We start from the raw sequence: 62217 nt of genomic DNA on the forward strand, positions 1-62217 counted from the left end.
TCGCTGCATCTCCGGTTAGTGTCGAAAGAAATCCAGCACTACGGAACTTTTCTTAGATATAAACGCCCAATGAACCGAAGTATGTTTGGATGGATACGGCTGAACCCTTTTAACCGGACGGCGGCTCGCGTCACCTAGCCAAAGTTTCTAATTCCAACAATGAATCGATCTCCATTTCATATCGCCGCTAAGCACTAGCATTCATCTAGCATTCTCTTCAACTCAAAGTTACCATCCGTGCGACGGTGACGCCCTCAACCTTCTCCACAAAAATTCGGCGCTAAGCGGCGAGAGCTCGAACCACGCTTGGCGTCCGGAAGGAGCGTTGCGCTGCCTGTCCTGCGCCCTCAGCGATCCATCCGAGTCGCGGAGGAAGCAGAAGAGGAAGCGCTCTCTATCCGGACGCCAACCATGGGGTTCCAACTTTCGCGGCTGCGTGGTGATGCCCTGCGCCTGTGCAGAACTCACGTTACGCGGATGTAGAGAAAGCTGCTGATAGGTTTTGACTCGGGTAGAGTTGATAAAACGCCAAAGATTTAACGGCTACCCCCCCCCCCCCCCCTTTCCTCTTTTTTTTTTTTTGTAATATCTTTTGAGCGTGTTGTCCCGCAGAGTGTACTCCGTACGCATTCGGCTCTGCGCGGGGGCCCCGGCCCAGAGCAGCTCAGTCGACCTATGTCCTAGACGCCGGAGGGCTTCGGGTCGTACTCCTCCTGGATCATGGCGGCTCCCTTCTCGGCGATCATGTGCGTCGCTGCGTTCAGGTTGGCCGTGATCACGATGGGCATCACGGACGCGTCGATCACGCGCAGTCCCGCCACTCCGCCTCGAACCCTGCAGTGAGAGAGAGAAAGAGAGAGTGAGAGAGAGATAGAGTGAGGGAGGGAGGAAATAGGGAGGAATGGTGGGAGGGAGGGAGAGAGAGGGCGAGACACACGACCAGGGGCGTCACTAGGGCAGACGTGTACGTAGTTTAACTAAGTTACTCTAGTTGAACTACTTTTCTGAGTAGTTTAGTAACTTTTAGTTACATTTCTATTTCGGTAATCAGTAGTTTACTTTAAATGCCTTTTCCGAGTAACTTCTAATCAAATTAGAAATTACTTTTGAATTTTAGTGTTAGCTTTGATAATCAGCAAACATTCCTCCACTAAAAGATTAGATGTTGGAAGATCAGCTGATATTGGCAGAGAGAGGCATGCGTCCGAAAACCCCTAAATGTTTTACCAGCCTTCCACTGCAACAACCCTGCTACGAGGCGCAAGGAGTGGACAGACGCGTAGCATGTGAGGCCGAGTACTATGGGACTAACGCCGAAGGCTGGCGTTGTTTGTGTCCCGAAGCCCAAGGAGACTTGATGCACTTAAAGGAAGAACTTGTCCCCGCTTCCCCCATCGTAATAACTCTCGTCCACTACTCGAGGTGTACACGCTAAACCCTCACTCAAAGGAGGCACAAAAATGCGGGTTTGCTCTGGAACTCATCTGATGCATTCTAAGATTGTACTTGTACTTTTGTAAAATATTTTTTCTGGTACTTTCCGCGGAAAGCACAACTCCCGACTTTAAAATACATTCCCCAAACTTAAAAAAAAAAAAAAAAAAAATGTATTGTCGTGTAAAAGCGCGCTATCGTCTTTCGGGACGTCATCTGGTCATTTCTCTAAGTGAAGTAAAGGCGGCCATAAGACCGATACAAATAATCGCCTTATTAATTTATTAAGTTAAATAGTTCGTCAGCGAGAGTCAAGCAACTACTTTGTGGCAACTGGACTTTATTTAATATTTGCCGTCATTTCCGAGAAGACTGATGCAGCTCCGATTACCTCTGGATCAATACATACCAGTTAAAAACACTGTTTAGGGCAGGGTTGGCCAGGCTGACCCGTCCTAAGAGCCCCAGACAAAACCACGAAACTTTCCGTTTCAAATAAAACCTTTCAGTTGCGAGTACAGCTGTTGTCCTGCCATGTCTGTTCCCTTTTTCGTCCTCGTTTTTTGAAGCTGTGACACCCACCATGCCACGAAACTTCTGTTCAGAGCAATAAGCGAAACTCTTAACTACTTTCAAGCTATCCGAGTGAAAAGCAGTCCAACTGCACGTAAGATAGCAGTAGCAGAAGACTACCAAACCTCAACCTGTTTTTTTATTTAAAATGTGTTCCATTTCTCTTTTTGGGGAAGTGTTCGTGTGATCGGGTGGGAAGCGAGGGGGGGGGGGGGGGGGGGGGATAGCGATCCGTACTTTAGGCACACGAACAGTCGGATGCGGCTCGCGAGCCGCAGCTTGGGTTCCCCTGGTATAGTGGATGAAAAGGCATTGTGTAGTTTACTTTGAAAGTATATCGCATTATAGTACTTTACTTGACATGCATTGCACCCGGTGTACTTACGACTTTACTTGAAGTGCATAACCTCTCATATACTTTGTACTTCACTTCAAGTACTTTTTTTATGCACTTCACGGAACACTGTAAACAAGCAAACACCATCTGCAAAATCAAGCTGAGGCAGTGCTAAACCTCCAAATAGAAATGGTACATCACGGCGCAGTACATCATTGGCCAAAAAACAGACAAGTACAAAATAATTAGGCATGAAGCGGAACCAGTTATTAAGGCATTTCTGTAAAATCAGAAGCCGCTTTATATTTGATTAGCAGAACTTTTCTAACGGATCAAATCATATATGCAGTTTTTTTACCATAAAAATATAAAAGTAACTTCAAAAGTAATTCGCTACTTTTTACGGTAGTTAGTAATTTACTAAATTACTTTACATTGAAGTAATTTCTACTCTACTCAAATTACTATTGAGGCCAATAATCATTAACTTAACTTAATTACTTTATCTGAGCAACTCGTACCTGTCTGCACTAGGGTCAGTGCCACCCGGGGCGGTAGGCCGCCGCGACACCGCCCCCCACTACCCCCCTCCCCCCCCCTCCCCCCTCCCCGACCCGGTGATTGCCCGCCGCAATACACCTCCCCTCCTCCCCCGCTCGTTGGCCGTAGCGACCCTTTCTTCCTTTCTCTAGCCAGCTGCACCCCCCTGAGCGCTGCACCTTGGGCGGTGCAGCGCTCATCAAAGGATCGATTCCAGCGAGCGCTCACAGGCCATCCATCGGAGAGCGCGATGCATTCCGGGAGACGTGACGTCAACTGACTTGGCACGGGCAAAGCTGCTTGCGGGCTGGCGTGGTTATGAGCTCCGCCACTTAGGGTCGTCGACGCATTACAACCTGGCCCTTGTTAGTTGCGCCTACCCAGAGGAGTTGAATAGGCCAGGAGAGGAGGGAAATCCGGTTGGACGGGGCTCCCGCGCACGCAACTTGCAGTCATACTTGTGCGGAGCGGCGCTGCTTTTAATAGGGAGTTTTCGTAGATGGTTTTCGCCTTCCCGCAACGTTCTCCACAACCCGCTACGATACCCGGAACTCTGCAATCAAAACCATATCGGCGGCAGGCGGAGTAGCGGCTTCTTCGTTGCGCAGGGCTTAGCAGAGGGAAAAACGTAATCTACGAAAACTCCTTCATGTCAGTGACGTAACGACATTCGATCTATTTCTCTTAAATAATGTTTTGGTGTCTCTTATTCAAGCAAGACGTTGGTGTATCCGTGGTGTGGCCAGAACGTGGTTGACATTTCGACGATTAAATAAGCGCTACAGAATTTCGTAGCAGTATCCCTTTAAGGTTGGTTCACACAGCCCCGTTTACACACTTAGGTTTTTCTTTTTTTTACCACAACCGACTGGAGACGAGACCAGTTATTAAAAGGCCTCTGAAAATAAAAAAAAGATTTAAAAAGTCAGGGTAAAACACGAGTGTCAAAAAAATTAATTTTAAGCGCGCAAAAAAAAAAAAAAGTTTTTTTACAGCAATATTGACGGCGCGAGACGCGATTTAGTCGGTATATAGTCACCTCCTTTCCTTGGGATTTCGGGTCCGTGGAGAAGTGGATTGGCTTGGCCATCACGTTGAGGTGGAGAGAGTGTATGACCATCTCATTCAGGTGGAAAGAGCGTATGACTATTCCATGACGTCATGGACTTTGCGCGCAAGATATAAAATAAATCTCGCGCCGTAAATATTGCTCTAAACTTTTTCTTTTTCAAGCAAAATTAATTTTTCGACACACGTGTCTCAACAAGACTGTTTAAAAAACCATCTTTCTTTCTCTTCAGCGGCTTTTTAAGCCTTTTGGGATGACTTACGACCGGCTGCATTGCTCCTCTGCCAGTCGTAAGTCATCGCAAGATATTTAAAGACCGGTCCCGTCTCAGTCGGTCATGTACAGTTAAAAACACGTGTGTGAACGGGCCAATCGCTGTACTCTATGGAGCGCGTCCAACGAATAGCCACGTTTTGTAAATTGTACACTAGAAGCGGAGCGTCGCTATATAGCGGGAGCTTGCGTCGTCAACTCGAGCACGAATTGAGCAGGCGACCGCAGGGCCCGCGCTCCTCAGCATACGATCTAAGAAAGGTCCCTGAAGCCGGGGTCACGCTACTCGTACCTTATACAAAAGGCAGCCAGCAGACACTGTCCGCAGACGCGTGTTTTTTTTTTTTAATGCAAGATGGTCGTACAAGAACTCTCTACAGACATATTCGAAGCGTATACATTTATGTACGAAGCAAGCACGCTTCGAAAATGCATGAGGCGTGCCCGCAGATACTTCGGTCAATAGGGAGTTTTAGCCAACCGTTTTCGCAGGCCCGATACGGTACGATGGGATCCTCCAGTACGAAGTGCGCGTGCGCTACCGCATAAGACTCGCATGTGCGCAGTCCGTACCGGAGGGTCCCCTATAACGGTACCCTAAAACTCCCTTAAATTCCTGCTGGAAACACTGCGTCGAAACGCAATTGTGTGGTTCGACCTCAACGTGAAATGAGGTATATGTCCCGGGAAGAGGCGCGGAGTTCGCCTTGAATTGGGCCAATCAGGGCGTCAGAATCTGCCCCGTTGGTTCACTCCCACGAGGCTGTCTCGAGATGCACCAGGGACCGGTACCCCCTACGACCCCGCCGCACCTGAGCCTGCTGTCGACCACGGCGTGGGGGCCGTCACCCATCCGGGCCGTGCAGCAGGGGTGCCAGGTGGTGCAGGTGTACTGCGTGGCCATGCAGCGCAGGTACTGCTCGCTCCACACGTCGCCCTCGCCCTCGCAGGCCGGGAACACCGTGGGCCACAGCCGCGTGCCCAGCCTCGCGAACGCCGCAGTCTGCATGATCTCCACGGCCTTCTTGGCGCCTGCAGAGGGACTCGTCGTTGTACGCGCGTCGCTCTTTGAAGGGCTCTTCGTTACGGTGCTGGCACAACAAGTATAACGACAGTTACGGTTTTATGAATTCATGTCCACACTCGAGGACAACTTTCTAAAACAAAACACGGGAAGAAAAGTTGCGGGCACGTATTCTTTCCTTTGCATACAGTTTTCGTGACCAAATTTTCTGCCGTTGCGGCTCCCTCAAACTCCGTAGCCTCTAGAGCTACCACAAATTTCAAAGAACAGAACCTAAAGATATATGTAATCTTATGCAAAGCTTCTCCGAACACTGGCAAGTGCGCCACAGAAGCATGGAGGGCAGGGTTATCGTTGCGCATATTGTCCGCTGTAATACACACGTTGTACGCGGAGCAAGAAACAAAACACACAATTCATTATATGCACGGAAACGTGTTTTGATGTTTGGTTGTTGTTGGTTTTGTAGAATGATTTTATGACATTGCACTTGCCGAACGCTGCAGCCTCGACTTCCTCGGGATGCGAGAGGTAGTTGGGGTTGATGAGAGGTTTGCCGTGCGGGTCTGTGGTCTTTAGCCGGACGTAGCCCCTGGACTTGGGCCTGTTCAGTACGGGCGCCAGCTGGAAGCCGAACTTGCCGCGATGAGGCTTGTAGTACGCGTCGTACACCTTTCGCAGGGGGGGGGGACAAAATAAAAAAATATATTGGCGGAGATCGGATATCATTTCCTGCTGTGCGTATGCGCGCAGCGCGACATAAAACATTCTCAGGACAAGAATATGGTTATCTCTGCACAAAAACGGAAATAACAGAGAGAAAAGAAGGAAAAAAAAAACATAAACCCTTTTGCGTTTTTTTTTACTTTTTTTTTTTTTGTTTTTTGCGGTGTAAATTTTGTTTTTGGATGGCTCAGCACGGCTCAGCCAGAAGGAAGTGCACATCTTCTCAGACACCTCGAGCAAGTCTGTAGCAGCTGTGGCGTATCTGAGAACCACAGACTCAGATGATGCGTGTCATGTCGGCTTTATAATAGACAAAGCTAAGCTAGCACCACGTCCGCAGTACACCATTCCCAGGCTCGAACTGTGCGGTGCGGTACTGGCTGTGGAGCTGGCAGAGCTCATTCAGAAAGAAATAGACAAACAAATAGATGTGGCGCATTTCTACACTGACAGCAAGGTGATTTTGGGCTACATACACAACCAAACAAGGAGATTGTCCGTGTATGTCAGCAACAGGGTGGAAAGCATCAGAAAATCTACACAACCAGAACAATGGCACTAGGTTCGGACCGATACAAACCCGGCAGATCTTGCTACAAGATTCGTGCCCGCAGCCCGGCTGAGGGAGACGGCTTGGCTGACTGGTCCAGAGTTCTTAAATTGTCAAGAAGAGTCTTCATGCGTCTTACAGAACGAGTTTGATCTGATAGACCCAAGCACTGATGCCGAGATCCGGCCCGAAGCAAGCGTCTCAGCAATTAGTGTGACCACAAAGGGATTCGGCACTAATCATTTCAGTCGTTTTTCAAGCTGGTCTAGACTGTTGCCTGCAGTTGCATACCTCACACGTGCTGCTGACAACTTTTGGCGCCCTTCTCGTTCCGAGACAGCTGATCTACCACGTGGCCGCCTTCGAAGAGGACAGCTATCTGTGGATCATTTGTCTCTTGCGAAGAATCTCGTCATTCGCTCCGTCCAACTACAGGTTTTCCCGCTCATTTTAATCCAAGTGACGACCAATTTAATCCCGGGGTCACTCAATTTAATCCAAGCGCCATACAATTTAATCCAAGCGCCAAACAATTTAATCCCGAGGTCAGTCATTTTAATCCACAATATATATACGCACTTATTGTGTTCAGTGGTCGTGTTTCGCTTAAACATTTGGTAACTTAAAACAATTGTTTATACAATTAGAATTTTGGGGGGCAATTAATAATTTGATTACTAATGTGATTACTTTGAGTTACTAGTCCCACTATTGACGAGGCTTATTGATGTGTTGGTTACTCTTTGTAGAGCGCAGCTCTTAGGCACCCGTTTCCGGCTTGAACGGCGTCAGCGTCGGCGTCGGCGTAACCACGCGGTGCATGATGGGTAAATTCCCCCGCTAAATTTAGCGGAAAGTTTCCCCCGCTACATCTAGCGGAAAGTTTCCCCCGCTAAATCTAGCGGAAAATATTCCCCACTTAAGTTAACGGAAAATTTTCCCCGCTAAATCAAGCGGAAAAGTTTCTCCACTATATCTAGCGGAAAGTTTTCCCCGCTAAATCTAGCGGAAAATTTCCCCCGCTTTATTTAGCGGAAAACTTTCCCCGCTAAATCTAGCGGAAATTTTCCCCGCTAAATATAGCGGAAAATATTTAGCGGGAAATTTTCCCCGTTAAATCTAGAGGAAATGTTTTCCAGCAAGATTTAGCGGAAAATTTGACCCACTAAGTCTAACGGGAAATTTTACCTGCTAAATCTAGCGGAAAATTTTCCCCGCTAAATCTAGCAGAAAATATTCCCCGCTATATTTAGCGGAAAATTTCTCTCGCTAAATCTAGCGGAAAATCTTCCCAGCTAGATTTAGCGGAAGATTTGCCCCACTTAGTCAGTCGAGAGTTTTCACCGCTAAATCTAGCGGAATATTTTTCCCGTTAAATTTAGCGGAAATCTTTTCCAGCCAGATTGATTTAGCGGAAAATTTGCCCTGCTAATTCTAGATGGAGAAATTTTCTGCTAGATTTAGCGGGAAAAATTTTCCGCTAAATCTAGCTGGGAAAATTTTTAGCTAAATATACCGGGGAAAATTTTCCGCTAGATTTAGCGGGGGAAATTTTCCGCTAAACATAGCGGAAAAATTTTCCCGCTAGATTCAGCGGGGAAACTTTTCCGCTAAATTTAGCCAGGAAATATTCCTGCTAAATTTAGCGGGGAAAAAATTTCCGCTAAATTTAAAAGAAAAATTTTTTCGCTAAATTTAGCGGAGTAAATTTTACGCTAGATTTAGCGCGGAAAATTTTCCGCTAGACTTTGCGGGGCAACATTTCCGCTGAATCTAGCTGAGAAAAATTTCCGCTAGATTTAGCGGGGAGAATTTTCTGCTAAATATAGCGGGAAACATTTTTCGCTAAATTTAGCAGGGAAAGTTTCCTGCTAGATAAGGCGGCGAAGATTTTCCGCTGGACAGCGGGGCGAATTTTGCGCTAAATCTAGCTGGGAAGATTTTCTGCTAGATTTAGCGGGAGAAAGTTTCCGCTAGACTTAGCGCGGCAAATTTTCCGCTTTATCTAGCTAGTAAAAGTTTCCGCTAAATTTAGCGGGGAAAAATTTCCACTAGATGTAGCGGGAAAATTTTTCTGCTAAATTTAGTGGGAAAGTTTACCCATCATGCTCCGCGTGGTAACGCCGACGGCGACGCCGATGCCGACGCCGTTTAAGCCGGAAAGGGGTGCCTAAAAGCTGTACTCTAAAAGGAGTAACCATATCAATTAAGCCTCGTGAATAGTAGGAGTAGTAACACAAAGTAATCACATTAGTGATCAAATTATCTATTGCCCGCCAAAAATTCTAATTGTATGAAGAATTGTTCTAAGTTACCAAATGTGTAAGCGAAACACGCCCAGTGAACACAGTAAGTGCATATCTATATTGTGGATTAAATTGACTGACCTAGGGATTAAATTGTATGGCGCTTGGATTAAATTGAGTGACCCCGGGATTAAATTGGTCGTCGCTTGGATTAAAATGAGCGGGAAAACCTGTAGAATTGGAGAAGCCAGCAGCAAACGCTGGGCTGTGCTGTTTACGTGCATGAGCATTCGGGCGGTCCACATCGAAGTCATAGAGTCCATGGATGCTTCAAGTTTTATTAACGCTCTCAGAATATTTTTTGCACTCAGAGGACCTGCGAAACAGCTACGATCCGACTGTGGAACCGATTTCGTCGGAGCATGTTCAGAGCTCAACCTGAGGACTAGTGGTCTCGACAACAACAAAGTGCAACCATTCCTTTCAAGCCAAAATTGCAGTTAGGTTTTCACCCCTCCTCATTCGTCTCACTTTGGAGCAGCTTGGGAGCGAATGATGGGAATCGCACGTCGTATTTTGGATTTCAGGAATCGCATGTCGTATTTTGGACTTCATGTTGTTGGAACACAGACCGAGCCGTCTCAGCCTGAAGTTCTGGTGACATTTTTGGCAGGGGTTTCAGCAATCATAAATGCTAGATCTCTTATTCCTGTTTTGATGGATCCGGAATGCTGGGACATCTTTTCTCCGTCTACACTCTTTACCCAGAAGGTTGGCGGAGACACGTTACCGCCCGGCGAGTTCAACGTCAGGGATCTCTACAGAAGTCAGTGGCGTCAAGTGCAGTGGTTGGCACACTCCTTTTGGCACCGTTGGCGACGTGAGTTCCTGACAACGCTTCAGAGCCGTCGCAAGTGAAAGGATAGCCTTCGAGACCTCAAGGAAGGTGACATTGTGCTCCTAAGAGACAAACAGGTTCACCGCAACGAGTGGCCTATGGGTGTGATCGTGAACACTTTCCCGAGTGCAGACGGAGAAGTACGAAAAATAGAGATCAAGACGGCGACCAGAGCAGAACTAAAAACTTTCCGAAGGCCAGTCACTGAGACTGTCCTTCTCATCTCAAGTGAAGACTGATCCGAAACTTCAGTGCGTTTCCAGATTTTGTAAACGTTGCCTTATAGTGTCATAGTGGTATCTCGTGATACCAGACGGGGAGTGTGCTGTTACTGCGGTGTAGTTGAGTTTGGACTTGCTCGGGTTAGCCGCATCGCGTTGGCATCAGATTGTGCCGTGTGCGTTTTCTTCCTTTTTTGTTTTTGGACTCGTTCGATCTGGGACCATCATGTAACTCGCTACTAGGAAGCACCGTCTTTTAAGGTGGTTGTTATGGACATAAAAGTACAGTTTTCTATGACATCCAATCGTTCGCTACCTGAGGAGTGGCCGCTCTAAGGCGCGCCATGGAATCAGAATACTTTGTGACAAAAAACGCAATGCATTTTCAGTCGCCTTGAGAACTCACCTCCTTCGTGAGCCCGCTGTCCAGAAGGTAGCGCTCTCCCTCGCTGCTGCTGGGCGAGATGGACAGTAGCACTATCTCGATGTCCGGGAAGTCCAAACTGGCGTTCACGTGCGGAGTGCTCACGAAAGCGACGGCTTCGATACCCGCCGGCACGGCCAGGGGCCCTGCGTCAGGACGAACGGCTCGAACGTGCGGGCTAAGGCGGCAGCCCTCGTGCACCAAGTCAGGTCGCGTGCGGAGCCCTACCATCTCTCGCCACCTATGGCACTTTTCTCGCAACCTGATCTGAGGGCACTTCGACCTGTACCGTCATGCCAAGCTGCTCTCAGACGCTCCTGCGCGCGATCATCGATCATTGGTCAAAGAACAAGCAGCTCTCATTGCTACCCCGTGGTCACGCGCTGTTTTGTTGTCAAAAGAGACGCGTCCACCTTCTTGCCACCGAGACCTCGGGGCTTCTTGTGGGTTTGATCGCTCGAAGAAGTTAGGTCACTGACACCGAGTGTATGGTGATGTAGGGCTCGAACCGCAAACAATGACTAATAACGCGGGACCTCGGAGTACTGTCAGTGTCCTTGCACTACCGCCTAGAAGACAAATGGCCTGCACCGTTCCCATCCAACCTTCATCACTAGGGGATCCACACAGCGGCGCCTGGCTTGCGTCAACAGCTCCACCAGCGCGTCCTGCAGCGTCTAACAACGAGCGCGACGATTACACGCGGAGGTTCCAAGACGCAGACGCGCTTGCCGCTTTGCGGAGACTCTCGCCAAGCTTCCTCTTGTTCGACGCTTGGGCGGGTCTGAGGTCCACTAACGATGATTCCATGCGAAGTCCTTGTCTTCTAGGTAGTCTTGGTTTGACGCGAAGATAAATTAGAAGAGTACGTTATTCGAAATGATAATCCCAAGTCTCGAAAACGTCCTCGAGCTTGCCGTATAACAATTCAGCAGTGTAGCAAGACCTGAGCTATTCGAGTTTCAAGATTGGCGAGTAGATGTTTCGGTGGCGCCCTCTTATGGTTCCTATCCTTGACGTCATGTCCAAAATAACCGATAGCGAGCGACAAGGATACGATGGTGCGTAAAAAGCGCGATGGAAGCCATCCTGTTCCTAAATCAACGCTGTCAGAGCTGAGAGTGTGACAAATATTTCCGTCGATGAGAGCAGAAAATGTTCCCGCTCGAGACGGTGAGTGATTGACCAATCGTGGAAGGCCGATCACAGCGGCGCTTTGGGTCACGCACATCGCCAATTGATGAAGTGAAATTAACTTCTGGTGCCTGGCGCAAATTCCTACCGGTTTGGTAATGTGTAGCATAATGTATTGACGCTTTACACACGCGCCAGAATACAGCCGCCATTGCTGACCTTCTCCTGTTTTACCGAGATACCAAGCCACTGAAATTGGTGTGGACGAGCCTCCACAAAGGCCAATGCTGGGGAGCAAGACACAATAAAATCTAAAATGTCGATAACCTGGCCTGCTATGGTAATAATGAAGTGAAGTAAACGTAATAAGGGGGAACAAAAACTGAAGGTCAGTTATGGCGGCGCCCATGCACAGCTGCTGCAAAGCGTCTATACCTTCGTTGCGGTTCGGCGCAGTGCGGTGCAGTTTGGCAAAACAACCGCGTTACTTTCAACGCGTGCCAGTCGAGCGAAAGTGCGACACCTTTCGAGCCGAAGGCGTACTGGGTGACGGTGGAGATGCTCTTCAGATTCAGCTCGGCGTCCGTCTGCGTGGTGGCGGCTATTCCCCCGACGAAGAAGTGGTCCTGGAGACCCTCTCCCACCGGCAGGTCAGCGACCACGGGAATCTGACGAGGCAACGATTCTGTACTATTCTACGACAGTGCCTTTGAGGCTTACAAAAGTGACCTTATGGCCACACGTATAGACCACGAAATTATTTTAAGCCGAAACCTTTTCTTCCTTATATGTGTAAGCATTTTATTAGTCTAGTCAGATTTCTAGATTAGGAATGCTTACGTTAGACTGGCGGGTGTCCCAGTGCTATAACGTCTGCCTCAAAGTTGCTGGTTACATTCAAACACGTTATGGTAAAGGGTGAAATAGTACGATCAAAACGTAGATAAGGTCTGCGTTTTGATAAGGTCCGAGGGAACAGCATTCCCGTAGATATCTCATTAGGTGAGACATCCTGTAGAGTGTCGCACCCGCAAAACCATCTTCCTACAGGTCCCCGAGAAGCTCATCAACGCCGATTAGCCAAGTGACACCTTTCGATCTCAAATGTGATTTTCGCTGGGGCACTGTCAAATGAAAGACTTCAAGTTATTTTACAGCCATCTTAAGCCGTGTCAAAGTTAACTCACGTCCAGCTCTTTCAGGTGATGCGCCGGTCCAATGCCCGAGAGCATCAAGAGTTGAGCCGTGCCGATGGCGCCGCATGACACGATCACTTCTCTCCTGGCCAGCACCTTGCGGTCTTCGGCGCCTCTTTCAAACTTGACTCCGTACGCATGCTTCTTTTTGAACAGAATCTGCGTCCAGAATCAAGCCGGGAAATGGTACGATGCACTAACGTGTTCACGAACTTCGTTCGTTCGGAGTTTTAATTTTATCGCTCGTATACCGCTTCCACTTGAACGCGGTGAAATTTGAATATTTATTTTTCATTCAGCGCCAGGGGAACCAAGTGGCGGAGCTGCGAAGAAATACAGCATTACAAGCGTGGTATCTAGGCTGGGGCACTACGAGTGCAAGCCCATGCAGCATGTCATCGTGAAAGTAACGTTGGCAGGATTTCAGCTTCACGTGCTTGCCGACACATGCGAATACATATAACAGCGGTCAAATGCAGAGCTCCAATGTTTCCAAATTTATAGTCAAGCGTGCGGCCCCCACAACCCAGTATGCGCGTGTTCCTAACTTCGGAAAGCGAGCAAATCATGCGCCATACGCACGAACGCTAAAGATGGTGCTTGCCAGACCAGTCGTTTGGAAAGGTCTATGGGCGGGCGCGCTGTTTACAAACGGGTGGTTTGCTGAGGACGCGCAGGGGCTTTGTCGTTCCAATATTGTGTTACTCTGCGTACGTAGAGCCCCGTTATGCTAAAAAGGAACGACGTCCGAAGTTAGCGCTTGTTGTCCTGGGACGGTTAAGATGGCGGGCCACTGCGGAATAAAAAGAGAGAGAGCGAAAGATATCCTATTGAATAAACGAGAAAACGTCGGTCATTATGCGCCTGTGCGGCGGTGTGTCACCGTCGTGAAAATAAAGACCAAAGAGTGTGCGCGTCGGATAAGAGGGACGAGGAAGAGAATGGAAGAGGAACATCCGTCTTCAGAGCACACGGGATGCTACGAGCCGAAGGCCTCAATCAAGGCGCTCCAAAAGCATAACGTCATGCTCTCAGCATCTTTCTTTGGAAATATTCTTCGCAGCTAATAAAAAAAAATATGAAAGTGCACCCGGAACATTCGCTTTTATACTGCATGTAGGCGTTTGCGTGTCTTTAGCCTTCCACTACGCCTCTGACCTACAAACCAGCTGTAGAAACGCCGCCTACTATTCATTATGGTGGGCGTCTGCGAGAAAGCAAAAAAGAACGAAAAAAAAATGTGCGTGCCAGAGGGGAGGTCGCTGCCTTTCTTATGAAGGGCATGGCCAGTGGGCATGTCTTTGAACATACCTGCATATATGAAGAAGATTATAGACCTGCGTACATATTTTTTACAACTTAATTTTTTACACATACGTTTTTCACAACGGGCTCGAAATAATTCTGACACGTTATAAACGATTATTTCTCATAGATATCTCATAGATCTGATCTGGTAAACACTCTATGCTTATTATTATAATGCAATTAAATGCAAAGGTGCAAGCAAGCTGGACAAGAATGACGAAAATAATCTCTGGAGAAGGGGAACAAGTTTCGTCACTCTATGCTTATAGTTATACACAAGTTCGAAGTGCTCCAGGATTACCCGACAGATGACGCCAGTGTGCCAGTGTGCTAAACTAGTACAAGATAACGCAACGCACTCATTACAATCAAGCGCAAATGTGTAAACTAACCATTAGCCTCAAGCCGAAAATATTAGCTGTACGTAATCTACACCTTGTTTTAAACAATCTATGTATAGTATTGTCAAGCACAATGATACAAGGAGTTCATTGTTGGTGGCTGAGGTAGCTGTTTCCAGATGGGAAGGACGAACACGTGCCATCTCAGCAATCTTACCCTGGTAGCCATGCTGAGCAGAGAGATATGCAAGTTCTTCCGTTTCCCCACAATAGGTTGAATGAAGGCTTTACTCGAACTGTAGCGCTGGCCGTCCTTCACATTTACCTGAATCCGAGAGAAACCTGCGCAGCATCAAGCAAATCACGTCATGTGAATATATTGGGAAAGCGTGCCGTCGCAAGCTTACGACAACCGCATCACTGGTCGTAATCGATATTTGTTCGGTGTGCGAAAAAATTAGGAAGTTGGACCGCATATTTCGTCTGTGCACGTGCTTTTATTTGTATGAGCCCCTGTGGTCAAGGAAATAATATTCAGGAAAGGAGTGGAAACAAATAAAAAACATACGCTCCCCTCCCCCCACCCCCCTTACGTTGCATTCTTTCATAAGTTATTTTACAAAGCACCACTTTTCACGCTCACCCACTGAACCCTCATCCAAACTTCGTATTCAGAGCACTCGAATTGTTGTTCCCCTCACAAATATCATAAATTCTGTGTGAATGTTCTCGAAATAAATAAATTTCATCTTGAGTTTGAACTTGAGAAGTATGCAGTATCAACTTCAAGGAAGGGCACCTAGCGAAGCATTGTGAAAACGATTTCTTCAAACTTTCTTGCTAGTTTCCAAGCATAAAAGTGCCAAAGTCGAGAAAAACTACAATGTGTCCCGGAAAAAAAAAAAAAAAAAGTTCTTTTACTGCAAAAAACAAAACAAAGCATCGATGAATCCTTAGTCTTCGCTCAAACGTAGCGTTAGTGGTGTGAACCAGATGCCGCAGTTTAAGAACTGACCGTTAGCTTATTCGAAAGTTATTTGATTTCCTGAAACTTTCAACGGAAAAGTGGGACCCGTTCCAGGTCTCCCTCGTTCTCCCTGGTTCTTATTTGAAGTCCGGCCACAGGTGTATGACTTGAGGGAGAGTATACTTGCCCGTTTGCGTAGGACCGTTGTAGTCGACGTAATCGTACCCCAATTCCTTGCCCGCTTCGAGGAATACATCGCTGAGAACCGTCTTAGTATTAGGGTAACCGATCGGCAGCTCGCCCTTGTGTCCGTGGTAACCTGCACATACATGATTAGATGGCGGGCATGAACCAGTGTCAAAGGCAGACCGACCTCTCGCTGTTGAAGTCTAGACATTCAACGCCTAGAAAGTCACCAAAACATGAGAATGGATGGCAGGGCGTCTCTTTCGAATGCCCAACCTCCCGCACACGTTCCTTGCCATCCGCCATGCTTTGGCGTGCGTGCGCACGCTAAAGGCTTCCAAGACGCCGAAGGGTTGTCGAAGGTATGCGGAGTGCAACTTCGTCTGCTTCTCGCACAGGGGCTCCGATGATATCAGAACGCCAAACTCTTATTGGCTAATTGAAAAAAAAGATATAGCGGGTAGACCTCCAGTCATCTAGCATTGAGGTCTACCCACTATCCTTCAATCAAAGCCAATCAGAACTCGGCGTCGTTCTGAAAGTCACCGCAACCCCTGCGCAAGAAGCAGACGACTTGCTCCCCGCATAGTACGGTGCCTGGAGCGCGACTTCGGCCTGTGTGTTTAACGTCCTATGCTGCCCATACGCCAAAAGTGGTTTCGAAGTTGCAACAAATAACGTCACAGAAGCCGAAGTGTCATAATATTGCATGTCGCGATCCTGGTAGTTGCTCGTAAAAACGCTAACGAGAAGCTAAGAGTAGCACAATCGAACGCGAGTGTCGCTATCATCACGGCGTCCCAATCTACGTCCAAACTTCTGGCTGCCGAAGCTTCCGTGGAACTGGAGAGCGACCTGCAGCAGAACAGGCGTCTGCCACATACACCACAGCTAATGAGACGCCGCCAGGATCGCGAGTGGTGACAGCATGAGACTTCTATGTCGTCATCAGGCGGAAATTAAGGGACCACTTTTTTTGGATGCGGTAAACACTCCAGTCGGAGACGCGTTCCAGGCACGCATAGGGAGCGCGCGCTGCAGGTGGGAGAAAAGAAGCTCATCCCTGCCGTTCTCATCCCGCCAATGATTATAGTTGGCTTGATTAGGGTGTGAACAACCGCGTTTCTTTTTTTTTTTTTGTAATAGCGATAGAATTTGTAGTACCAAAAAGTCATGAAACCGCGTGCGTCCGTTCGTCGCGGTTAATGGCTAATTTAGCGAGAAACCTGAATTGGTGCATATAGTTGACGCAATGCTGCGTCACATGACGTGGCGTCACGCGACACTGCGTCAAATGATGTGACGTCACGCGACACTGTGACGTCGTGTGATATCACACTATCACGTGAGTTCTACGCAGTTTACACAAAAGAGCGCGCAGAACCACCCATGAGTTCCACCAAAGTTGAATGAAGAAACGATCAACAAAACAATGTCCACGTATATTTATTTACTTAAAATCCAAAGGAATAAATAACTCATAAGGCAAATATTTCCAAAACATGCGATCGCATTACATGTAGTTTTTTTTTTTTAATCATAATCAGTCTCTCAGTCTTTTTTTTTTTTTTTTAATACTGTAAACGACGTAATTTCCGCGAGGACCTCAATTTCCCAAATTTCGCGAATCGCCTAAAATTCGCGAAATATAGATCCCGCGAACAATTTCGGTAAAATGTAAACACATTGAAATCTATGTTGAGATCCCACCGCGTCGCGAAAATTAGAACCCACAATTTTTTTCTAAAACTTCAGCTTGGACCTGAATCGCGAAACATTGAGTCCGCGAAAAATTAGTCGTTTACAGTAACTTCCGAATTTTTATTTTATAATGTTTCTACTTTTTGAAGGCTGAAACACATCTTCGAAACAATGAGGGAATAATTCAAGTAAATCAGATGATAAAAAGTAGTTCCACACCCTTTTCGAAACGGAAAACTAGCTAAAAACTTCAGCGGTAGCCGTAAATGGAACTTGATGCCAGCTGATCGGTGGTGTGTGATCGTCGTTGTGACCAAGTGGGTTGCCTGCGAACCGCGGCAGAGAGACTAGCGCGTCACAGCAGAAGGAAGGGAGCCAGAGGGAGCGCAGCTGATGCGGCGTTGTCGCGATGGAATGCGACGAAGCTAGCAGGTGGCGGCGCGCGTTTCACATGACCGGGGGCGGGGAGGAACTTGACTGTTCTGTCAGCTACCTTCCGAAGAAAAAAGTCTACACTTTTCTAGAAGCTTGACAGAGTACAGGGAGTTTCCGATGAAAGTAAACCGTGTTTTCCGGCCCGATTAAATAAACTATACATCGCAGAAAGCTCAAACTCCGTGAGAAAGTGACGCTAGCGTCACATTCTTACCGAACACGAACGTTTGAGAACTTGACGTTACCTGGATCAAAAGGTAATTGAAAAAGACAAAATTTCTCTATGAGCGGACGTTCACATAAGCCTAATATTGTCGATACAAGACTTAACATTCTGGACACTTGTGGGACTTTAATCAGTTTAAAAGGACACTTGTCAGCAAGAGGGAGAATATTGCTTTCTTCCTTGCTGACAAATGATTTTCACTGAAATAGGTGCTATAGAGGCGTTCATAATGACTTTTTTTTTTGTTTGATGAATAGTAGGCTTAGATGGACGTCCGCTGTAAGAGACAATTTGTGTTTATCGATTATTTTTTTATCCAGATGGCGCCATGTTCTCAAGTTGTCCTGTTCTATCTCAACCGCTATCGTCACATTCTTACCGAACACGAACGTTTGAGAACTTGACGTTACCTGGATCAAAAGGTAATTGAAAAAGACAAAATTTCTCTATGAGCGGACGTTCACATAAGCCTAATATTGTCGATACAAGACTTAACATTCTGGGCACTTGTGGGACTTTAATCAGTTTAAAAGGACACTTGTCAGCAAGAGGGAGAATATTGCTTTCTTCCTTGCTGACAAATGATTTTCACTGAAATAGGTGCTATAGAGGCGTTCATAATGACTTTTTTTTTGTTTGATGAATAGTAGGCTTAGATGGACGTCCGCTGTAAGAGACAATTTGTGTTTATCGATTATTTTTTTATCCAGATGGCGCCATGTTCTCAAGCTGTCCTGTTCTATCTCAACCGCTACACTGTTAGAAAAACTCCTGTCAAAATATGGGACACATACATGCTAACCTTGTTGCCACAACATGTACTGTATTACCGGACTACAGAACATGTTCCATACTTCTTTAGTACGGGACATGTTGTTGCTGTATGGGCAGCCACAACAAGTTCCATACACCATCATCACGGAACAAGTACTGTATGCTACAGGAAATGTACCATCGTGGCACACAGCAGCACATGTTCTGTTGCAAGCCATGCCAGAACATGTACCATTTTTACGAAGTACATTACATGTTCCAATGCGTCCAAAACGACACAGGTTACATTTCTTGTACGTACGGAAAAAGTTCAGTCTTGTTTGTGATAGTACTCGCCCCATTTTATGTTACTGCCGCTATTCACGAGTACATCCGGGCTTTGTATGTCACATGCCAAGCTCCTCCTTGAAAAAGTTGATATGCGACATGCAAAACAGGGATGTCCTGGCAGTTTGCAGGCGCAACTTGATGCACGTCTTTGCAACATAAAATTACCTGCAATGCGCAAATGTTCCCCAAACTTGTATGTATGGAAAATTTGAACTGTCGTATCTAATGCGAGCACTATCCTGAAAACAGAACAATGAATCTGTGACATATATACTCAATAGAACAGCCAGGAATGCCATGAGAAAGTGTTCACATGCTACGTCAAGTTTAGAGAGCATTGTACATGTAGGGACGGGGATAAAGGCAGATAAACATTTGTAAAAAAATCGTTATCAAACTAAGTTCACGCTTGGTCCTTTTGGTTCCAACCCATAGCAACGGACCCATTGCAAAGAAGACTGAACAGTTTGCTGCTTCAAAAATATTTACATTTATTTTTCTTTTAAATGACTAGCGCAGATACACAATAAAAAAAAAAAAAACACAGTTCATGCCGCAAATATTTTGGGGGGCAGCTCAGCCATAAAAAAAAATATCAAAGTGAGCAGTCTCCTAAAAAAATCTGACCAAAAATTATGCTGACATGCTACATCTCGAAAAGAACCATCTTGGCCTATACAACAAATTGTAATATTAACAATAGAAAAGAAAGATTAATCTAAACAAGCACCGAAGTTTCTTTCCACTTCTTTTGGAACTTCGAGAACTCTTGGAGGGCTCCCTGCGCCTTCAGATGCACCAGAGCAACTTTTCTTGACGACTGCCGGGACCCCTCCTGCGGGTTCATTGCCACAAGTCGCCTGAAAAAAAAGATAACATAAATAATTTGTGGGATCTCTTAGAGGAGGATGTATAACAGAAGCTAAGGAGTTCCTGGCTCCTTCTTTAACATCTCTATCGGTTAGTAATCCAATCTGGACAAATTCTAAACCTCGTCTATAGTATACTTTCAAGCCGAGACACGCCCTTAATTTGGACAGTCCGTGCACACACCATGAGCCTCCAAGTCTGATCCTTGCATCAAGACAAATTGTGAATGTACACACAAAAAAAAAAAAAAAAAAAAAAAAACGATTTAGCTTATTGGCATTAGTTCTCAGTAATAACTGGACACATTTCGGATCTTGTGTCAGCACACAACGCTAAAACATTCTACAACCCGAGACGGAGGCTACAAAGAAGGACGAACACATCCGTCTCAATTGAAACGTATGTCTTCGAAGCCTCCATCTCGGTTTGTAGAATGTCATATTAACCAGCTCGCCTGTCTAGTAAAGTTGTACCCAACGATACTTCGGTTAAAAAAAGGAATTCACAGTACCAGTAAATGCAATATTACAAAAAAACTTGCCTGAAGTGCTTAAGCAGAATATTCTGGTTATTCGCAATTCACGAGCAAGCTCGTGAATTGCGAGGTTGGTTAGGTCATGATGGGGCGAAAATATTTGTTTGAAGGGCTCTACAGTAATTTTTATTGGCAGAGCGAAGCTCTGCCACTATGGCCAGGATTCGGGTCGTCCAATCAAAGAACATCAATGCGCGTCGTGCGTACAGCCACTTCCGGTTGAGCTGCACGACGTCGTGCATGTAGCATTACTCTACATAAAAAGGGTGTCCTCAGGCCATAAGCGGGAGTTCACTCTGAGCATGCGCAGCGTTCAGAGAGCTCCGATGTGGCGTCCAGTGAATACCACCTATTACAATAAAGGTTTCAACTCGACCGGGGTAATTTCGAAGTAAATTCGTTTATCAGAAGCTCAAGTTATTTAGGAAATATCAGTCCTGAAAAAATGGCATTAATTTAGTACGCAAAACGCCCGGAGCATCCGCGGCACGCACACGAGTATTACCACGACGATGATTGATTACTGGCTCAGCGCGGATAAGTTTACTGGGCGACTCAAAATATCGCGCGATAATGCGTTACTATTCCTAAGATGCAAAAGCCTGCACTATTTCTCTGCATCAAGCAGGTGCCACCCTTTTTTCACCGCATATTTAGCAAGCTGCCAAGATCGCTCACACGGTCGAGTAGCAGAGGAGCGCAGTGCTCCATTATGCTTTCAGACGCATTTAAAAAAAGAAAGTTAAAAACAAGCTCCGTTTCTCAAACGCTGTATTGAGAATATATTACGCATTCGACCTTATGAAAATAATTCGTTCCTTAAAACATAACTGACCAATGTTCACGCCTTCTAATCCAATCTTCCCTCATCCTCCAATTGCCCCATCCCCCTCCCCGATCAAGCGCTAAACTTTGAACCATGTGAGGTTGAACTTGGCGGCGAAACAAGTTTAATTCGACGCGCTGAAGCACGCATGTTGACAGCGGCTTGGCATAATAATGCGGGAGTACTGCGAAAACTGTGCCCTCCTAGTGCCCAACTACTAAGTAGTAATAATGAATGCTTGGAGTTGGGCTAGTTGGTTTGACATTGATGGTATGCTGCGCTGCGTAGTTACGCGGAAAAAAAACTAGAGAAATGAAGTTAATGCAGAAGGACAGACAAAAACATGCATGGATCGGCGCAGACTAACAACTGTTTAATTTCTTTCTCTTTTTTCTCCCCCGACCCGTATTTCCAAAATTGCGGCTAAGAAAACGAATGGTTGATGTCTTAAATTTGTTGGCTTCTGAACTTGATGGTGTTTGCTGTAGCTGTCTCTTTGATATACGAACTGGATGGTGTGTTTTTTGTAGCGTTTACCTGGGGCCTGATGTTTGCTCCGACAAGTTTGGTATCTTATTGAGTAGATCGATTTCTTCTTGTCGCAAAGCTAGTGATGGCTCACTGACGCACGCTCCGTGTTTACCCGAGGCCATGTGAAAAGCCTCGATTATTTCACGCTTTGTTCTGTCCTTTGATCTGGCCAAGATAGAAGTAGTGTCAAGGAGAGCTTTGCAGTTGCATTTTGAACAATGCGCTGCAAGGTTGCCAGGTGCTTGCAGTTGTCCGCATGCATGGTTGTGCTCCCTTAGTCTCTCGTTAAGGCATCTTCCAGTCTGCCCGACGTAGGATCTTCCACACGACAGTGGTATTTTGTATACCACACCTTCGACACATTCAACAAATTTGCTCCTGTGTTTCACTTGACACAATGCCTTGCTGTTAGTCTCGTCCACTTCATTGTTGACCTTCCTGCATAATCCTTTGAGCCTGAAAGGGGCAGATAGTGACACTCTGACTTCGTACCTTGCGGCGATATTTTTTATTCTGTGTGAAAAATTGTGTATATATGGCAGTACCACCTGTACATGGCAAAAGGAAATAGAGAACTACTGGGGTTTTTCCAGAAAAATGGTGTCAGCAAGTGCTTTAGATATGTAGAAAAGTTTTTGGTGTGTTTTCCAATACACAAACTAACATACAAGGTACGTTCAAAGGTCATGGAGAAGTTTCGAGAAGCGCACAGAGGACTGGATTTTACTTTTGAGTTACCTGACAAAAGCAGCCTTCAGTTCTTGGACATCCACATGACTTTTAAATACAGACACACATGCTGGATGTACAAAACTAGAAGAAAAAAACGAATTCTGCCGTATGACTCTGGACACACAAAGTTAGTAAAGAGGAGTGTTGCCTCAGGATGCATGTGGCGAGCAATTCAAAAATCGTGTCACCACAAAGTCTCAGAAAGTTTACAGAGGCAGACAAGCAGACTACACGCAAGCGATTATCCTGAACCCATACTGGTAGCTGTAGCAGAAAAATGTATTTCCACACTCACAGGAAAGTGCAAAACCAAGGAGAAGATCTTGGACAAAAGACCAATGGTGGTACTGCCATATATACACAATTTTTCACACAGGATAAAAAACATCGCCGCAAGGTACGAAGTCAGAGTGTCACTATCTGCCCCTTTCAGGCTCAAAGGATTATGCAGGAGGGTCAACAATGAAGTGGATGAGACTAACAGCAAGGCACTGTGTCAAGTGAAACACAGGAGAAAATTTGTTGAATGTGTCGAAGGTGTGGTATACAAAATACCACTGTCGTGTGGAAGATCCTACGTCGGGCAGACTGGGAGATGCCTTAACGAGAGACTAAGGGCCGGTTGCACCAACGCCGCTTACCTTAACCCAAAGCGGCACTTTCCTAAGCCGGCTTAGCGCCCTAAACCGAGCTTAGGTAAGCACGGGTTTAAATTCCGGTTGCACCAACGTTAAGCCGTCTTTACAGACGCGCCCCTAGCTAAACGCTGGATTTGCGTAGGGAATCTAGGGACAAACAGAGCAAACTAGGGAACGCTCAGAGCGACGAATACGATTGGCGGAGAGGAACCACGTGATGTAAACAAAAAAAACAACAAAAAAAACTGCCGTAGTAGTTGTCGTCGGCGTCAGCTTTTCGCTGTATTTCTTCGGTGAGTAACAAATTAAAGGTCTCCAAATTCAATCATTTTTTCGTTTAACTTTCAATAACAGAAGTCAAAGCTTCAAATAAACACGAATGCTCTTTACATCTGTGATTGTGTGTTTAATATCGGTTGATAACAGGATATTTTGACAGTGGTAGTAGTTTTCGTGCTCACATTTTGAGGCGAAGGAGCCATCGGGGGCCCCAAATCTCACCGAACGCGAGAAGGACACTCTACTCGCTACATCGCTGAAGAAAGCAGGTAAGATGACTACTAAAACCAAGTCAAGCCTGAGACCGATGAAGTTCAAAACAGTGAGGAACTCGCCACGGCAGCTGCGAAAATGCCCGGAAATCGTCGAATAGAAGTCGTCGAGAAGTCAGGTCACGAGACCTTGCATCGACGGTACTCGTTACTATCAGCAAGGTGACAGAACTGCACTGTACCGTCGTTGAACATCCACTGCAGCCTCAAACGGACTTCAGTTTCACACTGTCAAGTTCAGAAGGAAAAAAAAAAATACTCCCACTAGTACATCACATCGTGCCGATAAGAACGGTCGTCTCTTCGCATCACCCGCCCCAGCCTGCCCCGATACAGCAATGCACGAATCTAACATAGTAGTCGTTACGATTGGTCGTCGCCACGAATGAAAGATATAAAGCAAAATATTCCTAAAAAATCGCGATCACCAAAAAAGTTACAGAGGACACAACAAGGCGCAACTTTCAACTGAATTTTATTGAAAACGTGTTCCGGTATATAGTCTCAACCATCGTCACAATGACAACAAACGACAAAAGTAAAGAGAAAACATCATCACAGAGCACAACTCGGAAACAACACTATCTCGTTCTCGGGAAGCGAATGAAAGATATAAAGCAAAGTATATAAAAAAAAATGCGATCACCAAAAAAGTTACAGTTATGGAACGATACAGTTTTCTGAAGCCAAGATTCTACTCGCGAGATAAGGAAAATTCACTGAAGATTGTCTCAAAACTCAGAAAACGAAAGAAATTGAATTTTCGCTGTTTTATTACTTAAAAGCGCCGCAATCTAATGCAAACGGCAGAGGTGTCGACAATCAGCTGATCGCCGAGATCATGTACTGCCACTATTCAACGCGCTGATCAGATTGAAGGATACGCGCTGCAAGTGCAGATAAACAAGGTAGTAAATAACAATACGTTACAGCTATGCGAAAATTAGTAAGTACATACGAATAAGCTCGTTGACAGAAGAACCAACGGGAATACAGACGTGAGCCCCACAGCTCCGTACGTTTCTCGGTTAGGGCTAACACGCCCTGAAAGTGGAGAGCCAACTTGAAAACAGGGGTCGATCAACACTTCACGCGACAATATTTTGCATCCTTGTCACAATCGAAAGTCATTTTGTCGAAACTTTCACGCTGATGTAGCCTAAAACACTTTGCATAACCAATTTCGTCCACCGCGTCGACCGTGACAAACCAGCCGCCATGTTTTTAATCCAGGATTAAGAAACAACCAGAAGCAAAGCGCCCAATGTTGAGCGCTTAAGTTAAGCGTAGTTTAGTGCTAGGTTTAGCGATAAGCGAGTTTGGTGCAACCGAACGAAACCGAAACTAAGCTTAAGTTCCCGGCTAAGCTCCGCTTTGCGCTAAGCGACGTTGGTGCAACCGGCCCTAAGGGAGCACAACCATGCATGCGGACAACTGCAAGCACCTGGCAACCTTGCAGCGCATTGTTCAAAATGCAACTGCAAAGCTCTCCTTGACACTACTTCCATCTTGGCCAGATCAAAGGACAGAACAAAGCGTGAAATAATCGAGGCTTTTCACATGGCCTCGGGTAGACACGGAGCGTGCGTCAGTGAGCTATCACTAGCTTTGCGACAAGAAGAAATAGATCTACTCAATAAGATACCAAACTTGTCGGGGCAAACATCAGGCCCCAGGTAAACGCTACAAAAAACACACCATCCAGTTCGTATATCAAAGAGGCAGCTACAGCAAACACCATCAAGTTCAGAAGCCAACAAATTCAAGACATCAACCATTCGTTTTCTTAGGCGCAATTTTGGAAATACGGGTCGGGGGAGAAAAAAGAGAAAGAAAGTAAACAGTTGTTAGTCTGCGCCAATTCATGCATGTTTTTGTCTGTCCTTCTGCATTAACTCCATTTCTCCAGTTTTTTTCCGCGTAACTACGCAGCGCAGCATACCATCAATACTAAGTAGGGTCGGGCAGTATGCCGCCCCGAATCAGGAACTATAAAAGGCCTAGCTTTATGCAGCTGGGAAGACGAGACGCTACACGCTGGGCATCCCGAACTTGGAATATACGACACCCTTAGAGATAGTAAAATAACACTGCGTTAGGAACAACTTAACGTATACGTACCTTGGAAAACAAAGCCGTCTACGCACCGCTGAACGCCTCTGACGACGCGATAACAACGTCGAACTCGCCTTCCGAACGGGCAGCAGCACTCCGCAGCTCGCGGGCCCACACCGGCCGGCAGGGCCGGCAGCGGCTTGCGCATGCGCGGGTGAGAGATGTCTTCCTGCGCGTGGCGTAACACGGCTCACGGGCTCTGTACTTCCGCGGTCTGATAGAGTTCCATAAAAATTGCTGGATATCCGGCACTTTTGGGCGCGTTCAATCCGCTTATACCAGTTGAACCGACTATAAACTGTAGTCTTGTAAGGCTTTTTTTATTTATACGGATAAGCTCATACTTAATGCCTAAATAGCACATTTCAATGCATATGGTACAGTTCCCGTTGTTGAAAGCAAACAGCACATTGTGTGCATTTCCAGAAAACGGGACATGTTCTATTCGGTTTTTCCACGTAGATTGATGGAATTTTCTAACAGTGTAGCGTCACATTCTTACCAAGTTAGAGCTTTCTGCGATGCATAGTTTATTTACCCTGGCCGAAAAACACGCTACTCTGGTCTCGGGAACTCCCTGAATATATAAAGAGTGGGCTATCCGAGCAACGCCAGGACGCCAGCGAAGAATGTTCACGATCCGGAGAAAGAAGAGGCCCGCGAACGAAAGTGAGCCAAATTAAACGCAGGAAGAGGGCAGCGGCGGCATAAGCGGCTTATTGTCAATGTGTGGACTTTCCGGTGAACTTTACTGGACATTTAGGCCTGTACGTGTGTGCGTGTGTGTGCGTGGCGTTGGGTGAGATTCGCACCGCTATATCCTTAGAAGACGTAAAGGGTGCGCAAGTTTCATCGACGCTCAGGCTGCACGAACACACGGCTTCGTTGCAACACAAAACTCTAGCAAATTAGTACTTAGTTTCGTCACAAGTTTGAAAAAGCCGGAGCTCTGTAAGCGCTGAAACGTTTTCTCCAACAACGCTTTAAATGATCCATGACGTGGCACACTCAAAGCGTGACATCCGCTTTTGTATAGATCCACTCGTACTTTCTTTCCTGCTCGTTCTGTGACCCACCATTGTCGGCGAATTCCTCCACGTTGAACGTTTCGATGCTCTTGAAGTAGGGCAGCACCTCCTCGTAAGACCAGCCATGGGCACCGTAGTCGTGGGCCCACGAGTCGAAGTCTCGCTTGTTCCCGCGAACGTACATCATGAAGTTGAGAACACTGCAACCGCCCAGCACTTTGCCCCTGGGCCACGGATTGACCTGCATGAAGTAGCGAAGCCGCGTTTGACGCTGCTTTCTTAGTCCCATCTCGTGTTAGAGATTCCCCTCGAAAGACACGCGTCGAATTCATAAAAAAAATCTGACCCACTTAGCAATGGCGGAAATATAGAGCCACAATGTCTGTTGCGGAGGTGGCAGTAATAAAATTAGTGTAATGAAATCACAGTAATTAAATTACTTTTTGTAATAATAAATAATGTAATTTGTTACTTTTTTGGTGCACGTAATCTTGTAATTTAATTCATCACGCTGGGCCGGTAATGGTAACGAGAATACTGAATTACTTTTTTCTTTCAGGTATAGTTTCGTGCGCATACAAACACGAATGCCAATTTTTTATTCAAAAAATAAATAACAGGATTGGACAGGGCAAGGGTTCTAGATGTATATAATAAAAACAGTGTGGTCATAGTAATGCGTTACAAGCAACGGCGTTACCGGAAAAGCGTGACTTTATTTTGTAACGTCCTCGTTACCTTTCAATATAGTAACGGGTAATGTACTTACGTTATTCAATACTTTTTTCCCCAAGACTAAAAAATTTGCACTTAAATTTTTTTTCGTCATGTAGTCTTTTTAGTTTTTTTTGCGTTTTTGTGTGCGTTTTTTTCTTCTGAGTATTTAGCTGAAACCGTACAAAAAGATAATCTAATTATGTTATGTTTCTGCATGAACATAATGTTTCTTGAAATATGGTGCTTATGCCCACCTGTACCGTCAAGAAAGTAAAACGTAAATTCCTAATTTATAAAAGTAACGAGCGTTACTTTTTATCGGTAACAGCAACACGTTCTTTTTATTTTGAGGTAACGTAGGTTGGTAACGCGTTCCTTTTGTTTGCAAGTAGTAACGTATTTCGTTACTTTTTTCGGTAACTCCTACAACACTTAATGAAAACAACATTATGGGACTCCTGGACACACTTAAAGAATAGAAAGCATTTAGCTCGTTGGAAGTGCACAATAGATAGAAGAGGAGCCTCAAACACACAATGTTGTTAAAGGGGAGCATAAACTCAAGGGTGAAACTTTTGTTCCCGAAACATCTGGATCTCCCGAAGAGGACGAACAATCTGCGCATATACTTCGCAGAACAAGATAAGATTAATAAAGTGCAGGAATAGAGGCTCCAGATAAAAGGCTTTAGAGTAGACCGACAATTCTAAAAAGACATTCGCTTAAATGTGACGGTAGAAAGCTCGCTGAAGGTTCACCTTTTTTTTTAAAGCATTATATGCTTCTTGACGGAACACCCAATCCAAAACGTTTGTCCGTCCATCCGTCTGTGCATTTTCCGAAAAAATTAGCGGGAAATTGATGTCACGTGACAAAACGTTGTGAAAATTGAGGTCACATGACATGACGTCACGCGCTACACACCAATTCAGTTTCCCCGTTAGATTTGGCGGGGGAATTGATATCCCGTTGGCCTGACGTCACTCAACCTAGACACCAATTTAGTTTCCTCGCTAAATTTAGCGGGAAAATTGACGTCAGGTGACCTGACGTCACGTGACTTATATTTTTGTTATACTCATGCCACGTGACCTATATATGCTAGACTGTATAGATTTTGTTTGCATAACTTCACAGCAGCGCGAAACTGACGTACCCTCGATCCGGTGCATTTTTGGCAGGGACTCAAACCGTAACCGTAACCGAAACCGAAAACCGTTTAGGAACGAAATTTTTTCTGTAACCGTAACCGGAACGAAACCGTTATTTGATATTTATAAAAACCGTAACCGTAACCGGAACCGTAAATTATTCACCGGTAACCGGTTTTAACCAATATTAACCGAAAAATAAACTATTAGTTTTTCTGAAGTATGACCCGAAGAGGGATCTTAAATTGTTGTGGCCATTTGATAGAGTTACTGTCAGCGAGTGGTGCATCTGGTTACATATTTCCATTCAATCTGACTTTAGGATTAAGAATACTCAGATTGAATTAGTGGTCGAGCTTATAATTAAAAAAATTCTATATTTCTAAATCTGCCACACTCCTACATCGCTACATGTATTCAGTATGTGTCGCTTTCAGTGTATTAACTAATAAGTTCGAATTCTCAGATGTCCATCCAACTCGGTTCTATCAAAATCACCGATGTTCCTGACATGCAGTAGCCAGTATAAAGAAACGAGGTAAATTGGCCATCATGCAGAGCTGGCGGAAAAGAAAACCTGGGCCCGTTTGCTCGAAGCGCTAACCGCGGCTAAAGTTAGCAGCAGTACCTAGGAGAGGGAGTTTGAAATCACGTGACTGGGGGCTGGGATGCCGGGAAGCATGGCGGCGCCCCGGTGCGTGAGCGCCGCTCGCTTTGTAACTAATATGTCGTTGTAGCTGCACTATCGGGCGCGTTAGTCAGCAACGAATGGTGCAGGAGGCTTTCGCTTTGCCTTACCTCGCTTAAATCGCAAAGCACGAGCAATGACTTCGCGGCATTTGTTGCATAGTCTTTCGATTCTGGCCTTTCTAAGCCTAAATGAACGCGATAATTGTCGGCATGGCAACGTCTTTGGAAAGCGGATTGCCTTGACTCAATCGACCGGATATTAATAGTACACAAAAGAAGACCAGCGTCCCGCCCCAACAGACCTTTTTCTAAATTACCCAAGCATCGAGAAGAACGCTGGAAGTGTAATTCTATGGTCCCCGCTCGCTGTCCTTCCTCTTATAAAAGATTCGAAGTAAATAATCATTATAAGACTTGGACGAACGCGCGTGCAAGGCAAAATTTGTTTTAGACTTTTTCCTTTAGAACGATAGGCCCGTAGCTCACAAGTTTTGAGCAGCGCTGCAGGCGAGCAAAATAGAATATTTGGCTCGCGTTTCGAACATGCATCAATACGCTTCCCCACTAGAGTTTTTTCTACTCAGTTCCATTCTAAGTTCCAGCGTAGCAGAGGCTACAAGAGCGAACTGCGAGCTTTCCGCGTCCCTGCCAAGCACGCGCGCTCGTGCAGTGCGAGCATCGTTCAGGATGACGCGCTTTTCCGAGTATAGCTTCGGCTTCACTATCACGTAAAGTGAAATATACGTGCTCGCGGAAGCTATGAAAGAAAGCAAAGATGAAAGGAATGTTTAATGGAACGCTGCGGCCGCAAGCAGCATAATTCTGTTCTTTTTTTTAACTTTTTTTAGACGTTTTGTTATCGCACATCTACAGATGCTGACAGCGGCTTGTATTCGAACGTGGCACGTGCAAAATCGAACGTTACAGCGCCACACGGATGATGCAGCCAGCATAACTTGGTCGCGTCTTGCGTAAGTCTTCCGGACGCGCTCGCGCCCCCTGCCCAGAGCAGCGGGTATATTACTACTGCATACGCCAGCACACGCAATGCCTGCAACTACACTCGTAGCATGCACCTCGGTGCTTGGGAAATTTGTGTGCTATCAATACAAGGCCGATTGAGTCAAGGCAATCCACTTTCCAAAGACGTTTCCATGCATGCCGACAATTATCGTGTTCATTTAGGCTTAAGAATGGCCAGAATCGAAATACTATCTAAAAAATGCGGCGAGGTCATTGCTCATGCTTTGCGATTTAAGTGAGGTAAGGCAAAGCGAAAGCCTCCTGCACCATTAGTTACTGACTAACGCGCGCGATATTGCAGCTACAACGACATATTAGTTCCGAAGCGAGGGGCGCTCACTTTGCGGGGCACCGCCATGTTTTCCCGCATCCCTACCGATCCCTGTCACATGATCTCAGAATCCCTCTCCTAGGTACTGCGGCTAACTTTAGCCGCGGTTAGCGCTTCGAGCAAACGGGCCCTAAAGCCCCTGTATCCTGGGAAAAGTGGCGCCTTCATTGTTGTGGAAACGCGCGAGACACGTTCAGCGCGCCACTTCTGGAAAGTACATGGCGTCTGAAATCTAGCTCAGTGCTGCGCTGTGCCGCCATGACCTTCCCAAGGGATGCACGTTGCACGTGCCTCGTGCATCGACGCACTTTGCGCTACTTTTGAAACATGAAGGGGCTTTAATGGGCCCTGCTGTTCATTAATAATGTTTATGTTGTTCATTTAGTGTGAAACGTGTCGCGAGTGACGATTTTGAAACAACACAGAAAGAAAAAAAAAAGTCAGGGGTTTGACATTGGCGTTTTGTATTATATATACAATATATATATATATATATATATATATATATATATATATATGCTCGGGCTGAGAGTGGTGGAAGGAGCGAGGAAACGTCAGAAGGGTGTCCGAGTTTTTTTCTTTTCCTTCCCGCGCCGAGACCCTTCTTCAAACCGAGTGGCACCCGCCGCCTAAAGCCCCTTCATGTTTCAAAAGTAGCGCAATGTTCGTCGATGCACAAGGCACGTGCAACGTGCAGCCCTTGGGAAGATCATGGCGGCACAGCGCTACACTTAGCTATTTCAGACGGCATGAATTTCCCAGAAGTAGCGCGTCGCACGTGCCTCGAGCATTTAACAACAATGAACGGCGCCACTTTTCCCAGGATAGAGGGGCTTTACCGTCGCCGGCACTGCCACGCCTCTCAGCTTCTCAACATGACAAAAGAAAAAGCCAAGGAGAAGGATGCCTCCTCGTCAAACGCGCCAACGCGCCACCCCCGTTTAACAGACATGGGATGCAATTTCTGCCTCCTTCGCCTGAACCTTGGGAGCTGCCCTGCTTCCAATCGTCGATGGCCTGGCCAATCTCGCCCCACACGGCCAGCAGTCTCAACAGTCTCTCTCGCAAAACTGTGAACGCGAGCTATTCGAACGTCGGCACGGTGAGCTCGAACATCCACAGACGCGCCGAGAGATCGCTTCCAGCATCGCCGGAGGCCTCCCCCTGCCACCGCCGGAGGTATGGCTTCTACGAGAATCATTTCTACCAGAGCCACCAGCGCAATCCAACTACCTCTGATAGAGCCCCCACCACCCATGCCGGAGCGAGGGTCCGTCATGCCTACGACATTCTGAGCGACCTCGCCCAGGACACCATAAGTTTCTCCACGAGAGATGTCCATGAGATCAGGCATCTCCCCCGCCATCGGTTCTACTGGGATGACATGCTCCCCGAACACCAGCACCTCATTTTCGATAGACTGGAACTCTTCCACGTCGTCGCGAGAGGGAACTGTAGGACGGCAGTCCTATCCCAGACGTGGAGGATTCGAGTCTGAGGTTTTCAGAGAGCTCCCCGACCAGCTACCCAACCAGCCTCCACGCGGACGCCACACGCCTCGTGCTCCCGCGCACACCAGCTACCGCCCAGACACCAAGTCGAAGAGGCCCCCTAATCGTGAGTCCGGCAGCTACGTTGAGTCTTCGAAACCCACCAGTGCCGTCATCGACGGCACAGTCGTCTCCTCGACGCTCCTGTGCGTATTTTCCTGTCGAGAACATTCTCGCCCATGCTCTTTGCGAGGCTGGCGTCTCGGTCGACCGTGCCCGAGCTTGATCTTGGATCGAAGAAAACGACCCAATGGATCCCGACTCGACAACCACCGCCCCCGAGCGAATCTTGGAGAGGCTCAGCAGGACCGACACTGTCATTGAGCCCCACGCCGATGACGGCTCCTTCGACACGTACGATGGCAAGGAGGAAAACCACACCAACACAAAGGAACATACTACAGACAAACAAAGCGTCGTCGAAGACTCTCAGTCAGACCTGGGTAGCACTGCCTACAAGTCAAAAGCGACGGGACCTACACCGCCAGTCCACTCGACCCAGCAGGCACCTGAAGTCGACTGGGCAGTGTTTAGCAAGTAGTTTTCACGGGCCGCCCGACTACGGCGGACTTTCCATTCGCTGCACGAAGGCTTCTTGCCTCACGGCCCGCCCAGCCCAGCTCTCAATTTTATTACTTCATTCCACTTAGCAGTATTTTACTAGTGGATGGCTGTAGTTCTGTTCCTTCCTTCAGTGAAGCGAAGACTCGCCTGCATGTATGAGGTTGAAATCAACTGTAGCGACGAGAAAGTGCGAATGGTTCTTCCAGCATCAAGTGGGAACTTTCTTAGGGTTATTGTTTATGAATGGTGCCAAACAACAGAGTAGCGGTGTTTATTTTAATTTTTATTATATAGAACGCGATGATCCCCGAGTACTAGAAGTAACATGTATGCTCGGGCATCAAACTAAATAATGTAAGTAGATGTAGTGAACAAGAGTTGGAGCGAGGAACGTGTGCAACTTCTGACCAATTAGAAGTATTAAGACGTTTCTAGGTTCCTTGTATTTCACGTTATTGGATATCTGAGACTACTTTAAACAGTTTTTTCTAAAATGGCTGTCTAGCGTTTCAATTAGACAAATTATTGGAAAAACCGAAATAAACCGGTTTTTATGAACGTGTAACCGGTAACCGAAACCGTAAAAATTAAAACCGTAAAAAACCGAAACGAAACCGTTATCAACAGGAAGCGGTAACCGTAACCGTAACCGAAACGTTATATTTTTCGGTTTGAGTCCCTGATTTTTGGACTTCCCGCTGACACAGGGTATGCAACCGCCAAGGGTATGGGCAAAAAGGCTTAGAAACGTGAGTTAGTTCCAAGTGCTTCTTTTTACTGTGTTACAATTTCCGAAAATCTACTGTAGTTTCTGCTATCACTGCGCTGTCGTCGGATGCACAAATAATTTTAATAAGCATAAAAACAATCTCAAAAGTGCGCCACAAGAAGCTGCAGCGAGAGTATGGCTGCAATGTTATTGAGCTACAGATGTTCTCAAAAGATTCTTATTTATAAAGTCAGTTGATTGCGAACGAGAATTGCGAGGCCTTTGTATCATAGTCATCGTCAAGTCGATGCTCCCGAGTTCCGACTGATTCGTCTACGGTCAAAGGACCGATTCCAACCCGGTGTAGGTGCTCCGATTATGTTATCGCTGCGAGGTATGCTATTGCTCCATGGCATGTGAAGGGCATGGAAACGATTACGTGCCACCACTCAAGATGCGACTATTAAGTGCCGAAAGCCTTCCTGCACAGACTACATTAAACTGCTTATATATGCCTTCGTTGTGGAAACTCAATCAAAAACGACCCACTGTCTTCGTCTTCGTTCTTTCGAGGAAGCAAGGCGATGGCCTGCCATTACCCAGCTCGATTCCACCGGCCAAGGTCCAGCCAAGTTGTTGTAGCCCACCATAGCCAAGTCTAGCCAAGTTCCCCCATACCCACACAGTTGCCAACCCATATAGCTGTGCTGCCAGAACCACCTGGTATTTGAACTTTTAAGCCGCTAGATGGCGTCGTCGGTGACGAGATTCTCAAGATGGCGGCGGCCTTAGAAAAAGGGTCTATATGCCATTCTATTATATGCAAATACAGAGCCTAGCGCGCGATATCCACAGCCCAGCATGCTCATGTGCGTGGCTTCGCAAAGCGAGCGAATCTCGCGCCATATGTACGAACGCTGAAAATGATACCGACCTGAAGGCTTTTTTGGAAAGGTCTATATTGTATTCTAAACAAAGTAAGACGATCGTCCATTATTGCGTTTTATGCATTATAGGGCTTTAAAAATAAAGGTAGCTGCAATTGTTTTTACTAACATTACAACTGGCAGTTGCTGGACTTTTTTTAAATATTATTTTCTTCACATATCCCAGAGGAACGGAAAACGAACCAGGCATGCATATCTATTCCACCCGTCCTAAACAACCAGACAATCCAGAATTACCTCAAATGTAGTCCGCAATGCCTCTCGCATCTAAAACTCGTCTCTCTTTCCGCACGATCGGCTGTGCTACTCCTCGTGCCTGGCTTGATAGACTTCAAAAGCGGCCGATGTAAATAAAATATTTATAATGTAAATAACATCACATATCGCAAGACACTTTTAACCGATTTTTGCATAAGGAGGTAAATACATAATTTGGAAGTAAGGTCATTACTTTTTATAGGTATTTTTAAATTGTAATTAATTACTTTTGTTGTGATAATTTTTAATGCAAATAAAAGTAGTTTGTCCAACTCTGGTCCGTTGCAACTATTGTGCGTCTCCGACTAGTGCGTTTAACGCGCACTAAAACGTGGTCCCTCGATTTCCGTCCGATGACGTCCCAAAAAAGTCGCGCTGTCGCCGGCCGCGACCATGGCCGTGTCCCCTCAGCGGTGGCGGGTGTGGCAGACGTCTGTTCTCCTGTAGGTCACTCTCGAGCTAGACAGATCACGGAAGCTTCGGCAGCTAGGAGTTGTACGACGGCGGTTACACTCACGATCACTCGTACTTTTTGCCAAAACTTCTACGCCCAACCGCCACGATCGTGACGTGCGACAGTATGCCAGTCCGGCTTTTGTAACGTCATTTGTTGCCACTTCGGGACCTATTTAGATGCATGGAGGAATATTAATGCATCCGTCCGAGACAGGTTTTATGCACTGTAGTTGCAACATAGGGTCGGCAGGAGTAGCTCGGCCTCCGGCACACGCTCGATGTCTTCCCAGCATGCTTGGAACCCACGGGGGTTCGACGTGCAGGCAGCCCAACTAGGGCACGCCCACACAAAGCCGCCTTGGAGCCCACATCAACGCATTCGGCCCCCGTAGAGCCGAGGTGGGTCCCATGGGGTTTTTAAATCGGCAGCCCAAGTCGAGCATGCCCACGCTTCGCCGCCGTGGAATCCTCATCATCGCAACTAGGCTCCCCAACTGCAGAGGTGGGACCCACGGGGGTTTTACATGGGCAGCCCAACTCGGGCGTGCCCACGCTTTGCCCGTATCATCGCTAACTGCCCCCGCATTGCCGAGGTGGAACCCACGGAGGTATTGCACGGGCAGTCCAAGTTAAACAGGCACATACTTTGCTTCCCTCTGAAGGCCACATCTGCGTTAACTCTGCCCCCGCAGAGCCGAAATGGGACCCACGACGCTATTGCACGGGCAGACTAAACTGGGCCTGCCCTCGCGTAGCCGATGTGGGACCCACCGCGGTACTGCATGGGTAGCCCTATTGGGCATGCCCACGGTGAGCCCACGTGAGACCAACGTGGGTTTCGCAGGGGCTGCCCGAGCCCCCATTGCCCACGTGGACCTTGCATGGGTCCTACTCTTGTGCAAACTGGGTAGGGACAAAAATGTGGACAACACACATTTTGTTCCTGTATCTGGTCTTCTAAATGTAGAAAGTTTACCAGCTCGCCTGCGTGTTCTTCGTTATTTTTATCACTTTTGGTTAACTCGATATTCTAATGTCTACAAGCGCCTTTTTCTCAAAAATAAAAACGCGCTCACCAAACTTTCTAGAAAAAAAAAAAAAAGTCTGGCCTCACGATATCTTTTTAACGATCAAAGAAAAAAAAAAGTGTTTTTTTAAACAGCCTATTTGGGACAAGCATTTCACAAAACAAATCTTCTGCGAAAAAACAAAAGTTTTCTAGCAATATTTACGCCACAGGACGTAATTTAGTCGGCGTCACAACTTCCCCACATTTAAAACTCCCGCTCTTTCGACACGCGCGGAGTGGCTGTTAGACGTCGCTCCGTGACATATAGCAACCACTCCGTGACGTATAAGACCAACTTCGTGGCGCGCGATTTAAAACGGACGAAATAGCCGCAAACTAAAATCAGTCTGGCGCAATAAATATTGCTGTAAAAATGTTTGTTTTTGGCGGAAAAATTGTTTTGTGACATGTTTGTCCCAATTAGGCTGTTTAAAAAGACACTTTTTTTTTCTTTGCAGTTACCCTTTAAGTGGAGGTTCTAAGTGGATTCCCTAAGTGGAGTTTCTGAGTAGAAGTCCTGACCGGAGGACAGCTATCTTTGTGCTTGTGTGCTACAAGGACACTCGCCTTGTCCTCCATGGACTGGCAGCTGTTGTTCTGAGGTTCGGTGTGGTAGTCCCAGTCGTAGGGACCGTGGAAGTGGAGCGGCGCAAACATAGGCACGTCCGTCGCCGCGTTCTCTAGGCCACCAGCCTCCAACAGCAGGACGGTCACATTGGGGTTGGCAGACAGCCGGTTCGCCAACACGCAGCCCGCCGGCCCGCCACCCACTGCGTTGAAAGGGACGACCGCGTTATTCGCTGTCCCACAGGAAAAGGGTCCCAGGCCAACACCGCGCTTAAATAAACGAATATCTCTAGATGAAATTTCAGACAATCGTAGCCGAATGAAACTACTTCTATTCGAACTACTTCCTCATAAAAACCTGATCAAACGCCCACCCCCGAAAGTTCGCCCAATTCAGATTTTACCCGATCGTCTTTCCACCATGGCTGGGTGCTCATTCGAGATTTTACAGTATGCTTCTTGACATTGCGCAAAACGACCCATTCTCCTAAACCAATCCCTGAAGCGCTTGCACTTATATGTAGATCATGCACTCTATTTAAATGTTCTATGTATACCCTACTGGAAACACCAGTTCAAACTGGTACCAGTTTCAAACTGGGTTATTGCTCCAGTTTGACCAGTTTCATAATGGTTGAACTGGTCAGTTCGAACTGGTCACACTGGTTGACTGGTCATGATGGTTGAACAGGTCATGGTGGTTGAACTGGTCACACTGGTTCAACAGACATATTTTCATTTGTTTACGCCACCACTGCGCTTCGGAAATCTTTATTATACACAAATATAGACACAATATATACGCTTTCTACAAGCATCAGCTGAACATACATTAAGCGCATAGACACACACAGCCCATACGAACATCAATACAACGGCACACTAACCCTATCACTACTTCCCAGCTCTGCGTTTCCGTCTTTTATATTGGTCGTTCTGAACGTATGGAATTTCTCGGTGACCGCCTAAGCAATAAAAGTATTCCCAGCATGTTGATTTTTTTCAGCAATGTCATACCTCTGAGAATATTTTGAACGGCTCCGGGGATGAATCTCTTAGTAAAAAGTAAATGCTCGATCATGCCGTAATTATTTGAAAGCCAATAAGTCAAAGTGAGAGAGCTAGCCAATAAATAAAACGAGAAAGAGGGGTCAAACTGGTAACCAGTTGGACCAGGTAGGCCAATATGGTTACCAGTTGGACCAGTTCGGCCAGTCTGGTGACTAGTTCGGCGTCTGGTGACCAGTTCGGCCAATCTGGTGACCAGTTCGGCCAGTATGATGACCAGTCGGGCCAATCTGGTGGCCAGTTAGGTGGCTATCTGGTGACCAGTTAGATCAATATGGTTACCAGTTAGGCCAGTCTGGCTACCAGTTGCACCAGTTTGATATCCTGTTAGGCCAGTCTGACCAGTCGAAATACCAGTTTGACCAGTCCAAATACCAGTCTGACCAGATAAATTTTCAGACTGGTCTTTCCAATAGGGATAGGCTGTTGGACAACACCTTCGGGGGTTGGAAATGGCCGCAGAAGTACGCAATCAGTTGGAAGACCACCAAAGTTGCAACTAATATGATGCCAATGTAAGCTGCAGTGCATGGACAATTGCAAGCATGGCGCCCCGACTGGTGCCCATATGCGTGCAAGCACGTGCTGTGTGCGCGTGATCATAGCTTTGGCAGGCTTGAAACTGCACGGGCTTTCACGCACGAGAGGAGACATGGCGGCGGCCAGTCGCCTTGCTTGCAATTGTCAACAGCCCAAAAGACGCAGCACATTCAGCAGGCGCTCGTGGTCTTCCGCCGGGCTTCCGCTGCGTATGCGACCAAATATTATCACGGAGGCTACAGAAAAAAAGTATTTTAATTACAACTGAGGCCCCTCCTTCCCGGAACGTGACGTCATATACAGAAGTTTCGGAATCTCCGCCCTCGCGCGCCTTCAGTGCCCATCAAAGCTATTTACGCGCACTCTTGCTATTTTTAAAAAGGTCAGAAAAAGACGTCACGACTGGTGTCAGAGCGAGGGAATATACCTGGCAAACTTTTAATTGCACGCGCTATCCACACGAGCGACACGCGCTTGGCGGCCGAAAGATCTGCGTGTGACGTAACGACTGGTCGGAGGGTTTTCGTGTCCTCCCGCGTTTAGCTACATCTTCAGGAAAAACAAACGTGAAATTCAGATTTACAGGGTAAAAATACCCTAAGACTCACCTCAAACTTGTTTTTTTTTTTTTTTTTCAAGAATCTCTTTAACTTCCCTTTAAATTTTCTATATGTTATTTTATCAAATGTAACATGTTTAAAACGCCATCGTTCCTTCCTGCAACAACTAAATTTTCAAAGAACAACTTCGCGCAGCATATAAACATTTTTCGTTTTTTTCTTGATGTTACAACGAATATACTTTCTTACCCACACCGGCTATACTTTTGAGCCTTTCAGCCGCAGAGCAGACCGCGTATGCTGCAACGGGTGAAGATGCCGTTCTCAACTGGTCCGTGCTCACCGATCACGTAGTCGTACTCGTCGCGCAGATTCACGGTGTTGTAGTCGCTCATCGACGGAGGATAGCAGAGGTTCATCCACGCCATCAGCTGCGCCAACAAGAACACTCCCCACTTTGGAATCAGGAAGGGGATCTCGATGTCACCCAGCATGTCGGAACGAAATCCGCACCAATGCCACTCCTCGCCTGAAAAACGATCAAATGTAGCTGCACTTATCGCACAATCCTGGTTGAGTTTCATCGCACCTCATTAGTGCATAACTAGTCCGCACTAGAGGTCGTTAAACTTACAGGTTTTTTTTTTCTCGGTGCTAATTTGCATATTAAGATTTAAAAGAAGAAAAAAAAACACTCAAAAGTTTGCTGACTTGTCGGTAATATGCTTTCTGCAACCTTCCTTGGCATTTCCTTTTTCCCCAGAAAGGCGAGACAGATGCCCCTCCACTGGGAGATTATAATTACCAATTTGAGCGGTGCCTTTCTGAGCGCTATTGGGCGCCCTTTCAAGAGCGCACGAGATCCGGCGGGGGAAAGGGAGTGCCTTGACGATGTCGGCTGGTCCGTCAGAGTGCACAACGGCGCCGAAAGTACGTGGTCACGTAGTTTGTTGCTGACGATGGCGCTGGCAAGTGGGCGTGCGCAGGTGTGCGGTGTGCGGCAAGACAGCAATAAAATATGGTTCTGCAAATAGCTTGTGCTTTTGACGGTGCGAATATTACTACGGCATAACATTCTCGTATGACTAAAATAATTGCCATGATTATTGCTCCCAGCGAGATCGTTTATGGGCCGTGGCTAATCTCATGGTGCAATCGCTACTTTATATTTTCCTTTTCTGCTGCGTCCGTATACATAACTTGCACGTGACGCCATTCAAAGAGCGCTCCGATGACCACCAGAGAAGAGGGGAAGAGGGAGCTCCGCTCTTATCAGGATCCTCTTTCGTGCCTCCCGGGTGTGCGAAGACGTCGCTGTTCTTCTCCTAGAAGATTATCGGAGATTAACCCGTCACTCCCAATTCTTACAAAATCAGCTTCCCTCTCCTTTTCTTACATGGTGGTCAAAAGTATGCGATGTGACGTCACTGCAAACCATGTATAACCGCTATCGCATCGCGTTCACTGACGTCGAGTTGATAACCATTTAAAAACATTGGTGTTCGTCTCCGAAGACCGCTTTTATGCGGATGCTTCCGATTGTTTTTTCGGCACACGCGCTGCGAAAAGCAATCTTGTCTGTCAAGAGAGTCACTCGATCGTGTTGTGTAGGCCTAAATTTGACTCAATAAACCGTCACGCTGTAATCTATATATATATATATATATATATATATATATATATAGATAGATATAGATATAGTGAAAATGTGAAAAGTCGTACTTCCGTCAAGCAGTTGAGATCGGGAGTAAAAAGTTCCAGGTAACTCCGGCTGCAGGGAGAGAGCACTTTGTTGAATCAAGGTTAGAAGACAAAAGCGACCACCCCATGTTGCCAGAACATTCCGCCTTTTTCCTGGGAACCTTTTTCCTTTTTTTTTAATAAACTCAACCTGCCGCTACGTGAAGCTTTCACCAAGTACGACCGAAAAATAACATAAAACTTGTGGAAACTATAGGGGGCGATACATATAGAGGCAACACTACCTAGGGAGCACGGGGGCGGTACGCACACCGGCCAAGGACAGACGGTAAAGGGCAGCGGCGATGCCCCCCCGGGGAGAGAAGCGGGCTTAGTATGCGGCAAGATGTTCTGAGATGTGCACGTAGTTGCTCAGTATGTCACCAAGCGAAACCACCGAGTTGGTCAGTCCCCAGGTCTCATACAAACGATCGAAAGTCAGAGCTCTTGGCAGATCCGTTGTTGCAATGTCATGGGCCCGTTCCAGCGCAATCCTCCCGGGAATCAGTACTTGTTCGTAGGAAGTGATCCTTTCACAAATGGGTTGAGCCGTTCCCTTTGCGCAAACTGAACTCGCAGAAAATATTGGACTGTTTGTTGCCAACATTTGCGCGCTTCGAAGCCCGACGAGTTTGATTTCCGACAACGCTTCCTATTTTACTAGCAAAGTGATCATAGATGCGTTCGCGGTCCTGGGAATTGAACATAAGAGTACTTTAACATCGTATCAACCGCAGGCAAACATCACTGAAAGGGTAAACAGGGATCGTAAAATGATTCTCGTTGCGCATACAGATCGCCACAAAGACTGGGGCGCGAAGCTCCAAGAAATGGCCTTCGCCACTCACACCACGGTTAACCGGTCGACTGGCCTCAGTTCTGCCCAGCTAAAGGTTGGCAAAGAGCTTGCTTTCTTGCTTTGGAACGCTCGAATTCGCTCAGCAGATCCCGCGTCGCAATGCCGCAGCTACGCGAAGTATGCAGACGACCTCCGCAAGCACTTCTCGGACAACCTCAGAGAAGCTAGGGTCAGTCCACAGGACCAATTCATGTAACCGACCTAAAACAATTCCACAGCCAAGATTTCTCAAAGGATCTGACCGATGACAGCAGGAGTCGGGTTCCTGATCCCCCCTCCCTGCCACCCCGGCGGTACAACCTGCGACGTCGGTTTATCTTCATGAAGCGACTGACCAAAACAATTGTTCTTCCCCCCTCAAATTTTAAATGTTCTTTCCCGTTCATTCCCCATCAATATGTTCTCCTTTTGAAAGGGGGGACGATTACATCTGAACACTTTTTTTTTTCTTTTCGGGGGCCCCGCGCGGCACACCTCATGTTGCGCTCATCGGACCGTTTTTATTTGTTTTTATTATTATGAAGATAAATAGAGGGTGGCGATCTCATCATCGCGTCCACCGATGCCATTGATCAGCCACTATGGCCGGGGGACCTAATCCAGGTAGCGACCACGGTCAATCAGACATTAAGGACAGGGACCGGGACTATTGACGAGAGCAGGGCAACGCAAACTTCCACATCTTCTGCCGCCGCTGCCGGCGACGGCCACAAGCCAGCGTGGCAACATGGATGGTGCTGACCGAAAGTGGGCCAGTCGCCTGGACAGAGGAAAATTGGGAATCCCTCGTGCGTTGGCTCCGGCCCAAAGTCTCCATCCTGTCTCCCAGTGGGCCCGGTGCCCGGGTAACGCCGACTAGGTTTGACCAGAAGGAAATTGGCAACTCCCTCGTCGGGGGAAGAGGCGGGGGTGATGTTTTTAGTTCTGTTTGCCCGATCCCCCAAAGGTCATCCTGGTGATTTCCCACACCGCCTGGTGATAGTTGCGAGATTACGGAGGGTAAGCAAATCGGCGAAGGAATGAAATCATACTTTTGGTTCTTAGTTCCTAGGCTAGGCGGCGCAAGCTACCGCCCGTTATAAAGGGCACAGCCGTTAGCATCCATACACCCATCCATCCATCCAGCCACTGAGAATAGCGGGCATCACTGTGCCTAAGAGGCAACGCTGTGCCTTGGGAGCACGAAGGCGTTACCCCGGCCAAGGAAAGACGATAAAGGGCAGCGGCGATGCCCACCCAAGGGAAAGAGAAGCAGGGCCGGTAATAGAAGGTACACGATGCGCCGGTGTCGACCGATTGCCTTTATTATATACAAACTTTCTGTTCGCACGTTACTAATAAATGTAGTTTCCCGTTTTCTGAAATCCTGGCTCCGTGTTGTTCCTCTTGGTTGGGCACGCAGCAAGGCAACTTTCCCACAAACTCAACAAAAAATTTTAGCGTTATAAATATTGGTCTTTCAACCACATATCGTGACTTGAATGTGTAAAATATTCAGGTACACGCCCACACATATGAGCCGGAACACCTTATCTGGACCTTCGCTGCGCTGACAGCTGCGCCACGAGCTCTATTATTTCTATAATTGCCAAAGGGTTTCAGAGAATTTTGAATCCCAACGAAGACTTTAGAAACACAACGTTTCGAAAAAAGTCTGTCTTTCTTCAACTGCACAAGCTACAGTTGTAGAGCGGTTTTGTATCAGAGAAAAAAAACTGAAAAAAAATATATGTTTTTGTAGCTTTGATACAAAAAAAGTTCTTTAACTGTGGTTTGTACACTTGGTGAAAATACACTTTTTTCGAAACGTCGAGTTACTAAAGTCTCTGTTAGTATTCAAATTTCTCAGAACGTCGTTAATTAATTCATTGATAGGTTTATAACGGAAAGAGAAAGAGGTTAACTTGCACGTTTCTAGTTTGCCACTCTGTACGAAGGGTTAGGTGGAGGGGGAAGAAAAGACAGAGATGAGAAGGAAGGATGGCGTGAAATTGTCGATGATGGTGGGTCACTGTTCATTGTTCACTCTCATATCTCCAGGCATTTCCAGAGTGGACGACAAATTTTTGCTCGCAAGGATTATTACTACGCTTTTCGTGGCCCTTAGAACTGGTCCAATGTGCCCCAGGCCTCTAAAACTTTGAACAAGCTGAAAAGCCTCGGGTTCATCGTCATTAAACTTTGCTGTTAAAGAAATCAAAGATTGAGACCTAAGCCCCGCATTACAAGTCAAGTCTTTACCAAAGTTCCTTTAAAAAACTGACAGGAAAATTAAAGTGGCACGTAGGGCTAACGTCCGCGGTAGTACATTCGATCGGACCATCAGGGAGACATAGTCGATCGTTCTTGCTTTCCCGAAAAACGATGTCGAATTACGCTACTGAACCGGCTTAGAGAAAATAAAAGTTTATTTCAGCTATTATTAATGTGCCTGTGTGGCCACAAACTTGGCGCTTAGGAAGGAGACGTACTACGAGTACGAACGTCTCAAATCTGACCGCGAGCGTAGAAAGTAGGAGAAAAAAATGATAGCTTACCTGTCTACTTCGGATAAAACCGACTAAAAAAGAATGCGTCGTGTGTTCCTATCTCCCTCTCTAACAGATTACGTCAAAAGCCTAACGGGCAAAACAAACGCAACAAATGGAAACAGATCGAAACAGATGGACGCAGACACAGGGCGCATTCTGTAAAAGTCTGGTTTATGAGAAGTATCATGGCTACGCTTTTTATTTATATATGTAAAACCTAGCAGGCACTTTGCGTCACAGTTTTTATATTTTATCTTGACTGAAAATAGTTTCAAAGCGTGGGGGAACCTTAAATATACACTTTAAGAAGTGCACAGATACAGCAAGATCAATGTCAAGCTCGCTTACATCGACAAATAAACAAAAATGTCACTTTTCACATCAACAAAAAAAAAAATAAAAATAAACGCATACAAACTGGCACGGGCCTTACGAAGTTTTCTTGGTCCCCATTCTTGCAGAGCGCACTTAAACTTATGCCCGCCGTAAATCTATCGCAATAAGCCGCCGTTTGTTACCCTCGACAGACGGATATTCGACAACGTTGAGTCATTCAGACTCGTGCCGTTGGCGACTCCAGTGAAAATGCAATCAGTGCTCAGACGAGCTGGTGGACAGCCAATCACCTGTAGTGAAACATTTTCTGTTCCTCTTCCTTTTTCCCCCACTGCCAATTTCTTTCCTAATTTTGCCCCTGTGTCGGGTTAAAGTCATCATGGTATATACTCCAGTAAAATCGACGGAACCTAGCGGCTGTAACAGAAAGCTGTGGCGGCAGGTTCGCTCACCAACCTTCTCGGGAGAATTATATATCCACATCGCCTGGCGCGGTCTAAAGACGAAGCCGTGAAAGTAGTAGGTTCAAAAACATGCGACGGAAATCGCCGCTATACTTGGTAATCCTGGGGTAAGCATAAACAAACAGCGGTAGAACTTCCTGAATTTAAAACCACTTACTGTCGTCCCGCTTTCTGTGCGTATTTCAATGAGTAAGAATGACCGGCGGGCATTTGAAGTCTTTCTCGGGAGAAAACCAGAGAAGCATGGGTCGAGTAACTGACGTATACATAGGGTTCTTCGTTTTCGGGTAAAACCCGATATTACCTAAATTCTGCATTCCCAACAGGTTTTATAAAAATCGGGTTAAACCCGACCCCTCCCCAAATACCGACCTTGAAATCAGCTGAATTTATGAAAAATAAAAAACAATTCTGGATTTGTTTCACAACTGTTTCCTCGGTCACTCGTTCGATGGTAACAAGCTTCTTCGATTTGTGGTACCTGTGCATATATTCGTTTCAGGATGAGTCAGAAGACAGACATATGGCGTTAGATCTAGCACCATTGCTATATCGTATACTTTGTTGACTTTTGTTCGTGTAAATAACACATTTCAGGTACTTCCTCTTCATAAATAAGACCCGAGTAAACTCGATTTCCTAATGACTTCAGAAAGACCCCATTTCTGCCGGATTACCAGCCTGAAAAATAGCTCCTGAATTGTACTCCCCGATTTTTGAAAAATATAAAACTCAAAAACGAGGAACGCTACGGTATACACCATCGACCAACGTGTCCTCATAGAGCAAGGCTGCGCAACATGCGGCCGTCTGGCGGTATTTTCTGCAGCCCGTGGTGCTACCTCAGCCCCGGTCACACTGCTAATTCATCGTGCAAAAGACAGTCTGCAGACGTGTTTCCTGATTGTAGGTATACTTCTGTCAGATTGGACATACAAAAACTGTCTGGTTGCAGACATGCTCTCAGCCTACATAAGTAGTAAGTAAATACGCTTCAAAAACGCCTGAGGCGTGCCTGTAGTTTCATCGTGTCTGCAGCGAACAGCGTGTCTTTTGTATGATGTATGAACAGTATGACCTGAGGCTTTAAACTTTAGGTTACAATCGTCCCTGAAGGCTAAAAAAATTCAGGGCGTGGCGAGTCTTGAGCATCTTATCACATCGCTTTTGAGCCAATCAGATTGACGCCTCAGCCGATAAAAACGCCAAAGAACGAAGCAAAGAGCACGATCGCGAAATAGGCCCTGCTCTATGTTCTTCAAGCTGTCGGCGACTATAGACGTTTGCAAGTACGGCCTCATGGCGCCGCCATCTTGCTGCTGTTGTGGGTAGATCGTCTGATAGTCAAGCATTGGTGAGGCGTATACCCATAAACTCAGCAGCGCCACTGCGGTGGCGCTGCTGTCTGCGCTGCGCATGCGCAGAAGCTTTGTTTCATGCGAATCATGGTCGGAGCGCACGAGCAGTGCCCACACCCCAAGCCACACCCGGTATGGGCATACCGGGGCTTGTTTCTAAGCAGTATGTTGGGTCGACGCTTTTTGGTTTCACAAGCCCCAAAAAGCGTCGAGCCTGATTTCGCTACATAACTGAAACTTAGGACCGTCGGTTCTCTTTCGAATAAATAGATCCAGATTATTTTGTGAAATAAAATTTATTCCCGGTGTTCACTGACCAATGCATGGATGCGCCGGGTACAGTACGCTTGTGGACGCATTCCGCTGCCATGGAGCTTCGGCTATAGGCGGGGAACAGATCCCTGCTGAGCTATGTGGCCGACCCTACGAAGTGTCTACGGATTTCTTTGAGCCTCCCTGCGTCAGCGAGGGTAAGTCACTGCAACGTTACTAGAACACTCAGTTGGGAAACTCACCGCTGAAACCTGGGCCGCTGGTGTCCACCGAGACCGAGCTAAATACGACAACAGCGCCACTCTTCACCGTTTGTCTTCACTGCGGTCACTTTGACCTTTTGAAAAGCATGTTTTTGCGTAAAAACCAACGAAAAAAGAAAAGTCTTCTTTTAGTAACTTTTATTGGAATTTAGTACAAAATGAAGGGCGCGTGATGTTTTCTAAAATCTTTAGTTTGCAAGGTTTTGCGGCAAAATATTTTTTTTGTACAACCATGCCCTAGCAGTGATTTCAGATAGCGCGTACCGACCTAGGCGCATCCTAACTTCGGTAGCAATTCGTGGCGCGAACGCTTGGGAGACGGGGGTGGCACCCCTAAAACCCCTTCCACCCTATCTGTTTCGGCGCCAAAATGGCCGATCAAAGCCAAAATAGAAGTCACGTGCAGTTCCTCTCGATTCTCGAGTACGGATCGGTGCCACTTTTTGAGAGCAGGTGCTATGGCAGTTTCCCAACTGAGTGGTTCTAGTGACGTTGGTCACCGGCATAAGGCAGAACAGGCGTCGTCGGCGTAGAGTAAAGGCTTCATGTCTAACGGTCTGGTCATGGATGGATGGAGGAATGGAGTAGAACCTCTTTAATCGGGCTGCGGCTGGCGCCTCCTACCCAAAGATTTTATTTCAACCAATAACAAATTTTTGACTAAAAAATCTTTTTAACAGTATATTTCTAAATTCGCAATTAATGAAGCATGGTAGAGAACCTCGGCTGCCAAGCACGAGCATTAATTTACCAATCTCCACTACGGAAAATTGCAATCCGAGTGACGATGGTGCCTCTGAGCACCAGACTTGTACACGTTACTGAAAAATACTAAGGAATTACATTTACAATTACTCGAGGCTAAATTGTAATTTATTACAATCACAAGTACCTTTCTATTAAAGTAAGTGACCGTTACCCCAAAAAGTAATCCGTTACTTTCGTGGCGTTACTTTCAACATTATTGTCTTCAAGTAAGAAACAAAGGGAATAGTGCTGTTCAAGTTCTTATTGTTGCCACCTGTTTCATTTATTGACCTTGAGTATTTTGAGCAACTGCTAGCTCTCGAAAGTCTCATCAGACATTTTGCGTTATTTCTTACTCAATAGGGAGTTTTAGCAAATCGTCTTTTCGCCCCGATAACGATACCTCCTCTCCCCTCCGGTGGCCTTGGGCATGCGTCGTATCCTTATCGGGTGTCATTATTGGGGTGAAAAAACGATCTGGGGCTAAAACTCTTTAGTATGTCGATTGCTACGCTCAACACCTTTTGAACTGAGGCACTGGATGCGAGTGCTATATTTTGCCTCACGAATGTTTTATGCTCTGCATTGAGCTTTTTCAGCGAAGCCGTGGAAGTACTATTTACCTCGAAGATAGAGCAAAGCTTCGTTGTTGCAGCCGTTGCCTGATATTAGAGTTTTAGTCTATCGCTGATACCTCCGATACCCCCGATAACGATACTGCCACGCTCGTCGGCGAGCGACCGCGTGCGTGGCCGAGTGGTTACCGTGCTTGACTGTCGCGCGGAAAGTCTGGGTTCGATTCCTGTCAGTGGAATGCTCTTTTATTTGTTCTTTCAACATTGCGTTCTCGTGTGTTCGAGAACATTCTCGTATGATCGAGTTCCGATTGTTCCAGAACCCAACGCGCGCACATGGGACTCCGCGTGCTGATCTGCAGTCAGTTTCGCCCCAGCGTTCGACTCTGCCGCTCCGCCGCCTCCGACGCCCGCGACGCTCGATTATTATCTTCTGTACCCGTTTATTTTTGGCACAAGTTCGCCACATTAAACGTTTATTTCTTTCTGTTTATTTATTGTGCTTTTGGTCACCACCCGTGACAATATGATGCATGCGCAAAGGCGGCGGCGGAGTATGGGGTATCGTTATCGGAGTCATCGGACCGATCTACTAAAATTCTCCATTGTCGAAATCACGAAGCTGTAGAAGTCGTTATACGTCTAGCCAAAACTGGAATAAGAAAGAATTGATTTATGTACAGTGCTAATCACACTTGTCTATAACGCGCGAGCGTGCGGCTTTCTCCGGGAAGCGCTAGACTGGTGGCATTCGCGGAAACTAGGCTATAGTCACGTGGCGCAACATGGAACGGGCCGCTCGAGGGGTGTCCTGCCCACTCTATCAGCTGGCGGCGAACGCGGTGTCATTGTCGGCGATCAGTGCTTTTGTCCTGTAGGATTATCTCGATACTGTGCGCAGTCCTGTTGTTTTTTTGCATGGTAGCAAGCCTTATACCAGCTTGATACGCTATAAAAGTGCTTCATGATTTTTGATGACGACATCGTTGATACGCCTTCGTGCTTTAGTTTGTTTATTGTTCGAGCAATGATGCTTGCAAAAAGCGTGCGAGCAGCCTTCCGCGTTCACCGCCGGCTGATAGAGTGCCCCTCGAGCGGGCCGTTCTATGTTGCGCCACGTGACAAGCTTAGTTTCCGCGAGTGGCACCAGTCTAGCGCTCCCCGGAGAAAGCCGCACGCTCGCGCGTTATAGACAAGTGTGATTAGCACTCTACATCATACTATACCGGAATATATTGCCAGGCACTAGCAAAACATAGTTGTAACAGTAATGTGCTAATTAAATAATAAGTAAGGTTTCGCTCGCTATTCTCCTTCCTTTGGTTCTGAACAGTTCTAGCCTCGGTCGAGACGTTGGTGAATAAGAAAAAAAGTTTCCCATATATAAATATAAGTAATCGAAAAAAAATCAAAAACACTAGGACACTCAGAACAACAATTAATTAGAACGTCGGTTAAACCAAGGAAATGTAAACGCGCGTTTGCCGTGGTACCTTTCTAGGTGCCATTCAAAGACGCACAGAGCACGGACCGACTGCAGTTTACTCCGGTGTTCTCCAGATAGACGTCTAGCCGCCTCGGTGGCTCCATTACCCATAACAGCGCAGGGAATTCGCTTCCTGCCCGTTGACAACGACGGTGGGGTTCCCTACGACATGTTTATGGCACTCAGCCTTCACAGTATATGGAAGACGAGGATGGGGGTGCGCCATGCGGACGTGAACGTTCGCACGGTCAGAGAAAACTTTGTTGAAAGTGTGGCCTACATTCGCGAGGTGTATCGGGCGCTACCTGAACCCCCAGACTGGGGGCAGGTCCTGAATGATTTGGTTCTCCTGAAGAGACTTTAATGTAACCACGTCGACAAAGAAGTGATTGACGTGTTTTAGCATTTTATCTGTACCAAATGCAAAAACAGGCAATAAATAAAAAAAAAAAGCCTCGGTGGTTTTATGGCGAGAGCGCCGGCCTACGGATCCCCAGGTGCTGGGTTCGAATCCCGACCGAGGTGCCCGCAATATGATGTAGGCTTATTGCGGAGAAGGCGCCGTGTAACCGAGCTTTCGGTTGCACGTCAAAAGATCCCCAAGTGGTCGAAATTAATCCTCAGTCCTCCGCTGGGGCGTGCCGGATGGCCGTCGTAGGTTTGGCACGTAAATTCCCCAAATTTGACTTTTTTCCAGATAGACGTCTGCTGATGCCGGACAGCGAAGGGAAGAGTACTAATTAAGCCGCGCTATGGCCCCACTCACGAGTTTCACTCTCTCCTCAAGCCCAGAATATCAAGTTTGGGTCAGCCACCATAATGTTTTATTTGCAAAAATTGAGATAAGATGCGTCCTGAAGGAAGGCTATTACCATTTTGAAAGTGCTCGCAAAAAGCTGACTCACAAAAAGGGTGACTGAGATGCAGATAACACCGCTGGGATTCACAAATAGTGGGGCAAACCCTAGAAGTTGAACTACAAAAAAGTAAGTAGCTTTTAAAACAGGGTCAAATGAGGTGAAAGAAGCAGAAAAAAAATACTCCTGTTTTCTAGGCGAAGATGATGTGTGCAGCAACGAACGGGGATGCTTGTGGCAATAACACCTTCACATATTATCACATCCCTTTTAGTGGATTTTAGGGTAGACGGAGCGTTGTCTCGTATTTTGACATTATGAAAATGGTCGTAGTTACTATAACCGAGGAGGACATTGTTAAATCTTGTCTGTGCACTTACCGCTCCGAGCTTCTCGAAGAGGCACACAATCGATTTGTGTCCTCCTCTCCCCGTCTTCGATCGCAAAGAAAAAACAAAACAAAGGGACTAAAAAAAGCGGATATAGCTTGCCCCCCCCCGTAGAAATGCCAATTTGGACCTTCTGATATTGTTGTTAGGGTCTAAGAAAAATAAGATTCAAAAGCTTTGTGTTGCAAAAAAAAAAAAAAAAAAAAGAATAAAGACTGCGAAACTGAAGAGTGCCAAGCCTCCCTTTGCGCTGGTCAATTCGCGTGACAGTGTCACTGCGCTCGACTTTACCAAAATAAAAACAACCCTTTCTTTAAAGGGGGGGGGGGGGGGGGGGTTGGTCGGTCCTTAAAAAAAATGTAACGGATTACAAGGAATCCGTTAAGTAAAAAATGTAAGGGAATTACTTTAAAATTACTCTAGAAAATATGTAATTATTCCGTTACTAAATTACTGATAAATGTAAGGGATTACAAGTAATTTCGTTACTTGTAACGGATTACGTACAAGTCTGCTGAGCACCATGGAGCGCTCAATTTCTGCCCTACGGATTACGGGAAGGAGGCGCCAGTTTTCTTTCTCTTCCGCTCGCCGTACTAATCTTCCGGTCGCCTTTCGTCCCCTGACCCCGCTCTCTGCGCGTGGGTGTGGGCGGGAGCAGACTTGCGCCCGTTACTTCTAAAAGTAATTAATTACAGTTACAATTACTTGGCCTAAAAAGTAATGGATTACCGTTACAAATTACTGCCCGTAAAAAGTAATCGATTAATTGCTTCGTTAATTTTTTCGATTACTTTTGCGTTACTCCAAAGAAACACGAAAAATGCATACACTATCAATGGCGTGTTTGAGGGGGAAAAGTTTAGGCCCCATCAAAATTAAAACAAAAATAAACACATTCAGTACTATCTGCCAAATATTTTAGGTTAATAATTTCCGAAGAACGAATCCATGAAGTTTAAACGGACTTAAACAGGTGTTCTAAATAAACGAGTCTTGCGCGGTCCAACCAGGACAGAACTAAATTCCATGATCAGGCATGCGACGAACGCACTTGGGCGGTGGAGGCACGCACACCATTCGAATTAATCCGAGTTTTGCATCGACGAACTTCAAAACACGATTCCCCTGAAGATGTGGCTTTTCTATGTTTACTGCATGTTGCCTAAATAGAGGTTGGTTTACCTCCTAAAACTGACTGGCTGTGAGACCATTATGCGGTACTTGCGTCTGGGTACATTTCAAAAACTCCCGCTTGATTAAGGTTGTTATCCGACCGAATGACCCAATTGATCTTCTTTCTTGATCATCAAACTTATCAAACCCAAAACTTCACACGAAATATTAATGCGTAATATTTCAGTTCAAGTAATTTTGTCGTTTAGAAATTATTAAAAAAAAAAGCACAATTAATTTTATTGAACAGCACGCTTCCATGTCTTTCAAGCGTTCACAGGCGGCTTCTCAACTCCAGTGTCCTAGTGAGTCACTGATTATTCTTAGAAAAATCGGGCTGCGTTCCCTTTCCCAAAATTTCGGTTTAAGTTTCCGAAGGAGCAATCCGCAGACGAAAACCCAAGCAATCTTGTTTTAAAATATACGGGATCAGCTACGATGTCCCAAGCCGTTTTGCTGTGCCTCCCGGCCAGCTTATTGCCCGCTATCGAAAGTTACTGTTTAATCTAACAGTAGGGTCGATGCTACATTTTTTTTTTTTTTTCCGTTTCAATGAACTGCTGCCATCGCACCCCTCATGTTTCTACCTTACGCATACGCTAGTGCGAAGTAAAATGACAGAAGCAACATAGCTGGTTGGTCCAGGCAATATTTAGCTTTCACAGCGCTGTCAAGGATGAGCAGGGGCGAGGTCTCATTACAGCCTTCTCTTTGCTTGCGGGGCGGGCGTGTGCAGGCAGAAACGTCGACAAACAAAAAATGGTTTCGTGTGACAAAAAAAAAAAAATTCTTCTGGGGGGACAAGGCGCAAAGGGGTAGGAGAGAGGAAGGAGGGTAGAGGGGGGGGGGGGGGAAGGGAGCAGACATATGCGCCATGGTCACTGTGTCCACGGTCCTACTTGACAAGAACCCCAAGCGACGGTCTTATGGCCCTTTAGTTTTCTGCTCTTTTGTACACTCGAAGCAGTCTGTTCGCGTTCCAAGAAGTCGAGATCTTTATGTAGACAGTGGAATTCTCCCAGCCTGGCTAACCTTACGAACAAGTCCACATATGGGCTCTGGCTAGGCTCTCGTGCTTTCCGTGAATTCCTTTCCCTCACCACAACTCTTCGCGAGCCGACCCCAGTCTTGTGTTACCATGCTAAAAGTGCGAAGGCCATTGCATCGGCCTTCTTCCACTCTATTTCTCCCTTTGATGGGACGGAACCATTGTAACGAATAATTTCAGTGATTAGTTACTGAAAGAGTAATAAGATATTATTATGAATTACATTTTCAAAAAAGTAACGGATTAATTACTAAATTATAAGAAAAGTTATTGATTACAAGTAATCCCGTTACTTGTAACGGATTATTTCCAGGTGTGGGCGGGATGGTGGTCAAGTGGCGAAAAATGGAGGCATGACTGGCTCAGCACGCACCTAGAGTCACTAAATAAAGCTACGCTTTCAGAGTACCGAAACTCCAAAACTACACGCTTGAAGCGCGTGGGGCGCCGCCATCTAGGGTCCACGCGCAGATGGAGGAGTGACTCTAGCCGAGCCAAGCCTAGCTGTAGCCGTCGCCCGCGCCAACTGCCGAAGCCGCAGCTGTGGCAGCGAATCAAGGTCGTGTTGATTGTATCTCGACGAAACACGGAAAACACGAGTGCTGAGCGACGGACTTCAGCATGCGCGCGCAGTAATAGTGAACAGCAGCAAGCAGAGGGCCGCTGGACCCAAGATGGTGGCGTTGAGAAAACGCGTTGATGATGATAGCGACTCACGTGACTGCTGCTGTCCAATGATGCAGCAGCAAACTAGAATTTTGTCGGATAGAGCGACTGTAATGTCGGCAAAATGCCAAAGAAAAGGAATGCAGTGCTCTGAAAGCGTAGCTTATTTAGTGACTCTACACGCACTTAGCGTCCACCGCACTGTCAGCTTAGGGTTCAGCTGAGCACCATGGACAGTAATGTCGGCAAAATGCCAAAGAAAAGGAATGCAGTGCTCTGAAAGCGTAGCTTATTTAGTGACTCTACACGCACTTAGCGTCCACCGCACTGTCAGCTTAGGGTTCATGGGCACAAATCACCTACTGAAATAAATGCGTTCTTTCCGTATGCGTACGGCTTCCTTTTAAAGCGCAGCTGTTAGGCGCCCGGTTCGGGCTTGAGCGGCGTCGCCGTTGTCGTCAGCGTGACCGCACTCATTACATTATGGTTTCCACGCTAAATTTAGCGGAAAAATTTTCCCGTTAAATTTAGCAGGGAAATTGATGTCACGTGACCTCGACGCCAATTTAGTTTCCCGGCTATATTTAGCGGGAAAATTTTCGCTAAATTCCCCCACTAAATTTAGCGGGGAAATTTAGCGAAAATTTCCCGCTAAATGGGAGGGGAGCAGGAGAGGAGGAGGGGAAGGGGAGCACAGTCATACCCTCCCCTCCTCAAGAGCTGCTCTTTAACATCGGCATTACAGGGAACTGTAAACGTTTTTTTCATTTTCAGAGCGCAGCTTTAGGCGTCCGTTTTCACGTTGAGCGGCGCGGACGCCGGCCTAACCGCGCGCGTTGCATTACGGGACGTCCCAGTTTGAAATTGAATAGGTGTTGTGATTATGTGAGTACAGTTTTAACGCTAAATTTAGCGGGTAAACTGAATGCGCGGTGTTACATTATGGGACGTCACAGACCTACACACCAATTCAGTTTCCTCCCTAAATTTAGCGGAGAAGTTGTGGGAGGAGGGGAGTTTGTAGAGGAGGAGGAGGGCAGGGTACGGAGGAGGAAGAGGACACGGACGAGGAAAAGGGTGCAGAACCAGTATATATATATATATATATATATATATATATATATATATATATATATATATATATATATATATATATATATAAAATTGTTTGGCACGGTACATCGCAAAATCGAAAATACCTCAAGAGCTCTGCTCTAATCTCGCATTACAGAGATTTGTAAACATCTTTCATTTTTTTGTTCTTCTTAGTCCTCGGGTTTATGGGGTTGCCCAGAGAACGGGAAGTTAAGAAAGGAAAATCAAAAATAAAAGACGTTTACAAATCTCTGTGCCCTTGAGGAGGAGGGGAGTGTACAAAGGAAAAAGTATGCCCCTCCTCCTTCCTCCTCCCTTTAAATTTTCCCGCTAAATTTAGCGGAGAAATTAACGTCACGTGACCTCAACACCAATTCAGTTTTCCCTAAATTAAGCGGGGGAAATGACATCACATGGCTTTTTTGTCACGTCACCGATGAACACATTCAGTATCTCCGCTAGACTTAGCAAGAAAATTTACGTGACGTGACCTCAACACCAATTAAATTTCCCGCTAAATTTAGCGGGGTGGTCACACCGATGGCAACAGCGCGCTACGCAGAAACGGGCGCCTGAATAAAAAGAAAATTGCGGTGGCTTTGCTCGGCTATGCCAGGATATTCGCGACTCCAGCAAAACGGACGCCGCCAAGCGGGAAAACCGGGAACCAGCCGGTCCAGGTCGCTCCGCGCCCCTTCGCGTCTCTGGTGGCTTTCGCGGAGACGTGTTGTCGGCGCGGTGGCGAGCGATGTAATTTGACGAAGGTCCGAATATTTCTTAAGTTTGCCTGAGTGATCATTAGTGTGGTGAAGCCTGAGTAGATTGTTTTCTTCTATTACGTGTTTGAAAGCCCGTTTACTCCACAGCACACGGTCGCATGCTTTCGATTTCTTGGATGGGGAGGAATCACGGAAAAACTTTTTGATTTCTTGTCTGTCTCGAATCACATTCAAAGTGACGACTGCTTGGTAACTGATACTGGAGGAAACATCAATGTTGCAGTCAAGTGAATGGGAAGGTTCGATAGCTGCTTTTCTTGAGTTTGGTTGTGTTCGGTTAGCTTCAAGTTTGAGCCACCCACGCCGGTCGGTACGTTGGCTATTCATCTTGGCTGCTTTTCGCCGAAAAGGCCTCTGGACCACACTGAAGGAGTTGGGCTTATTTCGCAATTACTTGATTAAGGAAAACTTGCTCATTGCAAATGATGAATGAGGGAAATTATCTGTTTTCAAAAGGTGGGAGACAAGTCTCGCAACGTTAGATGCTGTCACGGCATTTTGACCTATCGCGCCTCCAATATTTATATTACGAGGACGTCGAAGCCAGCAGCAATATACTTCTACATTGGTCAGGTTGACCGGCCACAAAAAAATACCAATTTTCTCCGTTCAATGCAGAGAGGTTCTGCGCGGATCTTCAATGAAGACTCTCTTCAGTTTGTCCCCGTGCTGCCGGCTATAGAACCATTTGGCTAAGTTTAAGTAGTATGTCTCCGTCTGTCAAATATACTTTTATTCAGCAGCTCACCTAATAGCTAGTCAACTAAGCTCATATTTCAACCCGAAGGATATACTAATATCGCTTTAGTGGGACCCCCCCCCCCCCCCCCCCCTCCATAGTACGTAATATAATACATAACCCGCTCGTCAAAATGACTTCTCGATTGCTACTAAAACCTGAATTGAAATACAAGTATCAGCTGCTTAGTGGGGCGCCGGCGGGTTAACATGGTCCTTGGCTCAAGAAGCGGTTGCTTAATTTTCGTAATTTTCCTGCAGCCTGTGTTGTTGGCCGAGCAGACGACTGGAGCTGTTTCGTAAACGCGGATACGCACAAAACCTCGATTTCGCGGACAGATAAGTCGCATGGTCGAGGCATGCAATTTAGCTGAAAAGTTGCTCTCTGTGGAACAATTCTATAGTCATCGCCGCTTTCCTTAGATGATCAAAACTGATTAGTATATTACCGTCTCTTCGGAGCCCATAGTTTCGGTTTTGAACGAAATCTCTGAAACGAAAGTTTGACACGAAAAGAACAAAAAAACACCGGCAAAACTAAAATATGCTTTGCAAGTTTATCTGCACCGGCTACACTTAACCGTATCAGTTTAAATACCTATAAAATTGGGCATTAAACAAAAGAAAATCTGTTAAATTGAACGCGCCACCTGTTCAGGCGGCCCGGCCGAGCCGCCACGACCTGGACTCAGCCGCCATCTTTGTTTGGTGGGGGCGCCCCCTATAGGTCGCTGGAGTCGCGAATACGTAGCGTGAGCTTATGCGCACAGAATAGGGCGTAGATGGTTTTCGCCGTCCCGCAACGCCCTCCGCATTCCCCGCTGCGATACCCGAAACTCTACCAACTCAACAGCCAAGGCCATCGGCGCGCAGGCGCAGTTGCGGCTCCTTCGTTGCGGAGGGCTTAGCGGAGGGGGAAACGCGGTCAACGAAAACTTCCTAATGAGAGGCTCTATCAAGCGGCTCCGGTGCAGCGTCAGACTTGGCTACTGCGCAACGGAGGCGCACGGTTGGGCACGCGGAAGTACCAGTGCGTCTGCCGCGGCTATGACATAACTCCTCTAGAATGCACAGACCGGCGAGGCGCGCGCGGCGGTGGCGGAGCGCGCGGCGGCTGTAGCTCCCGCGCGCCAGCTGTGCGCCGTGTGACTTCACTGCTCTTCGCGCATGCGCAGACCAGAGAGGCGCGCGCGGCGGCGGCGGAGCGCGCGGCGGCTGTAGCTCCGGCGCGCCAGCTGTGCGCCGTGCGACGTCACTGCTCCTCACGCTTGCGCAGCGCGGCTCTTTGACAGCCACGCGAAACTGCTCAACCTCGGCCAGTGTAGCTCACGCTTCAAAAAGGTGTGCTTCTTCAAAATCGAGGGGACTTCAGAAGTGCGTGCTGTCCTTGAACCTGCACCAGTGGCGTAGCCAGACATTTTTTTCGGGGGATGGGGGGAGGGGCTGGAATGTCCATGACTTCGGGTGCGGAAAGGGGAAAGAGGGAGGAAGGGGGAGGGGGACTGAAGCCCTAGAAGCCTTTCCCCTGGCTACGCTACTGACTAAAATCAAAAAGTATTTGCTAAAACCGTGCAGTACAGCCAAAGCTACAGGGGAGAGGGTGTATCCCGACCTGTTCAAGAGGAGGGAAAGGAGGCACGGGGGAATCCCAGCCCTTCTCTCCCGTTCCTCTTTTCCCTCCTCTTGAACAGGAGGGCATAGGAACTCTCCCCCGGAGCCTTATCTGTACTGCACTGTTTTAGCGAAAGCTTCGGAAGAGGGAGCGAGAAATACGCGCATGCTGATGAAACGTTTCGTATAAATTCCTTTTTGAAGCTCGGAAAACTTCGCCACTCTGTTCCCCAGGCGTCACCTGTCACTCGGCTTCACGTCGCACCCGTCGATTTTGAAGATCAGATCCCCGTGTTGTTCTGAAAAAAGGCGACTTTGGCTACCGTGTCTACTTCGACAAAATATATGGTTAGACCATCTTGATCCTCGTAGAAGGCATCATCGCAAAGTTCTATTTTTTCTCTCCCATCTGGTTCCCATATACAGTCTTGCAAGTACCGCCTCAGGGCTTCGTCATCTTGCTCGCTTGGGGTGCGCTTGGGCGCGGCCATAATCCAATTACGACGCCTTAGCAATTGGATTATGGCCGCGGCCAAGCGCACCCCAAGCGAGAAAGATAACCGTACTTTTGAATGCGTGGCGGTCTTTTGCGGCTGCATTGTTTCATCTGAAATAATCTGTATTGATTCAATAGATGCAGAAGACTTGACTACAAGTTAGGAGTTTCAACATCATACAAATATGTTACGAAGCTTCATATGTCAAAACGTCAGACGAGTAAAAACGTTCAATCACACCCTTTGTACATTCTTTACTTTCATAACATCGTGACACGTTGTATTTTATTTTTTATTGATTTGTATTTTTTGTTCTGCAGATTACAGCTGTCATGGCGCCAAGTAGGAGTACACTTTCGAATTTGAGCGTAGGCTCAGAGCAAGGACGAGTCACCTGAAATCAGGAAAATATCAGTGAAATCTAGTTTTCGAGCCCTGTGCTCACTTGTTCTCATCAAGTGAACAAAACGTGTCGGCATTCGTCGCAATCATGAGAGAGTTATATTGAAATCATAAACATCATAACATCGGATTTTTTTTTTTGAGTAAATGATGATGCCAAAGGCTGCGACGCACTGAAATAGTCCGTCATTCGAAACAACATAAAACAGCTTTTGTATATAGGCTTCGCATTTCAAATTGGTACTAATGATTAGAGGTGACTTTCAAATTTGTTAACAAAATTGATTTTCAGTTAGGAAAACGAAGAAAGGTGGTTACAGACGACTACATTTACGACCAGTAATTAAAGAATAGTAGCAAAGTGCACGCATCATATCGTCCAGGAAAGCGATTTCAAACGTTTTATCTGAACATATCCAATGCACAGGGAATGCAATAGCGAGCCACCGTGCGAAGCGCTTTCACACAAAACGCTAACGTAACATCTCTTTTGAACAAAGTGATTCTTGCACAGTACGGAAAGGCAGCAAATATTTATTCACACATTCGAAGAAAAGTTATCTAACCCATAGTTTCAGCCCACCTAAAGTTACCGACAGAACCATGTCTTGTGTTGAAACAGAAAAAGAACAGATTGATAAAAATGATTAATCTACATAATCGCTTAAAACTGGCATTTTTTCCAAACGACGGCCGCGCGCATTCAACGATTTTTAAATAAGTTGTTTATGCGCCCCTTTATAACACTTTAAAGGGATGCTGAATCGAAATCTGGATTCCACAAAACACGGCGGCAAAAGCGAGCAACGGGAGGCTACAAACACCGAAACATCACTCATACAGCGATATCTAAAAAAGATAACCCTAATTTCTAAAAAAAAAAAAAAAGAGGCGCATTTTTTAGATATGTTGACATCTTGTTTCTCCGAGAAGAGTCGAGAAGGAGAGGGAACGGCCTCCCGTCTTCTCCGCCTCGCCGCCTTGAGGGGGCGAAGCGAAGAGAGGAGGAAACGAGATACTATGGTTGACGTCACGCCAGACTTGTGCCTATCTTAAATACACTACTCAAGATACTGTATTTCAAATAATGTTTGAAGTATCTTGGTATCTTGCAAAATCTTTTGATGAAATTATTTGATACTGTATTTTAATTACATTTCTGAGTATCTTGTAGTCATTATCTCAAATATATTTTTTGACATTCCGCCAATTTCCGACTTTTTTGGTGTGAAGTGGAGTAGGCATCGCACGAGCAAACGTGAACATTCTTTCGAGCAACCTAATCCTGTTGCTAACTCCAATAGGCTACGGTGACTTAGATTTGTCTAGAAAAAACATCGCTTTTGTGCCGAATGTGACTTATATTTCACCCCAAATATCGTACAATGAAGGTTTTCGCCTCGCCTTCTCAAAGGCACCTTTTTTTCCCTAGAGTTTCTCCCAAAAAAGTTTTGAAACAAAAGGGGTAGCTTTACGGAAGTAAAGATTGCCACACTGGGGCGCAACGCAGAACGGGAAGCGACCCACAACAACAATGAATGCAGACTTGAATGTCAAGAAAATAACAAATAGAATAAGATGCGAAATAGTAACAAAAAGACACTTTTTTTTTTCTTGCTTTTAGTATATTTGACCATGCTACGAAAAAAGACAAGGTTTATTTTGTTTCTTTTCGTTTTTTCGCCAGTCCGGCACTTATTGGCCTCGCGAACACTGTCTGTAAGCGAACACTGATAAGCAGAGGACCTGTACAGGAAACAAACTACGAGCAGGATGACCTCCCAAAATCTCAACAAAGCGTCCCCCAAAGTTGAGTGCCTTCTTGAATGCAACCTACTCGAAGATGGTGCGACCAGTGCCGTGGCTATTCTCTCGACCCTCTTTGTCATCCATTCACTCAATCCAGAAATCTGGATTGTAGTTAACGATGCGTCTAAGGCGTGCCATAGGAAGTAATATTCAGAGATGTCACTACTTAAAATTTTCAGCGATTGTGTTACCGCGGTGTCAGAATCGCGCTCCCTAGCTCATGGATGATCGGCTTCACAAAAAAGGTGATTGCCTACACATTCCGGGTGGGAAAAAGTAAAGTAAGGATCTAATATTGCTCGTACTGCTCGAATAAAGTAAAACTATACTTAATTACGCGTTGCAGACCCTGCTTCTTATTGCTGTTTTACGACGATCATATAGATGACAGCCATTTTGATAGGCACCAGCGCGCCCCTTATAGGTCGTGAAAGTTGCGAATAGCTAAAGCGACCAATTTTTCTTTTTGTCTTGGAAATGCTTTGTAACATGTATCAGTGATATTTTGCCCCTTACAGTTGGACTGTATAAAATAGCTCTACAATGATTTTTTTTGGGTGCTAATAAACCATTATAGTAAACCAGATTTGCCGAACTGCAAAATTGTGTTTGTCACTGACGTCGATACGAATTACTTAATGAGGAAGAATGTTCAAAGGTAATTCACTTACATTTCTAAGTTGTTGTACTCTACTCTAGATACTTTCAGTGCAAATAACTTTAGTAGTATTTCAAATACTTTATGGAGCAGGTATTTAGTAAATTAAATACTTTTATCGAGTGTTTTTGTAATGTATCCCGTGCGAAGCTCAAGCCACGACACCGAGGAGCGTCCAGATGTGCTTTTAATGGCGCCTGGAATTGCAATGCCCGAGCACCCGTCCCGCGCCCAGGTTCGTGCTCTTAAAAAGTGCGGGATAAGCGCGTGTAGAGTGCCTTCATACACACGCGCGCTTTTGCTTGAGTGGTGACATCTCAGCCATTTTTCCGCCCAATCGTTTTTTTATGCATTTTGAAGCGCGCGCAATCTTATGTCACTCAGCTCGAGCGCGTAGCTTTGGTTAATGCATAGACGCCATTTTACCGACCTAGTCACGCACCGAGTGCGCGAGAGCGTCACGCGCTGGCACATTCAGGGCAACAATGGATGTCTTCACCCTTAGACAGACAGACATGTAGGCACCCTAAGCGCGTGTGCCCGGTGACGCCATCTCTTGGCCGCCAGCTGATACATGACAGTTTTGTCCAACACTGCGTCACGCGCCTCGTCAACCTCGTTCAATCTCGACCTCCTTTTAAAAAAATACGGCCGTCGATCCAAGATATCGCCTTACGAGTAGTGTTGTAGGGATTGTAGCGTCCCGGCCTACAGCTCCTGCTTTCTTTTCTGAAATCCGAATTTCGGTTCACCATTCCTTTAAGGATCGACATATTTGTGTCAGGAGGAGCTATGTCTTCACTCAAAATGCAGTACTGACCCAAATAAAATGCCAAACTCGCAGTCGCTGCCGCAAAGTACAATCAAGGAAAGGCAATACTGCACGTCACTGGAGGTAAAAATTGAAGCTTGAAAGCAGCG

At 46.4% G+C, this 62217-nt stretch overlaps 1 protein-coding gene across 1 annotated transcript; it reads right to left on the minus strand.

Annotated features, from left to right (window-relative positions):
- Positions 1–680: 680 nt before the first annotated feature.
- On the minus strand, positions 681–39604 carry LOC8040805 (L-sorbose 1-dehydrogenase-like). The gene is made up of 12 exons (XM_040222773.1): positions 39574–39604; positions 39283–39468; positions 36772–36974; positions 26788–26980; positions 15449–15580; positions 14512–14636; positions 12637–12804; positions 11973–12117; positions 10298–10461; positions 5664–5922; positions 5039–5258; positions 681–834 (listed from the first exon to the last, which is right to left on the minus strand). Exons 1-12 carry the CDS (start codon positions 39602–39604, stop codon positions 681–683), a joined length of 1980 nt encoding a protein of 659 aa, XP_040078707.1.
- Between the last annotated feature and the right edge of the window lie 22613 nt (positions 39605–62217).

The sequence above is a fragment of the Ixodes scapularis genome, unplaced genomic scaffold (assembly GCF_016920785.2).
Source record: "Ixodes scapularis isolate PalLabHiFi unplaced genomic scaffold, ASM1692078v2 PGA_scaffold1__304_contigs__length_218370807, whole genome shotgun sequence".
NCBI classification, from domain to species: domain Eukaryota; kingdom Metazoa; phylum Arthropoda; class Arachnida; order Ixodida; family Ixodidae; genus Ixodes; species Ixodes scapularis.

Coding starts and splice junctions, on each gene's coding strand:
- LOC8040805 (XM_040222773.1), bottom strand. CDS start 39,604: ATGCAAATTAGCACCGAGAAAAAAAAAACCT. Junction 5,259..5,663: donor TTCCGTGCATATAATGAATT/GTGTGTTTTGTT, acceptor GTCCCTCTGCAG/GCGCCAAGAAGGCCGTGGAG. Junction 835..5,038: donor GTGGTCGACAGCAGGCTCAG/GTGCGGCGGGGT, acceptor CTCTCACTGCAG/GGTTCGAGGCGGAGTGGCGG.